Raw genomic sequence first — 72,089 nt, 5'->3', positions numbered from 1 at the left:
GGACCAAACTATAACCTCCTTATCTCTAACGTTCTGCCCTTGTGTGTGTCCCGCCTGTGTGACTGTGTCTACCCCGCCCTGATTACTGATCACCTGCCCCCTCGTCATCATTAACCTAGTTGCACTAAAAGTGTTTGTTAGAACTAGTATATTTTGATTCCAATATTTGTGTACTTTTGCTCAAGTAAACTTTTGAACAGATTGTAACAGAGTATGTATTATATATATATATATATTTTTTTTTGGTTAAAAAGTTAAAGTACTATATTCCAGGGGCAGACTGGCCATTTTGCGTACCGGGCAAATGCCCGGTGGGCCGCTGGGCCAGTGGGCCGCTCCCGTTATAGGATTATGACGGTCATTTCCGGGTCGCGCGGCCCAATTATTAGTTACGTTAATGTTTGGGCTGGGATGCTTTCCAGCAGTGGCCTCAGTGCGGCTGCAGAGTTCATGTGCAGCCTAGGTGCTGGGCTGAAGCAGTGAAACACCCCCCCCCCCCCCGTTACTTATTCACCGTGGTGGGCTGGTTCGGACCAAAATGCCAGGGCAGATTTTTGGTCCCATTCCGGCCCTGCTATATTCTGATAGTAATCATTGCTACAGAGCGTTTGTTCGGTCACAGGGGTCTCTCCAGCTCTTTAGTAAACTGAATATAGTACATTTTCAGGTAGGTGAAAAAATGTAAGCCAATCAGGAGAGAGCACTGAAAATGCATTTTCTGTTTAATAAAGAGCTGGAGAGACAAGGAGACTCCTTTTACTGAACAAACACTCTATAGCAATGAGTACTATCAGAATATAGAGCTATTTAACACTTATTTCAACCAAAGTAAATCACTTACCCTACCTTTTAGTAAATACAATCTAAATGTAAAAAAAATAAAATAATAAATAAACTTCTTCCACCATTGAAGAGGTGGCTGGCTGTGTGAAAGGAGGAACGTTAACCGGGAAAGCATCAGTGTCATTTTGGATTCTAGTGTTGGCTATTCAAAAATAGCAGATATGCAAGCTCACAGCGCACCACTTCGTACTGTGCATTCGAGCTTGTACATCCGCTATTTTTGAATATTTTGGATTTTTTTTTAAATTATATTTTGGATTTTTTTTAACACAAATCTTCTCTTCTGGGGGGTCCCTGGCACAAAGCATTTTCAGAAGGGGATCCACGGCCAAATACATATCACGTTGGGGGTCCTTGACACGAAAAGGTTTGAGAACTACTGATTCAGAAGGCATTTGTAGAATCGGCCTCAGGTCTTAATGGGTTAATGAGCGCGTGTGTAGCGGACAGGAGGGAATTGAACCACGTGACGCCCTCTTGTCGTCACGGCGATTGGGACGTAACTCAGCAGCCACGGGGTTAAGTATGGGCCTTACAACAAGATGACAGACAGACTGCAATATTTCATCGGTGAGACCGAGGAGAGCTTCCTGTGTCAGAGGTTGACATTTCTCACTCTCAGTCAGGTTAAAACAACACCCAGCCCCCAAACCAATCCTCCTGACATGACTTCACCCAGTGGTTGTAAAGTAACTAAGTACATTTACTCAAGTACTGTACTTTTTTTTTTTTTTTTTAATTACCAAATTTTGAGGTACTTTTTACTTTACTGGAGTATTTCCAATTATTTATACTTTTACTTCTACTCCACTATACATATCAGAGGCAAATGTTAAACTTTCACTCTACTACAATTATTTGAAAACTTGAGTTACTAGTTACTTTGCAGATATGAATAATTACATTATAAAACATACTTTAACCACTTTAGCCCTATTTTATACGTAGGCCATTTGAAAATAGCCGATCTACAAGCTCACAACGCGTCGCATCGTTGTGAGCTTGTAGATCTGCTATATTTTCAAACATTTTAGTACTTTTTCTTTTGGTACTTTAAGTACGTTTTAAGAGTACTTCTACATTGCAGTATTGATACTTTTACTTAAGTAAATCATTTAAGTGCTTTTTCCACCACTGGCTTCAGTGACATCACCCTCCCACAACAACATAGGTCACTTCATTTGAAAAGACAGAACTTGCCGTAAGATAATAAACAAAACATGTTTCCTAGCACTGCCACTTCAAACACTATGCGCTGAAACACAACCAGTTGTATACTGTATATCCCAGCCATTGATTGTCAAGAGATCTTCTCAGGCCACCCAGAATTATGACTTCTCCCCAAACAGTGTGTAACTCAAATATGGTGGAAGTACGTAAGATAAGCTCCAAGCCAAAGTAAATAGGAACATGTTGCCACCACGGTTCTGACAGACAGACCCTATTGTAAGCACAGGTTCATCGAGACTCCTTCAGGTTTATTCCTCTGGTTTTGAAATTAGAACCAACGCAAATGAGCTGGAAGAGCCTGACTACACCATCGCGTCTGCCTTTTTCAATAACTTTCATATACTATAGTAAAATAACTGCATGCGAATGCAGTTGTGAAGCAAATTTTTGTCTAAAATACAATAAAGTGTCAGGCAGACATATATTTTTCATTTTTCATTTCATTTATTTATTTATTTCATTATGGTTTACACAATCCGGGAACCCATCGCCAAATAAAAAGGAAAAACAGCGCCCTCTGCTGTTTTTTACTTATTCACTTGGCTCTGGGACAAGCTCAACGGAGCACCCGTGCGCAAGGAAACCGGGATTTTTGGTCTGCCTTCAGCGCTCCACTTCCGGTGGTGCGACTATGTTTTCATTCCCACTAACAATATTTCTCCACGGAACACTAACACCAATTCTCCCAAAGAACATGGATCGTTTTGGTTATAAGCCCACTTGTTTCTATGATGAAAGAGCAATTTAAAATGTTACTAACTTTCCGTAGTCTTGTCGGCTTCGAGGACGCTATTGTTTGAGTGAATGAGTTTCGGCTTGTTTCTAGCGAGGAAGGAACGGCACATTTGATTTGATTGGGTAAAGCGCGGCCTGCTTCCTGATCTGATCTGAGCACGCCTACTTGTAACCAATGCGCACGGGTTATCAACACGGCTACCGACAGATTCACACGCAGAGCAGAATCTGTTCTTGAGAGATTATGGTTTACATGATCACATTAATTAACTTTTCTTTTTTTTTTACTTTTTACATATTCCATAAATGAAAAGGAGCAGGATGAAGATAAATCTTATTTATACCTGCCCCTATCTACCATTAAAATCATCAGATAATAGCTGCTCTGTCCAATGGCTACCAACCAGTACATCACCGTGATTCATCAGAAAATAAAAAGGAGAAAACTAAACAGAAACAAAGAAATAAGAGAACAAAGAACGAGAATACAAGGAAATAAAACACAAACAAGCAAAACAGGAACATTTTAACAGAACTGAGAGAACTATGAATAAAACAAAAACAACAAAAAATTATAATTAATATTTGGAAAATATAACCGCCAGGAGATCTTTGCTAGGTTGCCTATACCCAGACTTGAGTCAGTTGTGGGGTGCAGCCCGACAGGACACGAGGAAGCTGCGGGCCGGGGGAAATACAGTAGAGTTTGTACGACAGACGGTGAAACTGTTCGCATTTGTCACACCCCCCTTTGGGCAGACGTGAAATAGATTTTGAAGGTGCGCTCTATCCACAAGTTTCCTAGGGCTTTGTGGGCATCACTTCCTGTCGATTTGATCAGGTATCAGGGATCAAATCGACAGGAAGTGATGCCCACAACGTCCTAGGAAACTTGTGGATAGAGGCCCCTCAACATGTGATTCCAATTTGGGTATTGGATATTGTGTTCATGAGATATGGCGTTTCTTTGTAAAAAAAAAAAAAAAAAAAAAAAAAAACCTCCACAAATTTGTGCAGGCAATTACAGGCAAACATTATCAAATTTAAAACATTTGTGGTGGAGGTTCTTCCTTGGTCTATACTGGGAGTGTGCGTGCAATGTTGCGCTGCTGATCGGTGCAGAGGTGCCCAAGATTAGCTGCTCACAGACACACGGACAGACACATGGACAGGGGTGAAAACATAATTCCCACCACTGGCTGGCCGTTCCGGCCTGGCAGACAGAGATAATGAAGGGAGCAGCCATAGTAGCTGCAAACAGATGCCATGGTCTGTGAGCTGTACAGTGGGAGAGGGATCAAGCATTCCTCTATGAGCTCTTTGACTGAACATCTCTGGTTCATTGCGATGCATTTGAATCACAGTACAATCATGTGTTTTCAGGATTCTAGAGGAGATATCCATCTTTAGTTCTCTGGCCACGCTACAAGACCTTCCTCATCTCCATGGAGACTGGCTGGCTCAGAGCTCTCCCTGTGTGTGTGTGTGTGTGTGTGTGTGTGTGTGTGTGTGTGTGTGTGTGTGTGTGTGTGTGTGTGTGTGTGTGTGTGTGTGTGTGTGTGTGTGTGTGTGTGTGTGTGTGTGTGTGTGTGTGTGTGTGTGTGTGTGTGTGTGTGTGTGTGTGTGTGTGTGTGTGTGTGTGTGTGTGCGTGCGTGCGTGCGTGCGTGCGTGCGTGCGTGCGTGCGTGCGTGCGTGCGTGCGTCACTATACTTGTGAGGGCCACAAGCATAGTAGAATTTGAGAAATAGACAATTTTCCCTCACCAGAGGAATTGTTGTTTTATGGCTAAATAAACATGTTTTTTTAGAGTTAGGTTGGGACATTCTGCATAATGAGTACTTTAACTACATTGTGATGGCAATATTTTTGTACTTTTACTCAAGTAATCTTTTTAAAATATCTATATGACTTTTATACAAGCAGAGTATTTCTACCTTGTGGAGTACTTCTGCATATATATGTATGACATCATATTCCACACACCTCTAACCATTACAGAAAAGAAGGAATGTAAAGTACAGCAGTACTTATAAAAAATGAGCCGAGGCCTTTTTATGGTCACATATAGATATAGCAGGGTTCCTTTTTCTTTTTAAATATATCTTTTTATGGTGAATCTCTATTTGATCATGGATACCTCCTGCTCATCTCTGATCAAGTTAATTCATACCCCCAAAAAAAAGAAGAAGATCAGACATTGCTTTTAAATCAGGCAGAAAGGAATGTGCTATGTACTGTCAGCTCACCCCGGGGCCTTCGCCTGCGTTTTGCACCAAACATGTTTTTGTAGTGGAGAGGTGAACGGAACACTAATGCCTGATTTACATAATTATACAGTCATACAGTATACTGTCTACACAACACCATGGTTCTCAAAATGGGGTCCGGGGGGTTCCAGAGGGTCCTTATTGGCACAGTGTGAATTAATTTATTAAGTAAACAGTATCGATACTGCAATGTAGAAATACTCTCTTACAAGTACAAGTACCAGTGTTCAAAATTTACTTGAGTAAAAGTACAAAAGTATTGGTATCAAAATATACTTACCAAAAGTAAAAGTACTCATTATGCACAATGTGCATGTTTCGCAATTGAAGTAAATAGGAAGTGTTTTCCATTTCACAAGTTTCCAAATGTATAAAATCCTTTGAAAATAGCAGATCTACAAGCTCACAATGCGTCGCATTTGCGACGCATTGTGAGCTTGTAGATCTGCTATTTTCAAATAGCCGAAATGTTAATAGGGCTGAAGTGGTTAATGTATGTTTTGTAATAATAATCCAAATCTACAATGTAACTAGTAACTAAAGTTTTTAAATAATTGTAGTGGAGTTAAAGTATAATAGTTTCCTCTGAGATGTAGTGGAGTAGAAGTAAAAGTACTGAAAATTGGAAATACTCCAGCAAAGTAAAAAATACCAAAAAATTGTACAGTACTTGAGTAAGTGTACTTAGTTACTTTACACCACTGGTTTTGAGAACTACTGGTCTACAAGCTCATGCAGTTTGTAGATCTGATATTTTCAGTGCAGGAGTCGGGGACATGTATACACCCTGCTGGGTGTCTCATATATGCCTGCATACTGTCGGCAGAAACCTATGTACAAAACCGTTATCGTTGCTATAATTACACTCATCCAATTCCTCTCATAGTCATGATGCTCTATGTTTTATTGTACTAAAATGATATTCACACACCTCACGCCTGAGGAGCCTCAACGTTGTAGGACTGGTGAAATAACTGTCAGGACAGGGTAGTAATCGCATGACTCAGAGACAGAAAAATAACTGTCTTTCGCTGTGTTCTCGTTCAAGGTGTTTTATTCCTTACATTTTTATCCCACGATTTTGTAAACCCATTTTTTTCCACCCAGTGCCAATTGTCTAATTAATCCTGGGCACTACGCTCCCTCTGCCAACCTAGGGAGAGCTCAGAGCCGAGCTCATGCCTCCTCCAATGCATGAGAGCTAACAAGCCTTCTTATCACCTGGAGTTTCCTCGGACGTAGAGCGTGGAAGGAACACGTTATTCCAACCAGTTCCTTTTCCCTCCATCAGGCGCCCGTGCTGACCAGAGGGAGGCAGTATAGAGACCAGGATTACTGCATGTTTTTGTGAGGGCACCTACCCTAGGGGACACGGGGAGAACATGCTAACTCCACACAGAAAGGCCCTTTCGGCAACCCCACCTAGGGTATGGGCACTGATGACGTAGATCTCCTATTTTTGCCAAATGTTCGCCTATTTTTTACAAAGAAATTGCAAAAATAGGCGAAACTTTGGCGAAAATAGCACATTTTTGTATATTATGACCAGAATAGGGATGCTAGTTTTCATTTGGTTCAATTTAACAGCTACTGTACTTCACCGTGATGTTACATGCATTACATGTGGGAGTTAGCTATCTAATGATTAGGAAAATTAGTTATCATTTTGTGCAACATGTAAAAAAAAACGTGACTACCTCAAAAAAGACAAGGTCTCCCACCTCCCCTGTGATCTTTGGCGCCCGCCCAGGGGGGTCCCTGCTACCCACAACCCAGAACCCACGTAGATAAAAGGAAAAAGGGATGGAATGCTTGACACTGGGTACAAAGACACTAGGGAGGTATAGAGATCATGTAGCCTGGAAGACAGTCTTTGTTGCAACATTTTCTTTTACATAGAAAATCTTTTCGATTTGAGGTGAGAAATTTGTGATTTACAATGGTGGAAAAAGTACTCAAATGTTTTACTTAAGTAAAAGTATCAATACTGCAATGTAGAAGTACTCTGGGTTACAAGTAAAAGTCCGGAATTCAAAATGTACTTGAATAAAAGTACAAAAGTATTGGTATCCAAATGTACTTAAAGTACCAAAAGTAAAAGTACTAAAATGTTTGAAAATAGCGGATCTACAAGCATCGATCCGGGAACACCATCTCTGTCATTTTAAGATTTCTTTGGCCATTCAAAAATAGCAGATCTACAAGCTCATAGCGCGGCACTAGTAGATCTGCTGCTTGTAGATCTACTATTTTTGAAAAATCGTTATTTAAATTTTTTGAAACGAACATTTGTAACTCAAGTCTTTGCTTCTGGAGGTCCCTGGAACAAAATATTTTACAAATGTTCGCTTAAAAAAATATATATTCAAAGATTTAGCACAAAGTTTCACGATTTAAAAAAAGAATAGCAGATCTACAAAGCTCGTACCTACATCACACAGATACAGGAAATCAATCGAAGATGGCCTGTCTTGGTTTCCTATTGTCTTTGGCCATAGACACATCATCAGTGATGTATCCTGGCTGAGTGTTTCGGGTCTCGCAACATCAGACACCCAGTAAAAGTGTCATTTTTGTATCGAAATGTGTCAAAATCACTTCAAAAAGGAAGAAAAGAATGTGCAGATCAACAAGCTCAACACGTTGTGACCTTCTAGATTGTCTATTTTCAAATAGCCAATGTATAAAACAGGGCTTTAGGGTGTGTTTTGTATTAATAATCTAAATCTGCAAAGTATCTAGTAACTAAAGCTGTCACATACTCGTTGTGGTGTTAAAAAGTATACCTACTACAGCATTTGCCTCTGAGATATAGTGGAGTACAAATTTTAAAGCATGAAAAAATGGAAATACTTAGAGTAAAGTAAATGTACCACAAAAGTGTATTTAACCAGGCTACTGTACAATATACTTGCGTAAATGTACTTAGTTACTTTCCACCACTGCGTATCTTCATCTGGTTTCAGACTCCCCCCAACCCCCCCCCCCCCCTCAGTCCTTTACATGTCATCGCTGTCCGGCAGAAACCCAGTATCTCCACATTTCAACATTTTACGATTCTTTCATAAATCAATGCCCTAGTTCATCATACAAGAGTGTCACACAAAAAATCTACAAGCTCACAACGCGTCGCATCATGACGCGTTGTGTGCTTGTAGATCTGCTATTTTCACTATTTGATGTTTTTAAAATAATGTCAAAAAAAGGTATGGTTTTGGACATACAGGGTTTCCACCCTAACAGAGACGATGTGCAGGTTTTAGCTGCAGGGCTGTGTTTTCAGTGTTTCTCTTCCACCGTGCCTCATTGACTCTAATAGGAGCTTCCTGTATGTTATCTCCCAGACTTGTTTCCACAGGAGAGGCTTGATGACTCAAAAAAAAAAAGATGATTTCAAAAGATCCCATGATGAGTTTGCAGAAGTTAATTGGAGTTTATGGGGCTCTGAAACGGCCTTGATTTGTTTTATCCTACAAGCCTTAAATCAAACACCAAAGCAGACTACAAAAAAGACATCGGGTAAATGAAAGACGAAATCCACCGCCGCTCCGTCACAAAAGCCGTGTTTCACTCATTCACACTCGTCTTGTGTGTGAGTTATGCCACCTGCAGGGGCCCTGGGGGGGGGGGGGGGGGGGGGGGCCCTCCTGAGGTGAACCCGTTCCACAGCCAAGCAGTCAGTTGTTCTCTCCCATCACATGGGTTATCACCATTAAATCTACAAAATATTGACAACATTGTGCATTTTCTTTAATGCACCGCACTACACCATGCATATTGTATAGTGCACACTGTCTGATGGCTTCTCACAGTACTACATACTGTACTGCCTAAAATCTGTCTGTCTGTCTGTCTGTCTGTCTGTCTGTCTGTCTGTCTGTCTGTCTGTCTGTCTGTCTGTCTGTCTGTCTGTCTGTCTGTCTGTCTGTCTGTCTGTCTGTCTGTCTGTCTGTCTGTCTGTCTGTCTGTCCGTCCGTCCGTCCGTCCGTCCGTCCGTCCGTCCGTCCGTCCGTCCGTCCGTCCGTCCGTCCGTCCGTCCGTCCGTCCGTCCGTCCGTCCGTCCGTCCGTCCGTCCGTCCGTCCGACGGACGTCCGTCCGTCCGTCCGTCCGTCCGTCCGTCCGTCCGTCCGTCCGTCCGTCCGTCCGTCCGTCCGTCCGTCCGTCCGTCCGTCCGTCCGTCCGTCCGTCCGTCCGTGTATCTTGAGTATCGGTTGACCAATCGACTTCAAACTTGCCCCGTGTATCGCCGAAGACCGGGGGAGTGATGAGGCTAGGCGGTTGTCCATAGAATATAAATAAATTCACAAATCTCTGTATCTGTCTTTCTGTTCTATGTTCCTATTTTGGCCATATGGAGATGCCGAATCCCGAATCTAGAGCTTTAACCTTTTAACCAAAACATTTTTTTGGTTTAACCAAAAATATCAATTACAGCACCTTTAAACTTGGGAGTTTGTTTTCAAGATATTTCTTCTGTTTCTAAGGGACTTTTGGTTTGTCTTTTTGTCATTTTTTTGGGGTCAAATAGCTGTGTTTCTGTGACGTTCTGCAGCAATGATCCATTCACAGCCGTCTAAAAGAGATCTACACAACTGCAGAAGGGCCGCATTCATTCATTCCTCACATCTCTCTCAGCTGGTCCAAGAGGCATTCCAAACTCCTTGGCGCTCTCTCACACAGCCCCAAAGTAACAAACTAGCTATGGAATGCATACTGTCTTCTCTAAGTGGATTTGACTCCCAGGGTAATACATTTTCTGTGTGTGAGCAATAGCTAAGGTAGGGTTGTATAATGATGAAGCGTTGAGGCTTGTCTTGGACGAAACAATGTCACACAAAGTAATGAGCTGGCTTCAAGTGTTTGTTATTACAAAAGACATTTTTTTCCCTGTTCGAGGTGCAATCGTCATAAAGATGTGAACGGTGCTGTAGCGCATTGGTTCTCAAAGTGGGGTCCGGGGACCCCCAGGGGTCCTTGGGGGGTACCAGGGGGTTAATTTTGCATTCAATTCAGTTTAGCTACTTGAGCCCGATATACATTGGCTATTTGCCGATCTACAAGCTCACAGCGCGTCGCAAAGCGACGCGCTGTGAGCTTGTAGATCGGCTATTTTCAAAACAAATCTTCCCTGGCACAAAATATTTTCAGATGGTGGTCCGCGGCCAAGTACATATCAATTTGGGGGTCCTTGACATGAAAAGGTTTGAGAACCACTGCTGTAGCGAGCTATGCTGCAGCTCAACGTGGCGAAGGAAGCTATACTATTGGGCATTCCAAAGATATTATTGCAATGACATTTCAAAAAGTATAGACAATAAAGAAATTGAGGGTTCTAATTGAGGTTTCTAAATACATACATGCAGTATGGAGCGGTGGTAAAAATGGCTGTCTGGTAATCAGAAGGTCACCGGTTCACCTCCCAGCCCATGTCTATGTGTCGACGTGTCCCTGAGCAAGACACTTGACCCCACCCCTAAATGCTCAACACAGCCATCTGAGCAGCCATCAGTTGGGTGAAGTTAAAAAAGTATATCATTTCTCCTGTGGGATTAATATGTTCGTGAAATCAAAAACAAAAATAAACCTCATAGTTGACACGATACCATCTGGTTGGCTGGGTGGTCAGATTGACTGTGCACCTCACAAACTTAAAATCATTGTGTCCTTGAGCAAAGCGTTGAGCAAGGGAGTACCGCTCCCCTGTGCTCGGATCCCAGGTGTTAAACGTCTCCCAATCTGGGAACCCATTCGTTTTTTTGCCTCTGGGGTCACCACCTCCTTTTTGAGCGGTGTAGCCGCTCCTATAAGTGGGGTTGGGGTCGCTGTACTGTGATTGGCTGATAAGTATTCAGACCCTTTGCTCAGTACTGTGATTGGCTAGCGAGACGCATGATGAAATTCATAACCTATAAATAGCACCACGCACTTAAAAAAAAAAGTGAGCTTTTTTAAGTGAGCTTCCATCACTGTGATGACCACTGTTCTAAATAACACCGCTCACTTTTGTGTACAAACAGGAACTCGGTCTGGCCCCTCCCCTTTCTTAGTCAACTTCCTCCCGGGTGCTTCTGTGTTTGTTCCTACTAACAACAAGCTGGCAGATTCGGCTGTCTTGAGAGATTAAACATCTCCCAAAAATAGAAGTAGAACATTCCTAATTCCATGTACTGTATGCAGTATGTTGGTTTAAGCTCTATTCTAGCCAATTTACATTTTTACTGTGAAGTCAGGCTTAAGAGTTCTAAAAATGATTCCATTTGTTTCATGATCCAGGGGCCTCTTTACTCTGTGACGTTGCCTCATTTTAAACAGGCCTACACATTAGTAGGTTTGGAAACCGCGGTATAAATGCAATCTGGTTCCAAATCAAGGCCCTCTTATATGATTAAAGATGTTCCAGCGCACAAGAACAGGCAGGAATCACCGCATTCTGTGAAGTTATGACTTGCGCATGACAACAGGTATGCCTTAAACAAACTCTGTAACATTGGTATTTCATGAGTGAGAAGAGGACAAATAATGATGAATAGACCAAACAAAATGACGTATATATGCACTGTTGTAGGAGCAAAACCCCAACCCATGTTAATTTAATCTCACATATAGTGCCCTAGGGCCAAATAACAGGTCACATTAAGTAGCCTTGTTCACGTGGTTCCCAGACGTTTTACCTCAAGACACAAAAGAGTGAGAGTAGACGTTGTCTACAAGCTCACAACGCGTCGCTTCACACCACGTGTGAGCAAGCTTGTCACTGGTTTTCAAACTTTTTGGGCCCAAGGCACACCAATGGTCTTGTAGATGCGCATTTTCACAGTTTTAACATTTGTGAAGATGTTTTAACATGAATTAATAAAATGCTTGCCTATAATAATGTCCACAAATTTGGACATCAGGTTGAAAGTGGTTAAAATATATATATTTTAAGGTACAGTATTTGCCTCTGTATTGGTATCATGTATTATGCTATGTTAACCCACTAAGACCGGGAACGCATCTGTGTCATTTTTTGATTTCTTTGGCTATTCAAAAAATAGCAGATCTACAAGCTCATAGTGCGGCACCGAGTGCCGTGCTATGAGCTTGTAGATCTGCTATTTTTTAAATTTATTTGAAAATGTGTGCAAATCTTTGAATATATACTTTTTGAAGCGAACATTTGTAACTCAAATATTTGCTTCTCAGGGGGTCCCTGGAACAAAATATTTTACACATGTTCGCTTTAAAAAATACATAATTATTCAAAGATCTGCACAAATTTTCACGATTTTTTAAAAATAGCAGATCTACAAGCTCTATGATATACAAGCTATGAGCTTGTATATCTGCTATATTTTTTTTAAAGAAATTGTAAAATGACACAGATGCGTTCCCGGTCTAAATGGATTAAATTGAATAGTCAAATAATTCATAACATTTTAGTATGGTTATGTATATTGCGATATAACAATGTGTGGTCCTCCTACTTACAGTAACAGTACGTATGTTCCCAGCACCCAGAGACCTGGGTTGTGGTCAAACACCATTGCTCCACACGTCGAGCCGTGATGTGACGAGCTGATCAAGGTCTGCAGCGCGCTGTCAGTCTGTTTGCATAATCAGAGTAAAGTTTTTGTTAGGGTAAGACGCTCTGTTTACCCAGAGCCAAGAAGCAGTCACTGGGGCGTGTTGATGTTGTTACCTTTGCCTTTACCCACAAGTATCTGTAAGATGTGAGGTTAAATCGCTGCCTTCATGCCTTGGTGTTAATATAGGTGGATTAAGCCTGCCACCACGGCTGGCCCCGTTGTGTTGCCGTTCTCCTCGGCGTGGAACGAGGCTTTTCTCTTTGTGCAAATAAAGTGATGCAGGTTGGCACAGAGCGCTGCAGGAATGTGCTGTCCTTCTTCTTTTTTTTTTTTATTGAATGCATAAATTCTGGGAGTCCAAACATTTGCAGACAGTACTTTGCAACCCCAAGGAGGATCCTCTGAGAGCGCCGTGCCAAAAAAGAAAAAGGAAGAAAAAAAAGAGAAACCCCGTAAATGCACACACAGTACAATCCTGAGCATTAACACAAGCCATGGGGGAGTTGTGTTAATAATAATGCTTATGATTTTACTGTGTTAGAGCAGTGATCTTCGACCTTTTCTGGATCAGGGCCCGCCACTTGACGATCTCGATAGTGTTTTGCGGCCCACCCATCTGACCACTTAACATGGCGGTGTTGATTGGTCAGTTGGGTGGGCCGCGTGTATTGTCAGATGCATGTTTATTTTAATGATCAACCGATCGATTGTGTTTTCCGGCTTGGATCGGTGGAGCTAACGTAGTACACTTTAAAGTTCCTGTTCATCAGTATCACAAAGAATTAGAAAAATGAAGTATCTATTTTTTAAAGAACAAATACCATGGCTTCTTTCTTTTTTTTACATTGTCAAATAGTTTTGGGGGTCTCACTTGCAATATCCTCACGGCCCACTAGTAGGCCATGGCCCACAGGTTGGGAACGGCTGGTGTATAGAGCAGTAATTCTACAAAACTTTTCAGGCCGTGACCCCCCCCAAAAGAATCCTATTTGAACTGGGGACCCCCCAGTAACAAGGACTTGTAATTGGGAGTTGAGGCATTACATTTAGTTTGACTTGGATACAAATTGTGAGGCGTTGTGAGCATGTAGATCGGCTATTTAAATAAAAAAAAACTCTCTCTGGTAATATTTCACAATTTGGCCAATGTTTGACAATTATTTATAGTTGTTTACTTTTGGAGTATTAAAAAGGTCTTAATAGAAACCATGTTGCTATAGAGCATGCAGCGGTTTTCAAACTTTTTCACGTCAAGGACCCCCATATTGACACATATTAGCATATATTACCATTTGTACCATTTGTACACTCTGAGAGTTACAGACACATAATAGAAGGGTTAATTTGGTTCCTAACTATAAATTTGGCTGGGGACCCCCTGGAACCCCCCTCAAGGACCACTGGTGGTCCCCGGACCACAGGTTGAGAACCACTGCGATAGAGGAGTGAAGCAGAGCCCCATTGCGGTGTGATGGCTCTCTGGGATGATCCCTCTGTCAGTGTGGCCCTCTGTCTCTGATGGAATTACTGTCATAGTTGGCAGGATGAGGATCTCCAGCGATAAGAGAGGTGTTGATACGGAAGCGTCTGGCACACTGCTGCTGCTTGTGGGAGATCCAGACATATTCCATTCTCACCTTCATCTTCAGCAAAATCCCACGCCAGCAACTATCTGTTCCGGGCATCGGGGGGATTGACGTATTAGTCTGACGTGAATTGTGTACTTTGTGTTTGCAATACGTGCAACAAACGGTGAATTAATCCATTTAGACCAGGAAAAGCGTCTGTGTCATTTTAGATTTGAACTAAAAGTATTATTCTATGCTTCGGCTTTTCAGAAATAGCAGATATACAAGCTCGAGCTTGAGCTACGGCTTGTAGGTCTGCTATTTTTGAAAAATCGTGACTTTTTTTTGCAAATCTTTCATTATAGAAATATTATTTTAAAGCGAACATTTTTAACTCAAATGTTTACTTCTGGGGGGGGGGTCCCCGGAACAAAATATTTTGAGATGGGGGTCCGCAGCCAAATATCATTTTTGTTGTTTGGTTGCTATATCAGTGCATGGTGCTCCAACCTTTTCCATGTCAAGGACCCCCAAAATTATATTTATTTTGCCGCGGACCCCCATCTCAAAATATTTTGTTCCAGGGACCCCCCAGGAGCAAAGATTTGAGATTAAACAAATATACATATTGAAAGATTTGCACAAATTGTCAAGATTTTTCAAAAATAGCAGATCTACAAGCTCATGGCGCGGCACTCGGTGCCGCGCTGTGAGCTTGTATATCTGCTATTTTTGAATAGCCCAAAGAAATCTTAAAATGACGCAGATGCGTTGCCGGTTTTAATGGATTAAAACCAACAACATAAATTCATGTTCATGCTCATCTAGGTCATCTTCAGTGTCTCTATCTTCTTCCCCCTTTGGTTCTCAAATAGCAGGGATTTTCCTGAATTCTGTTGCCCAAGGCTTCCTTCTGAAAGGGATTGATTGATTACCCGGATTTAAGCCGGAATCTCACAATTTAACACGAGTCATGAAAGACACCACAGAATAAAGCGTGAAGGTGTCGGGTGGCGTTTAGAGTTTCACACACTATACTGTACACACACAGACGTGCTCTTTTTAAACGGTATCAACAGTTTTGTATCATAATAGTGGCTCTGTGGTTCTGGAAGCGGAGACCAGGGACGATTGGTTAAAGGGATAGTTCACCCCCAAAATGACTTTTTTTTTCTATCGATTTGTCACCCCATGGAGGTCATCAAATTATTGGCTTAGGAATGCAACAAAAACAAAACAAAAATCCATGAATTTTAAGTAAATAGAAAAAAAAATATATTTTTGGGTGAACTATCCCTTTAATATAGCATTAAAAAAATGTTGAACCACTTTACTCTATACATCGGCTATTTGCAAATAAACAACCTACAATCTCAGTTGTCGCAATGCAACGGTTTTTTTTTGTTTTTTTTTGACAAAACAATTTAACGACACAAATCTTGTATGGGGGTCCCTGCTGGCACAACATCTTTTCAGATAGGGGGGCCCGTGACCCACCACATATGGACCTCGGGGGTCCTTGACATGAAAAAAGTTCGAGAACCACCGACACAGATGAATTACAAATGTGTGATATTGATAGGGAAGGCTCAGGGCCCGTCGTGCTACTGTGCATGTGGCAGGTTGAGTTCTCTCGCACAGAAGCTGACAGGCCGTGTCATTACAGAGTCATAAACAGATTAAAACTTGTTGACATCTTTCCACACGCGCTGGCATCCAGCAGACGAATTGTAAAATGAAGTGTTGTTGGCCGTGTGCGTGTTCATTCACATGCTAAAAAAATACACTCCGCCTTGCAGGACACACGCACACACGCACACACACATGCGCGTACACACGCAAGACTATTTCTGCATGGCATCCTACTGTATCTGCCATATTCTCTTCTCTCTCTCTTTCTCTCTCTTTCTCTTTCTCTCTCTGTTTCTCTCTCACACACACAGCACACACACACACCCACACATACCAGCTCTCTCTCTCTCTCTCTCTCTCTCTCTCTCTCTCTCTCTCTCACACTCACTCACTCACTCTCACACACACACACACACACACACACACACACACACACACACACACACACACACACACACACACACACACACACACACACACACACACACACACACACACACACACACACACACACACACACACACACACACACACACACACACACACACGCGCGCGCGCGCGCGTACCCACGCACACACAGACTGTCTTCCTATTTCTACCTGACATCCTACTGTATCGGCCATTCTCTCTTTTCTCTCTCTCTGTCTCTCTCTCTCTCTCAGACACACAAACACATGCACATGCGCACACGCACACGCACACATACCTGCTCGCTCGCTCACACTCTCTCTCTCTCACACACACACACACACACACACACACACACACACACACACACACACACACACACACACACACACACACACACACACACACACACACACACACACACACACACACACACACACACACAGAGATATGGCCAAAACCCTGGAGGGACTTACCATTTTTCATGTAATTACAGCAAACCTGCCTGACTGGCTTTGAGACGGCTTGTGAAATGAGGGACTTAGACTTTGACTAGCGCTGTACAGTACATCTGAGCAATTACTATTTGCAAAAAGATCGTTTCACTCCCTTCACTTTTAATTCAGAGGCCCAGTGTGTTGAGAGCACCTGGATCTGTCTCAGCCATTCTTTTAGGCATGTCACACACTAAACCTATGGTGGTCACTTCTGAGCCACAAAACTGCATAAGACAAGTTCCCAATGCTGTGCATTGTGTCCATTATTCACTGTTACTGCTGCCCCCCCAGTTTGGTATGCATTTTAGGCCACGGACCCTTACGGGTCCATTTGGTTCCATTTGTACACTGTCACAGTACCAGGGGGTCAACAGCAAAATTAGTTAATAATTAATAAAGCGTCACAATCATTTTAACCAATTAATCCATATTTTATACTTTGGCTATTCAAAAATAGCAGATATGCAAGCTCAGAGTGCCGCACTATGAGCTTGTAGATCTGCTATTTTTGAAAAATCTTGAAAATGTGCGCAAATCTTAGAATATGTAAAAAAAACAAACACTGCATGTTTGTGCAGTGGTGGAAAAAGTACTCACATTCTTTACTTAAGTAAAGGTATCAATACCACAGTGTAGAAATACTCTATTACAAGTAAAAGTCCAGTAATCAAAATTTACTTGAGTAAAAGTACAAAATATACTTAAAGTAAAAGTACTCAATGTGCAGAATGTCCCATTTCACAAGTTCAAAATGTATCAAAATATTTTGAAAATAGCAGATCTACAAGCTCACCACTGCAAAACAAGTAAGGTTCCATTTAGTTCCTAGGAATCAATGAGCTGGGGACCCCCTGGAAGCCTCTTAAGGACCCCTGGGGGTCCCCAGGCCGCACTTTGAGAACCACTCGTTTATATAAAAGAAAAGAAGAACAATAATTCCCAAAATACACAAGGTTTTCTATTTTCCAAAGGTCAGAGTGGCGCAAATGAACACACACTCCTATGGTAGATTAATCTGCACAAGTTTCCTTTGTTGTGAATGACAGGAACTTGGATTTCAGGTCTTGAAGTCAAGCACCGATACAGCTCTAACTGGTCAATATTCTCCTGTTGACTGTGTTGAGCCCGTTGCTTTATAAGTCTTTCAGAACTCACGTTTATCTTTGTCTGAGCTGTGTGTACCCTGTCAATAAAACCGCCCTCCTCTGGTTTCCCATCATAATACTTCATGCCCGCGTCCTCAGATTGAGCTTATATATAGAAGCCTTGTCGCACATGTTACCGGTATGTGTTCATGATTGTGGAATGTTTCCACTAATGTAAGCTACGTATACAGCATGTATCAGTGGTTGAGTCTCAAACCTTTTCATGCCAAGGACCCCCAAATTGATATTTATTTGGCTGCGGACCCCCCATTCCAGGGACCTCCAGAAGCAAAGATTTTAGTTAAAATGTTCGCTTTAAAAAATATACATATTCTAAGATTTGCATACATTTTCAAGATTTTTCAAAAAGAGCAGATCTACAAGCTCATAGTGCGGTACTCTGAGCTTGTATATCTGCTATTTTTGAATAGCCAAAGTATAAAATATGGATTAAGTGGTTAAAATGATTGTGACGCTTTATTAATTATTAACTCATTTTGCTGTTGACCCCCTGGTACCCCCCCACGGACCCCTGGGGGTCCCTCACCGTCCCTGGACCCCACTTTGAGAACCAATGGCATAAATGCATAAATATAATGTACCATGGTAGACAAAATACTCAACCCCTGTATACTTGAGACAAAGTATAGATACTCCTGGTCAAATATAAGTGAAAGTTACTCTGTCAAATTTACCTCAGTACCAGTAATTGCTTTTAATAATGCTTAAGGATCGAATCCTCAAGTATTCAAACGTACATATTACAAAGTGCATTAAAGGTAGGGTAAGTGATTTGCTTTGGTTAAAATAAGTGTTAAATAGCTCTATATTCTGATAGTACTCATTGCTATAGAGTGTTTGTTCAGTATTAGGAGTCTCCTTGTCTCTCCACCTCTTTATAAAACAGAAAATGCATTTTCGTTTCAGTTTCAGTTTCATTTCCAATTTTATCCAACCAGGACAGAGAACTCAATCAGGATACAGATTAAACAAGTGAAATTGGAAGTGATGACACCATGAAATGAGCAGACAAAATTGGAACTGGAACACTATACAAATTAAGCTTAAAAATGGGTACTTTCTCCTGATTGGCTGAGATTTTGACACCTACCGAAAAAAATATTTTCTGTTTATTAAAGAGCTGGAGAGACGGGGAGACTCCTGTTACTGAAAAAACACTCTATAGCAATGATTACTATCAGAATATAGTATTTTAACCTTTTAACAAAATACTTTTTGTTTTAACCAAAACATATCACTTACCCTACCTTTAACTTTTTTAATATCAATACATTGCTGTGTTAAAAATGTAGACATTTTCCAGACAAAATTCCAGAAATGTTCTAAAGATAATCTATGTGAAAATAGCAGATCTACAAGATCACAACACATTGCGGCGTTGTGGTGTTTTCACTATATTTGAAATAGGGCTTAAGTGGTTAATTCATAAGGTACTTTTTTTCCCTTCCTAGAAATGTAGTAGCCTGGTAAACCCTCCCTCCGGAAATCTCAATTCCATTTCATTTCAGGAGTGAGTCTGGCATGATCCGCCTTTCTGCAATATTGGCTCTGTATGCCAAACGGCCGGGCCTATCAGCGTCGTCGCTCATTGTTCTGTGATTGACAGCTTACGTTGGCCAATCAGGTGGCGAGTTCGAGTGAGCCCAAAACACGAACGGCAGCCATCTTTTTCTTGTGCGGCCAATTCTCCGCTATTTTTTTACTTCAAAAAGCTCTCTAACTTCTATTTTGAGGCACGGAATTTACTTATAAGATATCGTTTGGATAGAATTTAGTTGTTTAACTTCATATATGTGGTCAATTAATCATGACAAAGCCTATTTAAAAATAAGAATTTAGAGAACTGGTAGGGGCGGGCAGTGACACCATTTTATCCGAATAAGGCAACCCATTTTGGGTATGGCTGTCTCAAAAGTCCCGTCGCGTCACATTAAGACTGGTGAACTGCTGATTGGCTGAAGGGGAAAAATTATCATTGGCTGAAGGGGTTGTCAGTCAACGGTATTACTCCCGCCCAACTCCAGCACAGCCAATATTGCAGACAGGCGGATCAGGCCAGACTCACTCCTGAAATGAAATGGAATTGAGATTTCCGGAGGGAGGGTTTACCAGGCTAGAAATGTAGTAGAAAAGTACAATATTTGTCTTTGAATTGTATAGTGAAGTGAAAGTCTAAAGTATCCAAAAAATACAAATACTCAAGGGAAGTACAGACACTCAAAACAATTACTTAAGTACTGCACTCAAGGTAAATGTACTTCGTTACCATCCATCACCACTGGTTTCCATTAATGTAACAAATGCATACAGTACGTCGTCTCTGTCGGGTGGAAATGTCCAAAAATTGTACTTTTCAGGATTCAAATTCGAAAGCATCGAAAGTAGCAGATCTACAAGCTCGGAACGTGTCGCGATTTGCAATGTTGATTTTGACAACTAAATTCATGATGTAAAATGTCCGTCGACTACTTACTGACAAAAACTAAATAAAAACTAAGCTATGATGACTAAAACTAAGACTAAATATATTGACAATTTCATCAACAAATAAAAACTAGACTAAAATGTTAGTGAGGGACGAATTTTATGTTTGGTTGCGCTCGGGTGCTGCGCTCTGAAAATAGCGGATCTACAGGCTCACAACGCGTCGCGCTGCGACGCGTTGTGAGCTTGTAGATCTGCTATTTTCAGCATGCGACCAAGTGTAAAATCAACCATTACGACGCCATCAAGGCACCGCCAATTTTAGTCGACTAAATCAACTGTAGTTTTAGTCGACTATAATCTTACGATATTTAGTCGACTAAAACTAGACAAAAACTAAAACATAATCAGATGACTAAAATATGACTTCAACTAAATTGAATTTCATTCAAAAGACTATGACTCGAACTAAATAAAAATTTCCTGTCAGAAATCAACACTGGAAGCGACGCGTTTTGAGCTTGCAGATCTTCTACTTCTGACGTGTGACGGCATAGTATGATCAAGCAAGGCATTCATTTACAAAAAAAACACCAAAAGTTAGAATATGGAGATAGGAGGTTTTCTGCCCGGCAACAGCGCCGACGATATACAAACATTTATATATATATCATGATATGACCCAATAATAACTCTCTGACATCCACTGTCTGTTCACACACAGAGGGACATTAGTTAGAATGGAATTTCCCCCTCAGGGACTTGAACAGAGCGCTGTCTCTGTGTGTGTGTACGTTGAGACGCTGTCTTTGGGGGTGTTCGGCACAACGTCTCTGAGGTAATGTAGTGTCTCTGTCTTTGCTCAAGATAAACCTGTCATTACTGAACTGAGGACCTTGTTACATTTCTGACACACACAGGTCTTTCCTTATTTCAAAGTCGGGTTTGCAGGAAGCAAAATCGTGGCAACAAAGCATTCTTATCAACGGAGCGCTCAAAAAACAAACAAACATTTTACCTTTCTTAGAACCCCATTCAATCCGGTAACGCATCTGTGTCATTTTTAGATGTCTTTGGGCTATTAAAAAATAGCAGATATACAAGCTCATTGCGCGGCACTGAGTGCCGCACTATGAGCTTGTAGATCTGCTATTTTTGGAAAAATCGTGACCATTTCTGCAAATCTTTGCATATTTTTTTAAAGTGAACATTTGTAACTCAAATATTTTGCTTCTGGGGGATCCCTGGAACAACATATGTTGAGATGGGGGTCCGCGGCCAAATACATATAATGTTGGGGGGTCCTTGACATGAAAAAGTTTGAGCACCACCGATATAGCAACGTACGTTGATTTTTTTGATGAATTGAGTACAAAGGACCCCAATGGAAACAAGCCATAGTGCTTTCTTGGGTTTAGAATCCTCTTAACAGACCCTATTGAACTGAACTTCCCTGTGCTTGTCTTTGCAAACTGTTAATAAAGTATTCAATCAATCAATCAATACGTTTTTCAGAAAGCAGGTAGGATTTAGAAGACATTTGTAGATGCGTTCCCGGATTGAATGGGTGTTAAGCATCTCTGTGTGATGCAGGGCCTCGTCCCCAGGGGGCGACTGTTCCTTGGCATTCCCCCCTTTGCCATGCAAACTGTATACCCAGTATCTCAACTTACTGCAGTGGTTGTCAAAGTGGGGGTCCGCGGGGGTCCGTACGGATCCTCTGGGTTCTTTGAGGGGGGGTCCCTTACAGGTCTGTATATAGGTCTGAGAATGTACAAATAGATTCTCAGAGTTGTTGGGGGGGGGGGGGGTCCTTGAAGTCAAGAGCGGCTGTTTGGGAACTGAAAGGTTCCTGGTTTGATCCGCAAGACACTGAACCCCTAACTGCTCCTGATGATCAGGTTGTTGTTGTTGTTGTTGTTGTTGGTGTGTGTGTCTGTGTGTCTGTGTGTGTGTGTGAGTGCGTGCCAATGAAACAACACTGGACAAAGGGAAAAGGTGCAATAAAAATGCAGCCCATTTACCATGGACAGAGACAGAAGTCTGACTGTGCGGTGAGACATTGATTGTACCTTTTTAATTTCAAGGAGCCCCCGGTTTTATATGCATGAGACCACAGAACCCCAATTGACCACCTTTTATCTCTGGGATCCCAATCTACACTGCAAAATCATCTGTGTTACTGTCAGGCACTTGTGAAAAGGACTTAAGCAGGAAAAATAGGATTTTGCTATTTTGCTATTTTGTCTCATCTGTTTAAGAAAGTAGGTAGCTGATATATTGCACTTTTACCTTAGCGCTAGCTAGGTATACTCTTGGTTGCTTGTTTTTGCAGAAAATGCACTTAATACTTGATTAGTAGTTTCGTTCCCTACCTATGTTGAATGCACTTATTGTAAGTCGCTTTGGATAAAAGCGTCTGCTAAATGTAATGTAATGTAATGAAACCGGGTTCAAATCCGTAGTAAAAGAGGAAAGTTACATAGTACAGCTTTAAATAGGACAGTCTGCATAATAAGTCTTACTTTTGGTACTGTATTTTAATGGCAATCCTTTTTCTTTTTTTTACTCGAAGTCAGATTTTAACAGAGTATTTTCTATATTGCAGTATTGCTACTTTTACTTAAGCAAAAATAAAATCAGAGCGCTTCTTCCACCACTGGTTACCTACAGTACTGTATACTGTACAACACTGCCGGTAAAACAAACAGGTGAGCTTAAGGGCTGTTGTTCCATTCTAATCCACCTGCAGTGTTTGCATGCATGGTCAGGTGCAAGAGAGAGAGAGAAGACACAGGGGGGTCTACACAGTCACCCCATCACTACACTGAGTCACCAACACTAAACAGCAGCTCCTTTGATATGGCAGCCTTAAGTCAGACACCCTGCAGGATCACTCACTCACTAATTATACTCTTATGCCTGTGTTGCTCTATAAACAGGCCTAAGACCATGCCAAGATGTTCAGGGGTGTAATATACATGTTGCTCTGAAGTGGGGTTGCTCTACCCTTTGGAGTTTTGTTTATGAATACACATATACCGTGTACACACACACACACACACACACACACACACACACACACACACACACACACACACACACACACACACACACACACACACACACACACACACACACACACACACACACACACACACACACACACACACACACACACACACACACGTGCGCGCGCATCATGCATGCCACAACAACCAACCACACACATGCACAAGTGTGTATGCACAAATACACATGCCCATGCACACACGCACGCCCATGCACACACACACGCTCGCGCGCGCACACACACACGCTCGCTCGCGCGCGCGCGCACACACACACACACACACACACACACACACACACACACACACACACACACACACACACACACACACACACACACACACACACACACACACACACACACACACACACACACACACACACACACGTGCGCACGCATCATGCATGCCACAACAACCAACCAACCACACACATGCACAAGTGTATGCACAAATACACACAACGAACGCACTCGCACGCCCATGCACAGATGTGGAGACACACGCATTCATGCATTCTCACAAGAACCACGCATGCACGCACACGCACACACACATGCACGCACACGCACACGCACACGCACGCACACACCCACGCACGCATACTCACCTGCAGTGCTTGGAAATCGGTGGTAGCTACAGATTTATGGTCTCCAGTCTGGCTCGGCGTGTGTGTGTGTTGTTGCTGGAAGGCTGCCATGGCTTCCCTATCTGCTCTCCGGTGTGACCCGGTGCATTAGGGCAGCCATGTAGTGTTTTCTCCCGCCAGCCAATTAAGCGTCAAAGTAAGTGCACCATTATACTTTTAAAACGCATTAAAAAGGCAAGATCCGTCCTGTTTTCTTTGACTTATCGTGACATCAGATTGCCACGGTGCACAGTTAACAGTTGATATTCAACGCGATAAGACTTAACGACGCAGCCGGTTGTCAGAGATGTGAAAACCTCTGTCTTTTCTCTCTTCATATCGCACCCGTGTGATTGACTGACACTTTTTATTGACAATATAAAAATATATGGCGTATAAATAGATGAATATAGGCTACTGTATCCTGCCTTTAGCAGGAAGCATCATCGTATTTTCTTGGATATTCTTGAAAGGAAACTACGAACGCCAGTGGTTCTCAAACTTTTCACTCTCAAGAAACCGCCAGTTTGAAGGAAAGTCCATTTTGGTTCCTAACTATCAATCATTTAACTGGAGAGCCCCTGAAACCCCCTCAAGGACCCCTGGGGGTCCCCGGACCACACTTTAAGCTCACTGAACTACACAATAAAGGCCAAGAGTTTATTTCCATTGTGGACCTTCTGGTTTTGTCACATAAACGTACAAATGACATCAATTTACATTAACCACACTGGGCTGGCGTCCCTATTTTGGGCAGAAAATGTTCAAAAATGTTATTGTAGACTATTTTTTTCTATTCGTCGGATGATGAACCCTATACTTAAGTTCACCGGCGTCCCCCAGGGCTCTGTACTAGGCCCCCCCTCCTGTTTTCGTTCTACACTAAATATCTTCGCTGAACATCGGCGATCTACAAGCTCACAATGCGCTGTGATGCATTGTGAGCAACGCATTGAGAGCTTGTAGATCGACTATCTTCGCAGAAGGTTTTCTCCAGAATAGGGACGGTATAGGGTTGTAAACCTAACCAAATTTCTTATTCTGCAATCTTACAACTGTACGGTAGATTGTGAGATTGTATAACCGTAATTCAGAGAATTATGTGTCTACCCTAAAGATAGCCCTTTATCTTTTGGCATTTGATTTGCCAACAAAAAACGTCACACGAGTAAAAACATATGCCCTCGGTGCACACAGGGGAGGGACTCGTCATTTCACTGCAAAAAAGAGTTGCAGAGTGACATTGTACAGTAACTCCATTCTGTGTGTCATAATAACTGTAACCGTACTGTCTCAACAGCTTCAAACATTTCCCTCAAACAAGGGGGGACACCGTTAAAGACAATAATTTGAAGAGAGGGGAGGAACCAGAAGAAAATGCCCCCCCCCCCACCTCCACATGCTGCTCTCTTCTGACCATAAATCTTCTGACACACATGATTCTGTCACTCATACTTTTGTTTTTCCCCTCTGGTTGAGACATGCACAAGCTCTCCTATAAGCACTAGCACAGCCGTAAATTGCAGAGCACAACGTTGTCTTTATGTGATTCTAAAGGGGATACTGTGCATTAGCCACAGAGTCAACTCTCCTAACCAGGGTAGTGTTTTAGGCTTTCTACTGTGATATGGATGCTACCAGATAGCCCGACGATATCCGCTCCCCGCATGAGAGAGAGAGCGAGATAGAGAGAGAGAGAGATCCACGGTTTGTGTGTGTGTGTGTGTGGTTTCCAGAAAAGCTCTTGAAATATGTAATCAGGGCGCAGTAATGCCTTTCTAGTGAAACGGAGGAACGGAGAGCCATGAATGCACACGTTAAGAGCCCTCCTTTGAAGCGTGAGCTTGCTTGGGTATGTATAATGATGTATCTTCAAACGATCACCAACACCCCTTATGATACTTTTCCCCCTTGTTTTCGGAGTGTTTGGAACGGAGCTATGGAGGGCCCTCATACCTGCCCCCCCCCCCACACACACACACACACACACACACACACACACACACACACACACACACACACTACGTCATCTGAGCCAAGCTTACAGTAATCCTCCGACGTCTCGGGCGTCCTCCTGACACGGGATGTTTTGAACAAAAACACCAAACTCACCCTAACCCCAGGAAGGCCTCGGAGAGAGACGAGAGAGAGAGACTCTCACTGATCTGCCTCCAGCAGCATGCCACTCATCCAGTCTGCTAGCTTACTAGTCAGTCAAGCAGCCAGCCAGCCAGCCAGCCCAGCCAGCCCTTCCCCTACCCTGCCCTCCAAACAATAAAAACTGTCATCTCCTCTCCTTGATTTGATTGTTTCCTCTCTCCCCTGTGTGACAGTGCAACAGGTTCATAATTAACCACAGACAGTCTCGGTGGCACAGTTTCACTCGGTTACTGTATAGGGATTTCGACACCTCTCCCTTGATAATGAGCGCTCGCCTCGGTATCAACACGGCATAGTTGAAGCAGAGAGAAGCCACTCAATATCACAAATGAAACTGGAAACTCAGCCAAGGCTCCTTTATCTCCCCCTGATCTATTAGACACTCAGTCATGGACTGTCAATTTTAGGATTTCTTTGATTTGCACGAAGGGAAACCGTATAGCGCGGTTGAAGGGTGTACAAACAAGTCATTGCGAAGTAAACATTCTACGTGTACTTTACTGATGCCGTCATTGCTTCCAGACTCTTGTCTCTTCTTGGCTTGAAAAAGTTCAGAGAGGGAGTTGCTAGTGCCGTTCGCTCCTCCAGCATCTATGCAACCTGTCCAGACACGCTGCTAAATGTATCATTGCAGAAAGCCATGAAACAATTTGAGCTGATGCTGCCAGTTTAAATAACTAAACCATGTGGTCAGAGCTATTATATCATTAATCTTCTGCCTCGCTCTACTCATGCTCTGCCAAGTGATAGAAACACCCTCACCTTCAACCCAAATGAAGTAAAAAGATACCTGAAAGTACTCCTTTTGATATATAACCCAACGATGCTGGTGCGAAAAATCATTTTTTTTGGAGGATGCAAAAAGAATAGCTGGATGCATTTCAGTCATGTTCGTCCACATTTAACCCCCATGCTGCATGTTTTGGGAATTTTCAGTGAGAAATATGTAGAAAGAAGGAGGTTTGCCAAAAGGTTGGTTTTATCATTAGCCTGGTCTAACTCTCCTCTATGATGTGAGCACTTGGAGGAAGTTTTATGTTCCTGGCTCCCTGTAAATAGCCAGTGTTGAATGTAAACAAGGTAAAGGCCGCTGCAGATGGCTAATGGGTGGTATCTCAGGTTATTCACCTCATAAATGAATCCACTGAATGATATTTTCTACACTCATTAACTGTTTTCCTTGTGCTTGCTTACTACAACACTCTCAGAACCACAAATAAATAACCCCATCAATTCTGAAAACAACAAAAACAACAAAAACTCTTTTCTTCGCGGCACCATTCAACGTGCACCGAATGACCTCCAGCATGAGAATGGAGGCAGTGACAGTGGTGGATGATTCTACAGTTCAGCCCGGGGTCAAAGGTTTGTCTGTGGGGCAAGAGAAGCCAGCTGGATGCTAGTGCTCCCGAGGGTCAGCCTCAGTGATGGTAATGAGATAAAGAATGGGACAAAAGGGCCGCGAGAATTCCACCTATACTTTGCTTTCACTGATTTTATAGATGCTTTACCTTTACAGTATGTTGATTTATGATTACTGTTGTGTTCTACTGGCCCCGCTGCCTTCGTTTACAATACCGACCGCAGGAAATGAGTGTGCGGCCAGCATTGTGGTTGTTTAGCTAGTCAGACTTGGAGACTGTCACTTGGCTTAGGGAATGCAGGATAAAAGGTTGGTGGGCAGTGACTCTGACAGTGTGCCAGACACTGACAAGCATCCTAAAGAGCTCCTGGCATCAAGTCTTTAGATTCCATTGGAAGTGACCCTGCCAGGAGACTGACAGAGACGTTATTAGGCCATGTTGTTTGGGAAAAAGAGAGAAAAAGCCGCCCTTCGGTACAAAGCCTCAGAACGGGCCCGAGTGGAAGGATGCGACTATTCGCCGCAGCTCCCCCATAAGAGGAAATAGTGTAATGTTAACGCTATAATCCATTGTCACCCGCCACCGCTGGAGGGGCTGGGTCATTGTCAGCGGGACATGGACACCGGAGAGATCGTTTCCGTCATAAATCACGACCTATTCAAAGGGGATGGGTGTCTAGTGACACCGTGCACGAAGCTAACAAAGAGATGTCTGCTGTGACAGAAACTCAGATGAAGTGAGAGCTGTTTTTCATCCTCTGCAGCGGTTTCTGCTGAGAGGACAATTAAGACGTGATCGTAGAATGAGGGAACAACATCATTCAATCTGCTTCGAACTACATGAAGGCATTGAAGTGTTCAGAAGTCTGTCGTGGAGATGGCATCTGACACATTTCTCCCGAGGGATCTTAAAGGGCCATACCGCTGGTCTGGCATGTTTATAGCCACGGTCCGGTTGCGGCCTGTAGCATTCTCAAGAAGCCACAACCACGTCGTCCCATCACCCCCCCCCCCCTTTGCATTTCTGCAAATGCATTGATACATTCTGAAGTTAAAATTGCACACCAGGTCAACTCAAGGAAAATAAATAACAAAACAAGGCAGGCACGCCGACAGAACCTGGCTTGGGACCCATGAGGCATGCAAGCTGAGCGAGTGCCTGCGCGGAGCGAGTGCTCGCACCAAGCGAGTGTTCATACCGAGCCAGTGCCACGGCCTAGCCAGTGCCCAATAATGCTAGTGTGCCCACGTCGAGCAGTGCAATGGCCGTGGTCGACTCAGTGCCATCTGAGTTGCACACCGTCAGGGTGCACATAATACTTGACAATGAAAGTAAATGAGACTACTGTATGCCTAGGTTAGTTTCCGCATCTACAGGCGCTACAGGCCTCAGGATCCTCGTGGTATAACTGTCATTACTGCCGACCATCTTCCAAATCATAACTTGGTTTGATTCCTTTTCGAGGAAGCCACTGGATTCCATTCATTTCAGTACGATATGAAAATCAACTTGCAGGGACTTGCTTGAGATAGTCAATCCAACACAGTGAACTTTATGGTGCGGTTATTTTTTTTTGTCAAATGTTATCCCAGTTTCTTCTATGCATTTTCAAGTGCTAAACATTCTAGCCAAATAGTGGATAAAAGATTGATTTATGAACGAAATTCAAACCTCCATGGCTTAAGTTCACAATCATGTTTAGCCAACACTGCCTCAGTTATTTGGTTAAATTACTGTAGGTAGAGAGTTTTGATAACTAAAATGTAAAACAAATATGGCATCATATATTGACACCAGTGGTCCACTACCATGGCTATAGCTAATCTATTGTACGTGTACCAATTAATACGCCACCCTCATTTGAATGATAACCGAACATAACCGTACATCCAAAGTAAGAACGTTTGCGGGTTAGCATGCCGTACGTAAGCGTGGCTTCTGCTTAAAGACGTTTGTGGTGTCTGCAGACTTCAGAGGATTCCATAGGAATTTTTTGACCTAATACGAAATTGTATATTCAGATCCAATTTGCCCATGTCTGGGAGCACAAGCAAGATTACAGACGATAACGTTTTATATCACAAATACATTGGCAAGAGTTGAAGCTTCTAGCTACAAGATGAAGCTTGACAGGTGATAGCTGGAGAGACATCCACACCAGAGCTGCACTCATCCCAACAGGTGGAAGCTTGCTGCAGGTGGCAAACCTTCAAAGACGAGTTAAGACATCAAACAACTCCCCTGTAGAACATATAGTATGGAAGCCACACGCTGAGATTATGGCGTCCTGTGCAAACACACACACACGCAAACACACGCAAACACACACACACACACACGCAAACACACGCAATCACACACACACACACACACACACACACACACACACACACACACACACACACACACACACACACACACACACACACACACACACACACACACACACACACACACACACACACACACACACACACACGTTTGTATGACTATACATGTGAGGACATAAACATTTTGGATGTAGATCTTGAATAGGATTATATTTTGTATATTTATGAGCAGAAGTACAAGCTCACAACAACACTGGCACGTAACTACGTATAAAACGAGGCATAACTCCATCTCTATAACCCTTGAATGTAACTTAAATACCGAACCATAACCTGAATCTTTTCCTAATGTAAACCTAACTCTAAAAAAAGTTTTCTCTTGGGAAGGACCAGAATCATTCAAACTTAAATTCTACTGAACTCGTGGGGGTGTTTCGTTTGGCCCTCACAAGTATAGTACAAGTACACACACACACACACAGACGCGCGCACGCGCGCGGAGTGCCACTGAGTTCAGACAACCCGGTGGTAAAATAATAATGTTGTATTCTCAACACCTACAGTAACAGTCTGTATGACAAGCCAGGTGTCATGTGGTTCCGCGAGAGGCTATCAGTGGTGCAGAGCGGGGGGCGACGGCAAAGTTGACACAGGCACTCACACACGCTGAAGTGCTCCGTGTATCGTCGCTGTCGGGCAGAAACCTCTTATCTCCGACCTTTAACGTTTTATGTATTTCTCGTAAATAAACGCCCTACTTCGTCATACCACAGCGTCACACAAAAACTGCAAAAATTGACGATCTACAAGCTCAATTTTTAGCTTGTATCGGCTATTTTTGCCATTTTTTTTTTAATCCTGAAAGGTTTATCCAACAGTTTTGGACATATGAGGTTTCCGACCAGACAGTGACGACACGAACTCCTCCCTTCACAGTGGCAGTGGTCGAGTGTTTCCCCAGGGATTAATACAGAAAGGTCAAAGCGACTAGTCATCACAGGGAAAATCCTCCAGCGCAGCACTATTCTATAGATACGTGTTGGAAGTGCCACCGTGCTAAAGACTGCCCACTTGGGGCCTAATCCTTCCCCTTTCAATGCGTTTTCTTCATTTTTAAGATGTACGTGAGAACGGATTTGACAGAAAGGAACGGAGAAAAGAAACACCTGCTCTTGGAGGGTGCAGCAAGTACAGTATACCTGGCAGGATAAGTGCATCATCCACATAACTTCCAACATCCCTGCATCCATTCTGACTGACTGGACACCTGCGTTATACCTACATGTCTTACTGTAATCGTTCTCAATGTGGGGTCCAGGGACCACCAGGGGTCCAAATGGACCCTTACGGGCCTTTAAGTGTTTGTCACAGTCTGACCCAGGTCTGCGTATGGGTGTGTCAAGACTAAGAGCCAGCGTGACCACCTGCGTTCATTCACCTGCAATCAAGCCAGCAGTATTTAAGCCTCAGTGTCACTCTAATGTTTGCCACATTGTCTTGTGTGTTTTCTAAGCTCTCAAGCCTTGCTCAAGCCTAGTTTTGACTGTATCTAACCATAGACATAAAAGGTCAAATCCTCCTCCACCTCTGGGGCGTCTGTATCTGAGGGCGCCATGTTCGAAATGGCAAGCTCATCGTAAGAGGCACTGAGGCAGCCGCGCAGCAGCAACTAGTTAGTTAAGACCCCGACACACTGTACGATATTTGACCCGATTTGGCTGTCGGGGATATTTTTGGGTGTTTGTTTGCCGACAAAACCACCGATATCAGTCAAGATCGGGCGTTCCTCGGCGAGGTGTTGATCGCGCAGTGTTTAAGGTACTCCGAGAAGATCCACCCCGATAAAGTGCGGTCGGCGACATGTTCCCGACAACTTTTAGATATCCAACTTGTTAGATATTTGGGGCTATCGGCCCCGATAAGAGCCGTGCTATAGCCAATGCAACCGGTGTTGTTAAAACATTTAGAGCACGTGCACTCCCTTCTCTGATGCAGCCGGGTCATTATTTCGCTGGAACTCGCCAAACTCCACACTCGGATTTGTGAAATAAATGGGATTTCACTGCAGTCTAAACAGGTCCCCAGAGATATGATCGGTTTGTGTGCAGCTTGGGGCTGTACAAACAGACGTTTGTGTGCAGCTTGGGATGAGATTGGCTCAGAACGAAGACGCGTTTGTGCTCAGCGAGCACATTGAGGATACCCGTTTGGTATCAACAGCCATCATTTTATGTTATTGTCATTAGTTGTGTCTTAAGAGTGTTGACATTTTTACCATTGAGCTAATAGAGCCTGCCTGCTTGATCAAGGGATACATTTAATCTTGATCAGGTAATTTTTTTTGTCAGATCCGGTGTCCAGGTGAGACATGACCTTTGACACGATCTAAATGTCTCAATAGAAGCCCCAATTGTTATATCGTATTAACATAGTCATTATACCATACAGATTGGACAAAATTACATTTTATTCATTAAATAAAGTTACATAGTTACCTAGTCTTTTGAGACTAGCAGATCTACAGGCTCACAATGTGACGCATTGTGAGCTTGTCACGTTTTTTTCAAATAGACAAAGTATAATATATACGGCTTAATTAATCTGCAAAGTAGTTTGTGACCAAAGTTTTCAAATAATTGTAATGCAGTACAATATTTGCCTCAGAGATTTGGTCGGGTAGAAGTACAAAGCATCAACTAAATGGAAATACTCAAGTAAAGCTAAAGTACCTCAAAAATTGTACTTAAGTAGCCTTTTACTTGAGTAAATGTACTTTCCACCACTGATTATATGGAACAGCAGTTAATCCCACGTGTTTGTTTTAACCTGGCTATATTATACAGTAGGTAATGGCATCAAAGCGTCTGGAGGAATGACGTCTACCCATTCATCAGCAGTAGTGGGATTTTGAGGGTGATTCTGGAGCATTTCATTGACTCCATACAAAAAAACCCTGAGACTCTGCTCTGTCATTTAAAGGCTAACACAAGACATGAATGAGTGAGAGTGAATAGGTGACCCACATTACGCCCTCCGAGATGGAAGTGGTAGCCCATTCAAGTACTTGTTAAAGACGCGGGATAGAAGTGTCATGTGCATATCTCACACACACACACACACACACACACACACACACACACACACACACACACACACACACACACACACACACTACAGCCCTGGTTTGACTTTAACCGGGGCTGTTTGGAGCAGCTGTCTATTCTTATGCGGGATTCTTTTGTATCAATATTATGAAAGCTGAAAGCTTTCGTCAGACAAAGAGAAGCCACTGTTATTATGCCCCCCTCCCCCTCCCCCTCTCCTTCTCCCCCCCGCCCCCCACCTTTTCTCTTTTGTTCTGCGGGGATCATCAGTGCCAATGACACATAATACCGCTAATCTACTGTAAGTTAGAGTTGACTTCGACTTCTTCTCACGTGTCTCCGCCGCTTCGAGGAAGACAAGAAAAAGTGGTCGTTTTTTGTGTCGCTATACCCTTTGTTGTAATCTTACTCTTTTAGTCTCCTCGTCTGTACCTGTACTTTAACTGTCTGTCGTGCTGCCTCTGGCGACTGAATTCCCGCTTGCGATCAATAAAGATCTATGTATCTATCGATCGAAGAAGCAGAAGAAGGCATCAAAATATACTTTCAGTAGCAAAAGTAAAAGACTCATTTATGCAGAATGTCCCATTTGACTTTCTCAAAATCTTTCGAAATCGTTTGAAAATAGCAGATCTACAAGACCTACAAGAAGAAGAGGACGAAGAGGAAGGAAAGAAAGAAAGAAAGAAAAACTTGTCTTTCGCTGTAAAAATGCCTGTGTGTGTACTGCACGTGAATGGAAATGTTATAAAAGACACAGCAACAGGTGAAAACCTCCACTTTACGGGGGGAACATTGCGTCTCTTCCCCTCCCCAGAGGTTATTGGGACTGCGCAAGCTTTCCATCAACACCGTCTCCCCGCTGCGCTCACACACTTCCAGGAGCCCTCGGACGGGGCAGTGGAATCCGTAACGATCTGTGGGCTTAAGCATCGTTAACATTTCCCTGACACGTCTACCCATGGCCTCCCCTGGTCGACCGCCCTTGCATTTTCTCCGCCGCGCTCGGAGTTGTTGTAGCAACGGGGCTCTGAATGAAGCAGATGTGCGGGGGTCATCTATCACCTGACAAGCTTCCACCACCACCCTCCTCCTCCTCCTCCTCCCCTCGGCCTGCAAGCCCCCTAATTTATGCTCCTTCCGAAAACAGCAGATCTACAAGCTCGCTTGGCGGCGCGTCCGTGCCGCCTCGCGAGCAGTGGTGGTAAAAGTAAGTAAAAGTATCAATACTGCAATGTAGAAGTACTCTGTTACAAGTAAAAGTCCGGAATTCAAAATGTACTTGAGTAAAAGTACAAAAGTATTGGTATCAAAATGTACTTAAAGTACCAAAAGTAAAAGTACTAAAATGTTTGAAAATAGCAGATCTACAAGCTCACAACGCGTCGCGATGCGACGCGTTGTGAGCTTGTAGATCGGCTATTTTCAAATAGCCTAGGTATAAAATAGGGCTAAAGTGGTTAATGTATGTTTCATAATGTAACATATTTATATCGGCAAAGTAACTAGTAACTAAAGTTTTCAAATAATTGTAGTGGAGTAAAAGTACAACATTTGCCTCTGAGATGTAGTGGAGTAGAAGTAAAAGTATGGGAAATTGGGAATACTCAAGTAAAGTACAAATACCTCAAAATGGTACTTAAGTACAGTACTTGATTAAATGTACTTAGTTACTTTACACCACTGCTTGCGAGCTTGTAGATCTGCTGCTTTCGGTGTTAGGGCTTGAGCAAGTCATCACCGTGACAACCTGCCCCGGGTCCAGCCTCATCCATTACTCTCTTGGTACCCTACCATTAGCGCACACAACACTTTTCTCCTCATGCTGACACGTTCAGTCGCTTCCCAAAGTCTCTCTTGAGATGGGCCCTCAATTAAGCTTGAATACCCCCCCCCGTCCCCCCCCCCCCTCCTATCCCCTCCCCTCTCTCTCAAAGAATGTCTCCTTTTTGAGGCCCCGGCTGTGCGTTGCAACACATTGCGCTTGTAGGGCCAAAATCCCTTTGGGGAAAAGCTGATTTATCTTCATGATAGCCCTATATAATACGATAGCTCGCTCCTGCTTTTATGTGCGATTTTTTTATAACGCCTCTATGAAGTGGGGCCTGATTACAATTCATGTACGGCCATAAAACCCGGGGCAATTACGGCAATCTTATGTTTTATGTCTAGTTTGAATGGGACAGAAATGAATCCTTTGTTAATTAATGCCCGTGGAATGAGCGATTTTAAGATGACTAATGCAATAAGGGGTAATGTTCGCCGTCTGTAAAGCGACATGGTCTCTTGTGGGAGATCCTTTGAGGCCAGCGCTGCCCTTATCTCAATTCCCCATCGTGTTTCATTTAATGAGCAGTCTCAGCGATGTGTTTCTTGTCCATAGACTCCAGATTGTACCTGCTCTGACATTGTAGAAAAAAAAGATCTCCCTCCTCAAAGATGGCACAACGATATTCCCATATTATGTGAAACATACCGTAATATAGAGTACCGGTAGATCAGTCAGTGGTTCTCAAAGTGGGGTCCGGGTACCCCCCAGGGGTCCTTGGGTGGGTTGCAGGGGGTCCCCAGTAAAATAAGTTAATATAGCGTCACCAATATACTGTTTTGACCGCCATATTTGAATCTTTGGCTATTTAAAAATAGCAGATGTACAAGCTCACCTGCTTGTACATCTGCTATTTTGGAAACAGTTTGAAAATGGTTGAATCTTTTTTTAACACAAATCTTCTCTTATGAGGGTCCCTGGCACATCATATTTTCAGAGGGGGGTCCGCGGCCAAATACACATCAATTTGGGGGTCCTTGACATGAAAAGGTTTGAGAACCACTGGAGTTAGATCAGGATGAATGGTAGACGGCTGTATGTCAGTGGTGGGAAAAGTACTCCGAAGTATCAATACCACCATGTGCGAATACTCTGTTACAAGTAAAAGTCTAGTATTCAAAATGTACTTGAGTAAAAGTATTGGCATCAGAATATACTTAAGAGTACCAAAAGTAAAAGTACCCATTACGCAGAATGTCCCATTTCACAAGTTTTTCAAATATATAATATATAAAATAGCATAGCCGATATAAAAATAGCAGATCAACAAGCTCACATCGCATCGCAAAGCGACACGTCGTGAGCTTGTAGATCGTCTATTTTCAAATAGCCAAAGTTGGGCTGAAGTGGTTTGTGTATGTTTTTTAACTAGTAATTAACATTTTCAAATAATTGCAGTGGAGTAAAAGTACAACGTTTTCCTCTGACATGTAGTGGAGTAGAAGTGAAAGTATAGAAAATTGGAAATACATCAAAATGGTAGCTTAAACACAGTACTTGAGTAAATGTACTTAGTTACTTTCCACCACTGGCAGTAGTAATGTACTGTACGTCATCCAGACATGAAAGAAAATCAAACTCTCAGAGCCATGTCTGGTTAATTTTCCTGTTTCTGTATTCCATCAGCAGTAAACACACAGCAGTTTGAACAGTTTCTATCACATACGATATACAACTATGGCAGTGACAGAGAGGGTCATACTTAACATAATTATCAGCTTTTCTCATGTGGGTTTAACAACAAAAGGATGGAGAGGGGGGGGGGAATCTTGGACATTGAATATGCAAGAGATATAAATAAGACATTCATATAAAAATAGCCTTTTACAAAATATACTCTATCAACCAATATTTTTACCAAAAAGTGGAAAATGTGCCTGTGTTTCTGACCGGTGAATATGTCGCGTTAAAAAAAAGGCATAGCCTGAGTTATACTGAGTTGCACGTGGGTCTCAACTAAGTATAAAGGAGGCGTACTGTTAAGGACGGGGTAGTTCACCCCTAAATAATGACTTATTTTCGATCAATTACACACCACCATGAAGCCCTGAATTCATTGAGATTTTTCGTTTTTTGTCGCATTCCTGAGCCAATCAAATTATTGGCTTAGGAATGCGACAAAACCCTTTTTTTTCCCTTTTTTTTCTTTTTTTTCATTGATATAAAATAAGTCATTTTTGGGGTGAACTACTCCTTTTTAATGGCTCTTTTTGACTGAGGGTAACCCAGTACCTTCCATTACCTGAAACTTTCCAGAACCAGAGAATTTCTTTGTTTCAATTATAACTACGACCACCCCAGAAGGGGGCAGAGGTACGTCATAAAAATAAAAAATAAACTCATAAAAAAGTGAAAATAGCCGATCTACAATCTCACAATGCATGTGTGGCATGTGTGGCATGTTGTGAGCGTGTAGATCGTCTATTTTCACTTTTTAGTTTATATATTAAGACATTTACAACATAGTTCTGGATTCCCGTAACTCACGTTTTACATACAACCTCCTGAGCAGAGCCCAAAATGACTGTAGGTACTGAGAACCTTATCTGAAACCGAGCCGTATAGCTAGCATAATGGAAACAAATCCAGAACCTGGGAAATACGTTACACCGCACGCCATGGTACAGTACGCTCGGTTCTCTGTACAGTCCAAAAGAGCCATATGTCAGCTTGAAGAGGGAGTGTTGAAATCAGTCAGTTAGTGTTCAACGTTCTACCTCAGAAAAAAGTGTGGGATTCTCTAGACTAGCAGCAAACAGAGGTAAGACAAAACTCATGAGAAAGACCAGGTCAGAAATCGAATCCACAGCAGCTTCACGTGGAACAACACATTCCAGTCATTTCCAGTGTATATTTACCGTGTGGACTAGTTCCGATTGCATTTATATAAACCACAAACCTCCCCTCATCTAGTCATTGTTGTTCCAGAACGGATAAAAAAAAAAAAAATCAGTAGTTTCTTTTTTAATAAAATAAATTAATATTAATTATTTTTTTAATCTCTAAATACAGCATGTTAAATATTCCCGATGGCGGTGTCGTATTTTTTTCTCGTCTGTGCATAAAGGTGTTCCTAGGACAAGCTAGGAGCAGAGAACTACAGCAGTCAGTCAGTCCAGCATTCCCGATCCAGCATTGATTTAAGAGCGTCGGCTAGTGTCCGTTTCCTCAGCCGGCCCAGCGTGTCCGTACACATCCCATAGCTTAAAGTCTTCCAGTCTAAATGACTCACACACACACACACACACACGGTGGCCCCGTCCAACCACACGTCCTCGTTTTGAGTTGTTTTCCCTTTATGGTAGATGTTGCACTGATTCCTCAAATTGCACTCCAGCGAAACACAAAAAAAATCCATCACATGGGGGCGGGGGGTTGGTTGGTTTAAAAGGGGCTTTGTGTGCAAAAACAAGACGTCAGGCTCCATATTCAACGTATTCAGTAGCTTCCACATTGTCGACGACTAAGGCTGCGAAAAAACACATAACCCTTCTTGTACAACATAACGGTTACTCTGTCCATGAAAACATACATCGGTCAAACTCAAGAACAACACAAGACAGACGTGAACAAAAATGCATACGTATCCACACGCACAACTCACACACACGCACACGCACGGCCGTCGTCCAATAAATAATATCACTTGCAGGTGTACACCTCTGTCCTCTCGCTGCACGTGTTGCACTTGACGTAGCAGCACCACAGGAACTTGCAGTTGCACTGCCACACGCGGGAGTACTGGTGCGTGTTGTAGCCCCGTCCGCAGCACATCAGGTCGCACCCGCTGATCTGCTGCATCATTGTCTTGTTGCACACGCGGCCCTGCGTGCCCAGGCTGCCCGTGACCGGGTCGGCCTCGCAGTAGTTGGGCGACTTGTCTATGTAGACCAGGTCCGTGTCCATGGGCTTGCGGTACGAGTAGGGCTTCTTGACCTTGAGGAACTTGGGCCGCTTGTGGCGGCTGGCCTTGACGGGCTCCACGTGCACGGCGTGCGCGTACTTCTCCTTCAGGATGTAGCCCAGCTCGCGGAACTTGGGGAGCGTGGTCCAGCAGGTCTTGGTGGTGCAGGAGCCGGAGACGCCGTGGCACTTGCACTCCAGTCGCATGTTCTTCTCCAGGACCTAGTGGACACACACACACAAAGAGAAAGTTGGTTTAAAAGCCATTAAGACCTGAGGCGATTCTGCAAATCATGCCTTCTCAATCAGTAGTTCTCAAACTTTTTCGTGCCACAAGGACCCCCAAAATGATATGTATTTGGCTGTGGACCCCCACATCTGTTTTTTTTTTGTGCCAGGCACCCCCAGAAGAGAAGATTTGTATTTAAAAAATCACACTTTCAAAAATGTTCAAAAATGTTCAGAAATAGCAGATGTACAAGCTCGCAGCGCGCTGTGAGCTTGTATATCTGCTATTTTTGAGAACCACTGTTCTAAACCAATGTTCTAAAGCCTAAAGGCGGTTACACACCGGCGAATATGCGAATATACGCAAAATTCGGACTCGTTCCGAATAATTAGAAGACGCTTTTTTCGCTCCGCGAAACTGGTGTGGAAGCTTGCATTGACTTTATAAGGTTTTAAAAAAAAACGTATTATTTGCATGAAAAAAATCGCCCGGTGTGTAAGGACCTTAAGAGTTTTCATAAAAACTTGTGTTGCTATACAGTATATACTATATAGCTAAAATCTATAATGACATGCTTTCCCGGTTTTAACAGGTTTTAAAATCTGCCACCCATAACTTCTATGTCCTACCCGGGGATTCGAACCCAGGTCCCCTACGTGAGAGCCCAAATGTATACGTTCAGCCTGTTTGGAAAGACGATACATTGCACTTTGCAAATTTGTGCAATTCCACTTGTCAACCAGTAGTGGTCCTCCCCGACCACAGGATCTAAATGTCTCAATAGAAGAGCATGGTAGACCCCAGTTGTGTTAGTTATATTATAATAACATACTCTGCCATACAGATTGGTCAGAAATATTCACTTGAAGTATTCACTTAAAAAAAAAACTGTTATTTGTTGCAGCTTTATAGATATCGCTTGTTTTTATAAGTGCTGTTGACAGAGTTTGGAGAAGCCTACAGCCGCATGTAAACAATGGGAACCATTCATTGCTCAAATTCAATTAGGCAAAGTGTTTCATATTGTAGTCTCAATTTACAAAAAAAAACATTTTGATGTAAAATGAAAAACTCAAAAAACAAACAAATAGAAAAAAAACCTATGCAGGTGAAATGCTCTGTATGGGTGGGGAGTGGGCGTGCTGCAGCACCGTGGTACTGTATACACAGAAGCCAAAATACTGTATCAGATTTCAGGCTCTGTGTGTGTAGCCACCACACACAATACACAAATGTCAGGAGTGATTTGTACAAGGTGCTGAGTGACTGGGATCACGGCAAAACCCTGAGCCGATGACATACGCACTACGATGACACAGGATGACACACCATCGCACCGCCACTCGCTGCAACGTCAGTCAGTCACACACCGCAAATAAGGTCAGCACCGTTTTTGAAAAGGAATTTCATTCACGCGTCTTTACAACTCTTCAAATGCTGATCGTTTGTGTCCCGCTGTCCTTAACCACTATATACGTAGTTGAAGGGAGTGCCCCAGGACTCTTTACTAGGGCCCCACCTGTTTTTGCTCTACAGCACATCTTAAATAATAATATAAGTTAATATATAAATAAATAAATATAAGTTATAAGCTTGTAGATTGGCTATTTTTTACGGATGTTCGACGCTAGGGTTCAAGCAGTTGAATTAAAAAGTCAAACTTTTAATACGTCAGCTATGGGTTGTTACCTGGAAAAATCAGTTACTGTCGGCCAGTTGACTCCGTCTTACCACGGACTATAATAAATTAGACATAAGACCCAAATGGAAACTGCAGACGAGAGAAGGAGAACTGATAAACAACCTGTCTCGGCTCTCCTTTGACTAATCCATCAGCCGTCCTGTGACCAACACTTGTGACAGCCTTTGTGTGGACGTCTTGGAACCTGGGAGCTGTGAGCACTGCTCACGCTCATTGCTGCTGCTTTGATTAGCATAAATAAAGGCTAGGGGGGTGGGGGGACAGCCATCAAAACAGAGAGTCCATTTATTACCAGAGACAAGGGGACGGAGTAAAACCACTGATGGGTTTGAAGCCATGAGTGTAGCTCGCTTCGCTGGGAGGCAATTTAGCTGTCTAGATAAGCCAATCAGAGTCCGGGGCTTCAGAAACTGGCGCACAGAAAGGCAGCAGTGATCTTGCTCCCGGGTACAATGTGTGAGAAGGAGGCTTTTCAGTCTGCGTGGGGACGCGTCGCTGGTGTGAATCGCCCCTCTGTGGGCACCCAGAGAAAGAAAGAAAGGAGAGGGAAGCTGGGTTGACTCGGGGAGAGGTGCTTCTTTCCTCTTCACTAACCCCAGTGTGGTGCAAAAGAGCCTCACCCTGGCTGTTTGGCACACTATTCCACTCAATCTTTAACCTCCAGACTTGCTGGAGTCTCTCAGTCTCTCCACAGTGTCTGCAGCCATGGATGCAAGGGGACCGCGCACCGAGCATGTGAACGCATCACAAACAAAGAAAAACCCTGGACGGTCTGCTGCTGTTTTCGGCGATTATGTTTGTCTGGCACTCTAGTCGGTAAAGTCCACAAGTGTGCAAAAATGGAAAAACGCATGACTCAGTGATGAGCAAAAAGTTGTATCAAAACAGCAAACATTTCCATGGCACATGTACTGACACATCACAACTGATGTGGGTTGATGATATTAGATAAACCATGTCAGGGAATGCAGCAAAGGTAACTGTATATGGTCCCAACAGTGCAGCGCATGGGGGACCGAGCTAATGCCCTTTTGTACAGTGTCAATCTGTTTTCAGCATGAGAGATCTGGGTTGTAATCAAACCCTGCCACTTAAAGAGCTCTTCCCCTACAAGAAACCCTTTATTCCGCTGCCTGTTTAATCTTGGCCCCGTTGCCCAGATCCCTGGCAAGATTCACCCGTCCAAAAGCACGGCGAGGCCTCCCGAATCGCCACAGCCACAGTTACTACTGTGGCCGATCTCACACTTGTTAATCCCTCTCATTAATCAACATCTCAACCTAACAGTCTGTCATCGCTTACGTTTCATTCTGTGTCTCCAAAGATTTGCGATAATGAGCCATTTCCCCATGCTACACGGTAAATGTGGACCTGTGCAATCATTCATTAAGGGTGTATAAAGCCCAACTAGTATGTGAGTTGTGAGTAGGTTTGTGTCACAATCATGAAATCTTAGTACAAATAACTATGATTAATGATTTAATTGAGTTTTTTCCCCCGCATTGAACATTGGAACATTTTATTTCTGTTTGCCTTTTAGGCTTTGTAAACTAAAATTGCACAGGATATGTAAAATAACAGAAATATAAACCGAAACGACCGGCACCAATAATCAAAATAAATGCTGTCCTATGGCCAACACTTTCAAATGTTTTCTATAACAGAGAAAATAGCCAATGAACAAGCTCACAAAGTTGTGAGCCTGTAGATCAGATATTTTCGCTATTTTTCACAGATGAATTCATACAGATGAAGGGAAACGATTCTGACAATTATGCAAAAAATAATTGATGATCATTATCTCAACTAATGTTGATCAGGCCATCGTGTGATAACTGTGACAGGCGTGCAGTGGTGGAAAAAGTACTCAAATTATTTACTTTTATTTAAGTAAAAGTACCAATACTGCAATATTAAAATACTCTCTTACAAGTAAAAGTCCAGAATTAAAAATGTAATTGAGTAAAAGTACAAAAGTATTGGCATCAAAATGTACTTAAAGTACCAAAAGTACTAAATATTTGAAAATAGCCGATCTACAAGCTCACAACGCGTCGCGATGCGACGCGTTGTGAGCTTGTAGATCTGCTATTTTCAAATAGCCTATGTATAAAATAGGGCTAAAGTGGTTAATGTATGTTTCATTATATCATAGTTTATATCTGAAAAGTAACTAGTAACTAAATCTTTCAAAGAATTGTAGTGGAGTAAAAGTACAATATTTGCCTCTGAGATGTAGTGGAGTAGAAGTAAAAGTATTGGAAATTGGAAATACTCAAGTAAAGTACAAATACCTCAACATTGTACTTAAGTTCAGTACTTGAGTAAATGTACTTAGTTACTTTCCACCACTGCAGGTCGTGTGGTTGTTGTGAGAGAGTTGTGCGAGCGACCACCTTACCTTGCGTCCCACCTCGTTATTGTGCAGGTTCATCAGCGTCCGGGCGTTCTGCTTGACCTCGCGGGCGTCCACGAACACCTTGGAGAAGCCCAGGCCGTAGCTGATGTCCGCCGAGCACCCGCCCCACTTCCAGCCCTGGCCCTTGCCGTAGAAGCCCTGCTTCTCCTTGTCGCAGCTGCAGTCGCTCAGGTTGCCCTGGGTGCACGCCGCCGTGATGGCGTGGGCCACCCCCGCCGCGATGATGGCGTACGTGAACGCCGCCTCTTTGCTGCCTATAGGGGAAAGACGGGAAAATGGGAGGTAGAATGTATGTTTTAATAAGTGTTGTGTATCGTCTCTGTCGGGTGGAAACCTCATATTTCCGAAACTGTACATTTTTCAGGATTCAAATTCAAAAACATCAAAGGTAGCAGATCTACAAGCTCGAAACGCGTCGCTTCGCGCCGCGTTTCGAGCTTGTAGATCTGCTACTTTTGATGTTTTTGTGTGACGCTGTAGTATGATCAAGTGGGGCGTTAATTTACGAAAAAACACAAAAAGTTTGAATATGGAGATAAGAGTTTTCTGCCCGACAACAACGGTATGTCATTTCACGAATAGTTTTGCATACAAAGAGAACACGAAGGGAGGTCAGAAATGGGATCCATCGTGTGAATCTTGCAGATCCATATGGGAACAGCGTAGCTCCCATTGTGGAATGCCGGGACGTCACGTGACCACAGCCTGTGACATCACACATCTATAATGACGTCAGTCGCGTATCTATGACGTATCTATGACGAATCTTTGATGTATTTTTTCCAAATTTGGGCAAGGTTTCAGCCCCGATCTGAGGCCATTGACTTCCATTATGATATTTTAAAAGATATATAAAACAGGAGGTACTTCTTCGGCCTACTGGCAGACATTTGTTGCTGATCAGTTGACGGGTTTGCGAGATTAATTCTTGGCAAACAGACAGACGGAAGGACGGTCTGTCCAGACGGACGGACGGACACACACACACACACACGCACACGCACACAGACCCTCTTATTGACGGCCAGCCTCCTATACAGAGCCACGCTGTAAAACCTCAGCGATGCTCCTCCGGTCTCCAGGGAAAATACAATAAGCAGGGAGCAGAAAAAAAAGCGTTTAACCATTAACAGTATGTGTGCTTACATCACAGTCTTACTGACACATCACTCAAGGGCTGCAGTGTTCTGCAACCTGACCTGGAAACGCTCCTGCCTTTTGAACCAAAATGGCTGTGAACAGCACTGTCAATAACGCAGCATGGATAAAAGGGGCTTGTTGGGGAAGGAAGAGTTTATTGATCCCCCATCAGAAACTGGTACGCTTTGTGCAAACTCATAGGAGGCTAACATTAGAATCTTCACGCCGGGGTTATCTCTTCCAAGTCCAAGCTACACAAATCATTTACGCACACTGGAGAGGGCCTGAATTTATCGACAAATAATTAAAAGTTAACCTGCCAGAATTTACGGGGAAGATCCCAAAGCAAGGTTTCCTGAGTCAAAACAAATAACGAGGCCCATGAGGAAATATGAGCCATAAGGAAACATTTTATTCAAGAGCCCAGGCTTATATCCATCTTGAGATTAGATCTGCTTCCACTCTGCCATAATGCAAACCATTTCTTCTCGCGGAGCAACGCATGCAGGAACATGCACCGTGTGCAGATGTGCATATTCATAAATGCGGTATTTATCATGTTTCAAATAGCAGGTATCGCGTTCGCCCCGGCATGTAAACAGGAAACCCACCGATGACAGCATGCATCATATCTAGGTGTAAACAAACTCATCTTGTCTCTCTCTTTTGTTCAAAACAAACGTGACTCTCCCCCAGCACTTCCTCCTGCAACGTGGTTGACTGTGAGGCTGCCATGTTTCTGATAAACATCTTGGATGCATGCCCTTGCCATTGAAGAAAAAAAAAGGAAAGAAAGAGAAAAAAAAAACTCATATTGAGGCATCAATTATGTGGACGTTTTTATAGAGTCAATGGGCTCGTAGCCAGAAATGAAGGTGTGTCGACACAGTTGGCCAGTCCTGACTGCACTGTTGTTAATTTTTCCCCTTGAGTTCTGAACGCAAGGGGCTTCAAAAACAAAGGATGGTATGCATTCCTTGTGATCTCGTAAGAACCACGGTGGAAGAGCTTAAAAACAGAAGAGACACTGGAAAACTAAAAAGAAATGGCAATAATGTCTACTGCAGTACACGGCTACTGTTGTGCCACATTTACTGTTTGACGTCTATATCGGTGGTTCTCAACCTTTTCTGGCCGGGTACCCCCCAAAATAATCATAAATTTGAACTGGGGACCCGTCAAAATAATCAAATTTGAACTGGGGACCCCCCATCCTGACAAGCACTCGGAATTGTAGGAGTTAAGGCATGTGAAAATAGCCTAGCCCCATTGTTGATTACTTTTGATGCAGTAATGGTCTTTTTCCATTTCCTTTTTTAGGTATTAACCCATTAAGACCTGAGACCATTCTTAAAAATGTTTTCTAAATCCTAACATTTTTTTGAAAAAAATCAAAAAAATCAATAAATCACGATTTTTCAAAAATAGCAGATCTACAAGTTCATAGCGCGGCACTCGGTGCCGCGCTATGAGCTTGTATATCTGCTATTTTTGAATAGCCAAAGACATCTAAAGTGACACAGATGCGTTCCAGGTATCAATGGGTTAAAAAGGTCTTAAAAGTCCTTAAATTGTCACTTCGCTGTCATCTGGGGACCCCCGCCCAAAAATCAAGCTGGACCCCCAGGTTGAGAACCACTGGTCTATATCACATAACTCTCTACACCCCACCTCTTAATATTACTCGCGAGTAGCTAAGATCGATGGCACCGAACATCAAAACACCTCACATTCATCTGAGTGCAGGGTCAGTTACTCTTCCTATGTCCTCAGTGAAAGCGGTGCAGACTGCAGAGAGAGCCTCGCTCCGACTAAAGCACCAACAATGGCATTCATTTACACCCGTTCGCCTTCTACCGGCTTAATCTGATCAGTGAAACCAATCTATTTGGCACGGTTGTCCAAGCCATAGCCTTGGACTCTTCTCTTAAAGAACTATAGACCCGGAGAATCTTGACGGGCTTAAGCCATTCATTCAGAGGAACAGATCGGGGAACCACCACTGCTTTCACCTCAAACAGCATGACGAGATAATCCCCTCTCACCAACAGAAAGCAGGAAAGATGGCCCCAAACAGCTGCTATACTGACCATTGAATACAAAGGTATTTGAGCCATTATTGTTCAATAACAACACTAGTGGTGGCGAGAAACTCTGTGGTGTAAAGTAACTAAGTACATTTACTCAAGTACTGTACTTAAAGTACTTGTGAGCTTGTAGATCTGCTATTTTCAAACATTTTTGAACTTTTAATTTTGGTACTTTAAGCACATTTTTATACCAATACTTTTGTACTTTTTCTCAAGTAAATTTTTTATTCCAGACTTTTACTTGTAACAGAGTACTTCTACATTGGAGTATTGATACTTTTACTTAAGTAAAACATTTGAGTACTTTTTCCACCACTGGAGAAACTCTAATATAAAATAACTGACATGAAGGAGGAGAAGGAAAAAACTGTGGAAAACAAACTCCTTGCAGACTGCAGGCAGTAACCAAAATATTGCAATATTCTGTCGTCATGCTTTTAAAAGAGAGAACACATTTTAACATACATATTTTATCATACAACCACTGGTGTATGTCAACAGAGTGCTCACACAGAAAGCCACTGGTCATAATATCAAGACTTGTCATCCATTGTAATGTCCCATGTGCCTGTCTGAGACTATTGTGTCAACAATGACAACACCAGTTTGAACTTTTTTTTTCTCTTCTCCCTTTTTCTTAATAATTCCCATGAGTGTCGTTGAGCACTTTCAAATCTTCCTGTCCTCTCGACTGTTCCGTCAATGTAACTTATACCCGTGGTAAGATCCCAACATGCCGTATACAGTGAGAGCCACAGCACCCATCGTTAGACAGGATAAAGACTGGTGGACATGCGTCTCTGGAGACTCTCTCTGTCTGGCTGAAAAGAGAGGCCGGCAACATTCACCGGAGCTTTGTTGTAGAGCTGGCTTCAGATGCCTTTTATAAAATGCTCAGAGAGCCTCACTTGGTTAGTTGGAGAACTAGGCCTGCTGTAAATGACACTATAGCTGCTCATTGGATCCTCTGGAACACTGGTTCTCAAACTTTTTTCTATTTTATTTCAAGGACACCCATACATCTGAGTATACAAATGGAACTCTCAGAGTTACAGATCTGTAAGGGTCCGTTTGGAACCCTGAGTGTCCCTCCATAAGCCCCACTTTGAGAACCACTATGGAAAGTTAACAGAGGATGTAATTTACTGGTGGCAATGGCATGATCATCACAAACATTGTCAGATTGAAATGTACAGAGCAAGCAGATTTTATCATCCTGGAGCATTGGAAGACAAAATTCACCATTTTGATTATGTAGGCTATACTGCATTAAAGGATATTGCACATACATGAATTCTTAATTAGCCCACAACATGTAGGCTATTATACAAACATGCCTCCTTATTTAAATACGTACTGGATGTTTTAATTGAAGACCATTTGTTGCATTTTAGCTGCTGCTTGAATGAAAACATACCACATGGCAACGTTTGCGCACTTGACGCGTTACGCACACGTGGATGCGTTGGTAACTGGAAGACTCGCCCCAAAACACGCTCACCCCCATTTATTTTTCGTGGACCGCTCGCCCCCAGCTAATCTTATATTAGTTTTAGGCCTACTGAGGATATTAGGTTAGAAATAAGTTTAGGTTTAGGTGTAGTTTTACTGAGGTTAAGTATATGAATAAGGTTAGGTTCATGCATTGTTCACTGAGGTTACGTTTAGGATAGGAACACCAGGTGGCGACCGTTCCTAGGTCGCCGGATTTGCCCCGGGGCGACTGTGTTTTGGGGCGAGAGTTTTATAATGGACGTTTTGAGATGGACTTTCATGTAAAGGCGCTCAATTTAAGGCATTTTTAGTGACAAAAACAAAACAAAAACAAGTCTCAAGCAAGCACGTTGTAATCAAAATGTATAATTGACAGGCAAACATACCCACTTTCAACTCTTTTCCGAAGACTGTCCTCTCTCCCAGCGCAGAGCAGTTCCATCGGCCGCTCTTGAACTGGAACTGACACTCGTTGATGCCCATCTGCGCTCCCTCTCCGATGACGATGATGGCATCGGGGCGACTCTGGCAGATGATCCGCTGTCTGGGAGCCAGACCTGGGATCTTGTTACAGATGATACTCGCACCCAGGGCCACCACCGACGAGAAGCCACTGTGGATGATGGGAGATCATGGATGGATTGTAAATGAGATGAGCAGATCAGTCCTTCATTTAGTGACTGTTCGAGGCTATTTTATTAGGCCTAAATGTCTTCCAGTGGTGGAAAAAGTGCTCAAATGTTTTACTTAAGTAAAAGAATCAATATTGCAATATAGAAATACTCTGTTTCAAGTAAAAGTCCAGAGTTCAAAATGTACTTGAGTAAAAGTACAGAAGCCTATTGTCACAAAATGTACTTAAAGTACCAAAAGTAGGAAGTAGCCTACTCATCATGCAGAACGTCCCATTTCAATTTTTTTCAAATGTAGAAAGATATTTTGAAAATAGATCAAATGGCCGAAATGTACATAGGGCTGAAGTGGGTAATGCATGTTTTGTAATAATAATCCAAATCTGCAAAGTAACTATACCTAATCAAAGTTTTCAAATAATTGTAGTGGAGTAAAAAGTACAATATTTGCCTCTGAGAGTGGAGTAGAAGTAAAAGTACTGAAAATTGGACATACATACTCAAGTAAAGTACTTGTACTTAGTTACTTTACAGTACACCACTGGTCTTTCGTTTAGTAAAGAACATTTTAGTATGACTGTCCGATGCTATTTTATTAGGCCTAAATGTCTTAATTACATTTGGACATTTCTAGCATGTATAGCTAATTAAGTTTAAACCATAAAACAACTACATGACTGAACTAAATTATAAAACCTATAGGCTACAAGGCATTAGTATAGCTAACTAACAGCCTGTTAATTTAACATAGTGTAAAAATGTGGACAACATTTACAACATTTGAATAATTGATTACAAATTGAAATGAAATGGTTACCAATAATGTTCATCAATATGCCAATAGACTTCACGCTGCAGAGCCTACCTTGGTGTTATTGTCAAATTGACAAATCATATCCAATTATTTAACATAACCAAGAGCCTTACTGATAAATTATAGCCTATAAGCATGGGTTTTATATAATAAATGTTTTTGTTTTTGTTTCTTTATTAATCACAAGGTGAGTTTGATTCTTCTCTGCCTTGTGCACATGCACGAGATTATAATATTACACTTTATTTGTATTATAGCACCTTTCATGACATCAAATGCAGCTTTACACAAAAAAGAAAAATAACATATTAAACAAGATTAAAAATCATAAGATCAAAAACATGATCAAGATGTTTTTGGGCAGGATAAAAGGAAATAAAAGCCAGTAGCAACTTTTTACAAGTTTATTTTCAATGTGTAGGCTACATTTTACAATAATAGCCTTAGAAGTCTTTCGAATCGGTCTGCAACATCCACTCCACGATAAAATGAGTAGAAGTACAAAAGTATTGGTATCAAAATGTATTTAAAGTACCAAAAGTAGAAAGTACTCATTATGCACAATGTCCCATTTCAGATGTAGAAAATATTTTGAAAATAGCCGATCTACAAGCTCACGGTGCAGTGGCGAATTAAACTAAAACACAAGTAGCCTAATCAACGGCAAAAACTCACCCAATTTTCAAATAAACAATCGCCAGGCAAAGTAAAACTCTTAAAATCCAACGGCGAGTTCTCCGACTCATGGTGAATCCTCCACTTCATACAACGATCCCCACACTGTGCTGATGTCTGCTTCTCCGGTGATCGTCCTCAACAACAGCAGCAGCCCAGGTAATAAGTAGTCCAAGGAAGAAGTAGAAACTCCAACTCCAAGTGACGGATCTCATAAATAAAAAAAATTACACTCAAATATTTAATTGATTCATTGCCTGGCACCAAAAAAAAAAAAGTGATCCCCACAAAAAAAGTCCCTTTTTTTACGTGGCCCCTTCTTCTTTGCTCTGCCCTCTTGTCATTGCGAGGCTGGTGTCCCGGGACAGGTAGGCTTTAACCCTTAGTGCTGGTGGTGGAGCAGCAAGTGTTGGTGCTTCTTTTTCTCACAGTTGAGTTGATCTCCTCCTGGCTGCTGCTGCTGCTGCTACCCGCACAGGTCTGAGCTATGAGCTCTTATATCTGTCTGATCTCATCTATCTGGGGCGTGTTCACACTGTTCACACTGTTCACACAGGACAGGAGAGCACTGGTGGGAAAGTAACTGAGTACATGTACTCGAGTACTGTACTTGACTTGAGTACAATTTTGATTTTTGATTTTGATTTGTTTTAACTTTACCAGAGTGTTTCCAATTTTCTGTACTTTTACTATACAAATACTTGTACTTAATGATTTGAAAACTTTAGTTTAATACTAGTTACTTTGCAGATTTTGATTATTATTACAAAACATACATTAACCACTTCAGCCCTATATAGGCCTCGGCCATTTGAAAATAGCCGATCTACAACCTCACAATGTGTCTCGATGCAACACATTGTGAGCTTGTAGATCTGCTATTTTCTAAAGATTTTTATACATTTGAAGTACTTTTACTTTGGGTACTTTAAGTATATTTTGATACCAATACTCATGTACTTTTACTCAAGTCAATTTTGAATTATTTTACTTGTAACAGAGTATTTCTACATTGCAGTATTGATACTTTTACTCAAGTAAAACATTTGAGTACTTTTCCCACCACTGCAGGAGAGACATGCATGGGGCCCATGCTGTGGAATCCCGCCATGCAGGGCTGAATGAAATGACTGCCTGCCTGAACCACATATTCCACTTGTTGTGTGCTGTGTGAATTCACCTTGTGGTTGATTGAGTGGCATTCCTATTTATTTGGCCATCGGGCATCATGGTGTGTCGACTACATCAAATGTGGATAAAACGTTTTTTTTCTTCTTTTTTTCTTTACTTAAAAAAAACAAATTGCTGGTTGTAGTCCTTAATTTAAATTCCACTATATCTCTTACATTTAAATTCCACTATATCTCTTCATGGCAAACAGGCTTTGCATCTGAGCACAAATTAATCTACAGCAGAGTGACAAAAAGTATGCTTCACTTTCATTCAACACATGTTGATTACTTTTACTTTTGGTACATTTTCATGCCAATACTTTTGTACTTTTACTCAAGTAAATTTAGAATTCCGAACTTTTACTTGTAACGGAGTACTTCTACATCGCAGCATTGATACTTTTCCTTAAGTAAAACATTTGAGTAGCCTACTTTTCCCACCACTGCTTTTTACTCATTTTCTTTCTCTAATGAAACTAGATGCTGGCGCGCACTGCGTCTAGTGCGCTCCAGTGGCCGTCGTACTCGTACCTTTGATTGCGGCGCCATCTAGTGGTAATGTGACGCCAATGCTGCTAAAAAAAACTGTCGGTTGACCCTACATACTTTCCGTAGTTCTACTAAACGTACTAGTCGGTTCGTTTAGTTAGTTTACCCACGTCTGCTGCTTGTGTCGTTGGTTATTAAATGCCGACTTCCATCACAATATGGACAGTGAAGCTCCGTATATAGGCAGTGATAGCCTGATCCACATCTTTACTTTCTTAAGTGTGGAAGATCTGATCAACGTCTCAAGTGTTTGTAAGGTAAGGAGGAGTGGCAGCAAAGTGCGGAAGTGATGTGGGAGGATAAGTCACATACTTCAGTGATACAGACGTAGCTGTAGAATACAACTCTCGTAGACGTATTTATGATTCTGACGTTTTCAATCTACGAGAGTTGTAGGGTTCACGCCCCATGGAGACAGGGACTGATTGATTGATGATTGATTGAGGACTTTCAGCACTATGCCCCGTAGACACTCCAAACATGTACAAATTGAAAATAAAGGTGCTTACCCCCACTCCCTAAATGTTAACTGTCTCTACGTGGTAGTAGTTAAATGTAATAATCGATATCTTTCAATAAAGAAGTGTTTTAATACCGTCTGTGGCCGAACGCCATTTTTTCACCCTCGTTTACTTCCTGTTTACATTTAGTGTAATTCTGGGTTTCACCGGATGCGCCCCGTCACTACCCGTCACTGCCGCCCATTGGGAACTTCCGACAGAATCGGCCACAGACGGCATTAAAACACTTCTTAATTGAAAGATATGGATTATTACATTAAACTACTACCGCGTAGAGACAGTTAACATTTGGGGCTTGGGGGTAAACACCTTTTATTTTCAATTTGTACATGTTTGGAGTGTCTACGGGGTATAGTGCAGAAAGTCCCTGTCTCCATGGGGCGTGAACCCTACAACTCTCGTAGATTGAAAACGTCAGAATCATAAATACGTCTACGAGAGTTGTATTCTACAGCTAGAGGAGTGGCAGCAAAGTGCGGAAGTGATGTGGGAGGATAAGTCACATACTTCAGTGATACAGATGGGTGACACATTAAAGGGGGAATAAAACAACATAATGATAATAAGATTGTCTTATGTCTGAGTAAGATGTTGGTCTGGCTGGCCACTAGCCGCCTTATTATAACTGTAGTACTTCCTTAGCCATGGTTCACATGACGCTCGTCTGTCACAAGCGTCATGGCGCTACTTGTTCCTGGTTTTTAAAATGTCTACATTTACAACCCGTACATCTTCATAAACGTTCAGATTTCAAATATAAAGTGCTGACCCCATGGCCACGGATGTAACAAGTTAAAACGCTTGGGTCTAATTACCCGTATCTTCCGTATTCAATAAAAAGCATTTTAATCCGATTGGTGGCAGAATTTTCACCATATGCTTTCAACTACGCGACCCTATCGGTTGGGAGGTGTACTGCACTCTGATACATTATAACTATGAAAAAAATGGCCACCGATAGGAGTAAAATGCTTTTTATTGAATAATACGGAAGATACCAAGAGGAGCAAGCATAGTCAAAAAGGGGCTGAATCAGGGCCCCTGAGAGGGTCCTGAGGGCCTGGGGGTTGACAAAAGAGGAAGAGTTTGCATGTTCTCCCCGTGTCTCCTAGGGTAGTTAATACCCTCACAAAAACATGTAGTAATCCTGGTCGCTGTACCGCCTCCCCCATGACATGCCTGATGGAGGGGAAGGGAACTGGTTGGAATAACGTGTTCCTTCCACACGCTACGTCCTACCAGGGAAACTCCCCCCTGTCAGGTGACAAGAAGGTCAGTTGGCTCTCATGCATTGAAGGAAGCATGAGCTCGGCCTTGGCCTCCCTAGGCTGAAGGGGACTGGTGTAGCGCTGGTGTAGGGCAGGTGTAGCGCCCAGGATCACTTAAGAAATTGGCACCGGGTGAAAAAAATGGGTTACAAAAATCGCGAGATAAAAGATTTAGAAAAAAAAAAAGAGGAAACTCTGCCCATAAATCTGGTTCATAAAAAACATGAAGTTACCCCTCGTGCAGCTGTGGATGGGGGCATTGTCATCCTGGAAGAGACCACTGGCATCAGTATAGAAAGTGATCACTCAGAATAACTTTGTATTGATTTGCACTGACCCTCCCCTCTATGGGGACAAGTGGTCCCATGCCTGGAAAATGCCCCCCATAAAGGGATCAAGCATTCATGATCTTAGTGTACGACACACATGTACCCGCACACTTTTGGAGAATATAATGAAGGATGACTCATCTGACCATTATCACCTTTTCCCACCTGTTTTTTTGCACCACTGTCTTAACGCAAATACCCCAATAATGAGCCCTCTTTCCTCATAGTCACTTAGATCTCTTACCATCTTGGTCCATATCAAGGTCAGCTGGACCTGTTCAGCATTTTTATAGATGCCACAGAACATGACGGGACGTTAATTTTATAATACAGTACACCTGTATGGAAGCAGATGCATTTGTGTTATGTTTTGCCACTCTTATTCAGGTTTTTTACTTTAATTTATCTCCTGTCTGTATATCTTTTGTCTCAGGGTATTACTGTTACAATAGCTTTTTATTAACCATTACAGGATTGCATTTTTCTTTCCTTCTTACCCCTACGTACATTTGTGTGTTTTCAGGATTGGCTTGAAGCTGCACAGACTCCTTGGTTATGGAGGTACGTTTTTTGTGAGCTTGTCGATCTGCTATTTTCTGCCAAAGCCTCCCCCGTAATAAGGATGCTGGGGTTGAAGTGGTTAATATAGGATAGGATGATCAAAACAACGATCTCTCAAAAATGATCACGAATGGATTGATTCATGACACATATCATGGAAAAAATATCTTTCTCTCTCAGAACTGAGAAGTTTAGCAATTGAAATTTCTTTTTTTGTTGTTGTTGCATTTATCCACTTATGTGATAAATCATGTTTGAAAGCTCGGCATTGTTACGCTGTAATGCTGCCAGGGTTTTAGTTTTGTTTTTGCTTGAATAAAAAAAAGGTAAATTGTTGGTCATCATTACAAATTTTAACCCATTAAGACCTGGGACCCATCTGTGTCACTTTTCGATTTGAGCTAAAAAGCATTATTTGACACTTTGGCTATTCAAAAATAGCAGATATACAAGCTCATAGCACGGCACTGAGTGCCGCGCTACGAGCTTGTAGATCTGCTATTTTTGAAAAATCGTGAAAATGTGTGCAAATCTTTGAATATATATTGTTTTAAAGCAAACATTTTTAACTCGAATCTTTGCTTCTGGGAGTCCCTGGAACAAAACATTTTGAGATGGGGGTCGGCGGCCAAATACGTATCATTTTGGGGGTCCTTGACATGAAAAAGTTTGAAAACCACTGACATAGCAACATACTTTTTTTCATAAAACTGTTAGGATTTAGAAGACATTTGTAGAATCGAAACTTGAATACTGTACATTCTATGTCAAGGGCCAAGGGCCCCTTAGCTGAGAGAGGTGAAGCAGGAAACCCCCCACTACATATCGTATGTAAAATTGTGTTGCAGATTAAACTTTTTCATAGATTTCATAGATAGCTTCATAGACTTGTTTGACAGCACTGTCATCAGTGGTGTTGTGTAATTCTTTTTTTTTAAACCACTTAAAACCCTCAATACTAGTAAACTTGACCTTTTTGGCTCTGTACTTGGTTTGCTTGTTTTTCACTCTACACCAAACCTCTTGAGCTTGTAGATCTGCTATTTTCAGCTATTTTCGGCCTAGCATCCCTCAGAATAGGAATGCTAAGGTTGAAATGGTTAACCCCTTAAGACCTGGAACGCATCTGTGTCACTTTAGATTTCTTTGGCTATTCAAAAATAGCAGATATACAAGCTCATAGCGCGGCACCGAGTGCCGCGCTATGAGCTTGTAGATCTGCTATTTTTGAATAATCTTGAAAAAAATATTTTTCAATTTTTTTCAAAAAACTGTTAGGATTTAGCTTTTTTTAAAGAATCGCATGTAAAAAAAAAAAGAAAAAAAAGTGGTTAATGTAAAAAAAAAGAAGGGAAAAAAAGTTTCTATCGCACAAAGATTTGGCGGCCCCCCTGTAGAATCTCTTGGGGACCCCTTAGGGGTCCCGGACACCCTTTTTGAAGACCCCTGTTCTATGTGATCTGTTCAGGAGGATGTGCCTCCAGTGCTGGGGCTTCTGTAACATCGCCGTGGTGGACAGTGAACACACGAGGGACGCGTGGAAGAGGTACTACCTGCGTCGCGCCCACATGGAGACCAAGATGACGCAGGGCAGGGCCGGCTGCGACTACGCCTGCAAAGGCCTGAGGGGTCACACGGGTATGTGCTTGTACATGATACTGTACCAGGTCTCTTTCTGTGTCTCTACAGCAGTGGTTCTCAAAACCTTTTTAATGCCAAGGACCCCCAAACTGATATGTATTTGGCTGCGGACCCCCCCATCTATTCTCTCCCTAGCGATTATTCTATCAATGACTTTTTCCGATTAATCAAATGATCGAGAACGTCTTTGTTGTAGTGTATTATTCAAATGTATATTTTTTAGATTATTTATTTATCAACAAATTGATTAACCACTTAAAGGTTTAATGACATTCACTTTTACACCACATTCAAAGTCTTTGTCATGGTCCTTCAAAAGTGTACAAAAAGTTTTAAGTGAAAATTCCATTCCAGTGATCCATGGCAGGTGTTTTTCTCTCACATTTCTAAAGCCTTTTCAACTGCAATGAAAAAAGAAATCTTTGCCTGCGGGTGTTGCTGGTGAGGGATTTTGCCTGTCAATCATCACCTCTGCTCCACCCCCCCCCCCAAAGGAAAGGATAGGGGAGGGGAGGGGCGAGGAGGAGAGTGGGTGGGATTAATCGGCTGTGACCTCACTGCCGAAGGGCCAAGCTCAGATTACTTTTCAGCCTAATTATTCAGAAAACCCCAGACCACAGAAAATCCACTGAATGTTCTAAGTTCAGGTTTTTTGGGTGTAATTGAGGTCATAAAACCCCAAATAAAACATTGAAAATGAATGTCATGTTACCTTTAAGCCCTATTTTATACTTAGTGCACTCAAAAATTGTGAAAATCGCAACGCATTGTGAGCTTAATTGTAGATCGGTTATTTTCCCTATTTTAGAGTGTTGAAGTGCAAATGTTTGCCAACAATGACACATCCAAAATAGGGATTATTAATTGATTATTTTATGAAATCATCAATGATATATATTTTTTAAATATATAATTGATTAAATCAATTAGTTCGATTAGTGTTTCACCCCTTTCTGCCATGATGCCACGGCACTCTTAACCTCATTCTATTGGTGTGAAATGGTCGTCATCGTCTATTTCTAGGCAGAGTGGTTGGTCTGGTGTACCTGGAGAAGAACACACCCACCGCTACGGAGCCCTGGAGTTTCCGGAGCACCGTCTGCAGTGCCTCTACTGACGGGACAGTGCGAGCGTGGGATGTGAAGAATGTTAGTAAAAAAAAACTACATTTCATAGAGGGATTCGTTGTGGATTTGCTGGGTTTTGTAGCTTAGGAGCAGAGTTTGCCCATGCCTTCAAATACTATTTAATTGTTTAACCCATTAACCATTTCACTGCCAATCACGTAGATCTACGCGAACCGATTTAAAGCCGCCACGTGCCAATCGCGTAGATCTACGTGAAGTGATTTTTTTTTCCAATTTCACCCAAAGACCAAGGAGATATGATTAGTTGAAGATCTAGACTCCTATCCACTTCCTTGTTAACTTAAAACTTAAAAAGTCTATATTTCGGCTCCTGAGTACTTTTTTTTTTCCAATTAAAAACTCTGGCACTGGCTAAAAAAATATGAAAATACCTCCGGCAGTAGGCCTGAGGCGATTCTTTAAAAAAATTGAAATCCTTTTTTTTTTGGAAAAAAAATAAAAAAAAAATTTTTTCACGATTTTTCAAAAATAGCAGATATACAAGCTCGTAGCGCGGCACTCGGTGCCGCGCTACGAGCCTGTATATCTGCTATTTTTGAAAAGCCAAAGAGATCTAAAGTGACACAGATGCGTTCCAGGTCTTAATGGGTTAATGTAAATATAGAACGATGAAGGCACCCGCACACCGTGCCCGTCTTACGCAGAGCAGGAGAAGAACTTTTAAGTAATCGTTTCGGTCACGTTTCGGTCACCAAGACCTTCAAGCTGCATGACTGCAGAAGGTCTTGGTGACCCGAAACTGTTTGTGTGCGGGTGCCTTGCTGCCTTTATTGTTCTTCGTTCATCGCTGTGTGCTTCACCTACGCACCCGTCACAAAGACATCATTACCTTGTGTACAAAAGCCTTGCAACAGTTAAAGGAGTAGTTCAACCAAAAAATTACTTATTTTCTATCAATTACACACCCCATCAAGCATTGAATTCAGGGAGATTTTTTAGTTTTTGTCTCATTCCTAAGTCAATAATTTGATGACCGGCGGTCTCTCCGGTAGGAGACTCAAAGGAGACTCTTTGAGTCTCCTACCTACCGGATACATTAACGTCTTTCTGTCGGTCCTCAAATTATTGGCATAGGAATGCGACAAAAACTAAATAATCTCCATGAATTCAATGCTTCATGGGGTGTGTAATTGATAGAAAATAAGTCATTTTTGGGGTGAACTACTCCTTTTAATGTGTAAATATAAAACAAATGTCAATCCTACTCTTCTTTTAATCTGATTCTAATAGAACATTTGGTAGGAATGCAACCTTTAATGACAGGCAGAGAAGCAGAGACAAATGTGAAAGGGATTGAAGCTCAATTATACTGTACAGACATGAGTGAATTGGCAATGACTACAATAGGGTCGAAAAGTCACTATAAACAGTACCAGCAATGAAACAACATAATGTCAACAGGGGGCGGCATTGCTGTATTATTATCTTTATTTAAACATTCATAAATCATAAAGGGACCACAATAGAAATAAGCCCTCAAGTGCTTTTGTGTTTTATCATGTTGACAGATATGTACCAAAATATGTCTGTCTATGCATTTCAATAAAGAAGTCAATCAATCGATCAGTTAAAGTCCAAATGTATTATGTATTCACACAAGCTAGCATCTTGGGTGGCCATTTAATCCATTCAAATCGGGAACGCATCTGTGTAACCACTTTAACCATTATTTTATACTTTGGCTATTCAAAAATAGCAGATATACAAGCATATAGCGCGGCACTCGAGTGCCGCGCTATGAGCTTGTAAGTCTTGTAAGTCGGGGCTTGATCAACCCCGGCTGGGTCACCTGGGTGAGGGTGTATGTTGTTGCGAGACCCGAAACACCTGTTGACCCCAGGCTACAACAATGATGATACGTCCCAGGTGCATCCATGTGATGTTTTTTCGTTTTCTGCTATTTTTGAAAGATCGTGAACATTTGTGCAACTCTTGTATATATATATATGTCTTTTTAATATATATATATATTTTTAAAGGGAACTTTTTTTACTCAAATCTTTGCTTCTTGGGGTCCCTGGAACAACATAATTTGAGATGAGGGTCCGCGACCAAATACAATAAATTTTGGGGGTCCTTGGCATGAAAAAGGTAGAAAACCTATGATATAGAAACACTTTTTTTTTCATGTTAAAACTGTTAGGATTTAGAAGACATTTGTAGAATCCCCAGAAGCAAAGAATTGCGTACAAATCTTCACAAACTTTCACGATTTTCTTAAAATAGCAGATCTAGATGCTCATAGCGCGGCACCTGAGCTTATAGATCTGCTATTTTTTGAATAGCCAAAAGAACTGACACAGTCAGATGCTTTCCCGGTCTAAACGGGTTAACCCATTAATACCTGGAACGCATCTGTGTCACTTTTAGATTTCTTTAGGCTATTCAAAAATAGCAGATATACAAGCTCATAGCGCGGCACCGAGTGCCGCGCTACGAGCTTGTAGATCTGCTATTTTTGAAAAATCGTGAAAATTATTTTTTTACATTTTTTTCCGAAAAACTGTTAGGATTTAGAAAATGTTTAGAAGCGGCCTCAGGTCTTAATGGGTTAAGTGAACTAAATTAGCTTGTTGTGTTCTTTTTCTATTTGTTTAGGGGGTGGAGTTGTGGCGCAGCGCCGTGCAGAGTCCTCTGACAAGTATTGTCAGTGACAGGGAGCATGGACTAGTGATTACATCCGATTCCTCGGGGCTTATCAAGAGCTGGCAGGCTCAGACAGGAGTGGAGGTGGCGTCATACGCCACCGCATCTCCACGCTGCACGTTACTACCATACACTGTTAAAGACGGCTGCTTTCTCTTTGTAAGTTACCATAACCAAATTCTTCAAATCTTTTGCTCACGTTATCTTTACTCGAGTCCCCTCAGTTTCTTTTCTAAAATGTCGACGCTTTCTCTTAACCCATTGAGACCTGAAGCCCGATTCTACATGTCTCCTAAATCTCAACAGTATTCTGAAAAACGTATGTTTCTATATCAGCGGTGCTCAATCTTTTTCATGTCAAGGACCCCCAAAATTATATGTATTTGGCCGCGGACCCCCATCAAAATATCTTGTTCCAGGGACCCCCCAGAAGCAAAGATTTGAGTTAAAAATGTTCGCTTTAAAAATATATTATGTTCAAAGATTTGCACACATTTTCATGATTTTTCAAAAATAGCAGATCTACAAGCTCGTAGCGCGGCACTCGGTGCCGCGCTATGAGCTTGTAGATCTGCTATTTTTGAATAGCCCAAAGTGTAAAATAATGCTTTTTAGCTCAAATAAAAAAATGACACAGTTCCAGGTCTTAATGGGTTAATTCAAATGTTTCTCAGGTTGGCACCGCTCAAGGATCACTGCACACTCTGAGTGGTCCCGAGTGGTCCAAAACGTCCAGTCTAGTGGTGTGCGACTCTTTCAACGTCAACCTCCTGCTCGCTTCTCCTGACAAGAAGTGGATCTTGGCGGGAACCAAAGACAATCGTGATTTGAGTCCAAAGGTAATTCTAGCTTTTGGTTTTAACCCATTATGACCGGGAACGCATCTGTGTGTCATTGTTAGATTTCTTTGGCCATTCAAAAAATAGCAGATGTACAAGCTCACTGGTGCCGCGCTACGATCTGCTATTTTTGAAAAATCGTGAACATTTGTGCAAATCTATGAATAATATATATTCTACAAATGTCTTCTAAATCCTAACCGTTTAAAAAAAAAACGTATGTTGCTATAATATCAGTGGTTCCCAAACTTTTTCATGTCAAGGATACCCAAAATTATATGTATTTCGCGACGGACCCCCATCTAAATTTTTTTTGTTCCAGGATCCCCCAGAAGCAAAGATTTGAGTTACAAATGTTTGCTTTAGAGATTTACAAATTTTTTTCCCTAAAAAATAGCAGATTTATGAGCTTGTATAGTATAGTATAAAATATGGATAAAGTGGTTACACAGATGCGTTCCCGGTCTTAATGGGTTAAGCGCCATAATGCTTGCTTTATATTACATTTCGATGCAGGTGATAAATACAGCCGATAATAATTGATAATAGTGGAAAATAAAACCAGGATCAGACGTTTAATTTCTTCTGTATGATGGCAGGTGATCTCTGCTGCCAGTTTGATCAATCCGTCTGCGGAGGAAGATCCTCTGAGCCAATGTCTGCCGGTCCCAGGGTTCCACGCGGCCGTCTTCATGCCCACCCAGCCTGCTAGACTGGCCATCGTCCACCAGGGGGAGCGCTCTGGCCCCGGAGTCCTCACTGTGCTGGATGTCAGCATGAAGACGTCCAGATACAAGTCAGAGATCCAGGGTATCTATCCACTTTAGTCTGTGTCTGTGAATGTCGTACCTGTATTCTAAAGCTAATGGATGCATGCCGTAATCCATGGGTCTTTAATTTTTGGCATAGAGGTTTGGTGTAGAGGGGAAAAAGGAGCAAACGAAGTACAGAGCCAAAGGTCAAGCTTACTAACCCAGTGAGCCATAGTCGGCGATTCGACCTCTGTCTAAAAACCGGGTTATAACTGGTCTAAAAGTGAAACTTCTAGGCTAAGCCTAGACGTTGATTCGCGTTATTTTTTAGGCGTCTATATATATTACGTTACATTACATGTACATATTACATACTACATTTCAACAGCTATAATATAGACGGTCTATATATAGACTCTTAAAAACTTTCACTTTTAGACCAGTTATTAACTGTATTTTAGGAAGTCTAGTAGCCCGACAAATGCTCAGTGGGAAGTATTGAGGGAATTAAATGTCAGAAAATACACATGAACACGAATCCAACATACACTGATGACAGTGAGTACTGTCAAACAAGTCTATGAATCCATCTATGGAATAGTTTAATCTGCAACACAGTCCTATTATACATTAGACGAAAGTCCCAGCTTCCGTCCACATTCAATATGATATGTCCGTCATTTTCGTGCCATGCACATCACACACAAAACATTAAAACACGCCAGTGCCTCAACGCAGCCGCTAACAACAACACCGAGTCGGCACGTCTGGGTTGCCAGGTAGGAGGACAAACAAGCAGACAGGTCAGTGTTGCCAGATTGTGCGCCAGAAACAAGCAACCAAGCAAAAAAAAAAGCCAGCCGAAGGGGTCCGCGATGTTTCGCAGGGGTCCAAAGGGGTCCGCGATGTTTTGTGTGGGTCCCAAGACTCCCAGGGTCCCCCTTGTATCTATATACTAAAAAAAATTAAAAAAAATTAAAAAAATTAAAAAAAACTACAATATGTAGTGGGGGGGGGGGGGGGGGTCCCTGCTTCATCTCTCTCTCAGCTAAGGGGTTCTTGGCCTGAAAGATGTTGAAGACCCCTGCCGTAATCGATAAGAACAAGAACAAGTATAAAATAGAACTTGCAGCCCTACTTTCAAGTCATGTGGCCCAAGTATGAATTTGCCAATAGACCTCAGTTTGCCCGTGTATAATTTAGAAGGTTTTCCATTGTAGTGGTGCAGCACGGGAGTTCCTCTTGCCTGCTGTTGAACAAATCTGCACACAACGTCCTTCTGGAGGCCAAGGACGACGACACGCTCGTGATGGCGGATCACCAAGACCTCTGGATATGTTCTTTGAAGTTCGACACCAGTGTGAAATTCCTGGCTGCAAATGTTTCGTCCATATCTGTGGTAGGCTCTTCTCTTGTGGTAAAAAGTAATATACAATGCACTTCGTAGCTAGCCTGCTAAACCATCCCGGTCGCGTGAATACACATTATTATAATGTGTGGTCGGTGTCTGTCAATCACAGGGCCCTGAGCGCAGACGCTGGTTGGCTCTTCCACTTTTTTACTAGTGGAGTAGAAGTGAAAGTACTGAAAACTGGAAAAAAGTAAAAAATCCTCAAAATTGTACTTAAAGGGACTACACCATGAATTAAAAAAATATATATATATTTAATATCATATTGTTTATGTCCCTGAAACGTTTTTCAAAAGGTTTGAGCCTAAATCAAGCCTCAGATATACTCATTCCAACTAACTTCTCTCTGGCTTATAAAGCACTTTCACCTGCAATACCACATTGTCCTGTTTGGCACGGGGCGCTATTGAGCCAGTTTGTATGCATGTTATCTCCTGGTTCTGTGTGGAAAAAGTACAAAAAAAAAATAAGAAAAAAATAAAAAGATTTTTTTTTTTTTTTTTTTTTACTGAAAAACGGCAGGGATTGTACCCTGACGTGACGTCATGTCAGGGACCAAATCAGTTTGGCCTGTTTTGAGACCAATTTACAGAAAACCCCAGATTTGCTGTGAAAGCCTGAGTGTTCAAACTGGGGTATTTTGGGGGATAGAAGAGAGGTAGGGGAGACCAAAAACACACAAAAAAGAAGAAAAAGTTCAAATTCATGGTGTAGTCCCTTTAAGTACAGTACTTGAGTAAATGTACTTAGTTACTTTACACCACTGCACACGATAATGTGAATTTACGCGACCGGGATGGTTTACCAGGCTACTTTATAGGTGTGAAACATAATTTGGGCACTCAATGAGTTAACTTGCAGGCAAGTTGTCAAGAAATCAAGTGTGTCTTCACCGGTGTTGCCAGATTCTGTGAAAGAAACAAGCAACCAGGTCTAGGAAAACCAGCCCAAAAGAAGCGACTATGGGCTACATGTGCACTTTAACATATACATCAGCTATTTGAAAATAGCAGATCTACAAGCTCACAGCGCGTCGCGATGCGACGCGCTGTGAGCTTGTAGATCGGCTATTTTCAAATAAAATCTTGCGGGGAAATTATAATGAGCAGATCTGGCAACCCTGGGCTTCACACTTTTCTCAGCTATAATTAGTCAACTATTTTCATGCACTTGTGTTTTACAGGATAGCTTCCGTGTGGTGGCTGCGTGTCGGGACCTTTCTTTAAGAGTGTACACATGGACAAAAGACCAGGACCGAGACGAGGGGCGTCACGCCCTGAAGAGCCGATACCACTTACTGGGAGGTTCCCACACAATGTCCAGGTATAATACAGGAGCACTGTGTCAACAACAGACAGTTAAAGTAGGGCTGCAACAGCTAACGGAAAGAATCGATTTAATTGTAATAATCGATAATCTAATGAGAGAATCTGTTAACCCATTAAAACCGGGAAAGCATCTGTGTCATTTAGATTTTAGCTATATATATATATTCCCTTTGTGGCTTAGTGGTTAAGATGTTGGCTTTCCACGCGGGAGAGCCCGGTTCGAATCCCGGGCGTTACAATGGTGCCGTGACCCCGGATCGGGTTTCCCCCGCGGGAGGAGGTCAAAAGGGGGGGTGAGTGTAGCAGAGTGGTTCACAACCTCAGCCTGATGGCCTGAAAGTCTTAATATCTCCCCCGAGTCATAGGGTATTCCCTTTGGTTTAGTGGTTAAGATGTTGGCATTTCACGGCGGGAGACCCGGGTTCGAATCCCGGGCGTGATATATATGTTACAGTATGATTGGAGAACCAGTACGATTGAAGAAGGCTCGCTCGTTTTTACCACCCACCCAGCAATTCTGTAGAAGCAACACTAGAGGGAGCCACAAGCCAGGCTTGTGCACAAGCATATATTGCCGCGACCACACACACACGTGCGCGCGTGTGTGACCGGCTTCGAGTGCTATCAATGCATTGAATGGGGAAATAGGCGAGTTTATTAGACCTTTCAATGGGCGAAATAGGCTACTACCTACCCGCGATTTATCAGACCATTCATTCAGGAGCTACTGACCTACTTGGAGGCGGAGCAGTCCGCACAACAATATTTACGATTCTGTGCCTATCGGTACATAACTCAAACGGCGCTGAGTAGGCACAGGCGAACGTCACACCGTTCAGGACGGCAACTCGGTCGCCTTAGCTCCCTCTGTGGTCCTTCACGGGGTGACAGTTCGCCTGTGACTGCGCGCCTCCGTCAGGGTCCAAAACCAAAAGCGAAACCTAAACTGAACTATTAAGTCATGTCAGTTGGTAGGTTAGTATGTCTTGATAACACCCAATGAATGGTCTGATAAATCGTGGGTAGGTAAGTAGGTCGCCTATTTCGCCCATTCAAAGGTCTAATAAACTCGCCTATTTCCCCATTCAATGCAGATAGCATTCGAATCAGGTGGACTGTTAAGATACTTTTATTGTGTTCTGCTGGCTTTTGTTTTAGTTTCTCCCTGACACACACACACACACACACACACACACACACACACACACACACACACACACACACACACACACACACACACACACACACACACACACACACACACACACACACACACACACACACACGGAGGAGGAGAAGGAGAAGGAGGAGCAGCTCCTCCTCCTCGCGAGCCTCGCTAATAAACCCTGTCTCGAAAAGCCCCGCATCGCCCCGTGCCTAAAAACGAGCGCTCTGTCTTCAATCGTACTGGTTCTCCAAACGTACTGTGACATATATATATATATATCAGGGTTTCCTGCAGGAAAAATGTTAGCCTAGGGGGGAGAGACCTGTGCAAGCCAGAAGGAGCCGGGGATCGAACCAGGAACCTTATGATTCCAAGACGGCGGCTCTAGCTCCTATGTTGACTTTTGTCTTGTGCTAACTCTGTGATTGTGTTTGCTGTATTTTTGACTGATTTGATTGAATACTTCATTGGGTCAGAAATGTAAACAGCACATGGTACAGTAAGACATTAAAGCTAAAAAAGATAGCACAGAAAAGTATTGGGGACTTGTTTCCATTGTGGTCCTGGGTATTCAATTCATCAACATAGCATAAAATAATTAACACAATAATACATGTCATCAACAAAAACAAACACTGTGCCGCTGCTTGTGTTTAACCACTTGAACCCCAAGCGTCCATATTTTTTGGGGGGACATCAGGTAAAAAATTGCCGAACTCACAAGCTCACAATGTGTCACGTTGCGGCGCATTGTGAGCCTATAGATCGGCTATTTTTTTGAATGTACAATGTTTATGTAGTTTTTTTAGTCATAGTGTTTTGAATAAAATTCCTTTAAGTTTTAGTCATATTTTAGTCATCTGAAATATTTTCTACAGTTGATTTAGACGACTAAAATGTATGTTGGCACAGTAGGCCGTGATGGCATCGTAATGCCGGATTTATACTTAGCTGTGTGCCGAAAATAGCCGATCTACAACGTGAGATCACAACGCAGACGTGTTGTGAGCTTGTAGATCGACTATTTCCGTCTGCTTTTAGTTTTGGTTTTTATTTGTTTACGAAATTGACTGTGTATTTATTCATAGTTTTAGTCATCATAGCTTAGACAACATTAAAGGGGGGAAAAAAATATTGGCTTAGGAATGTGACAAAAAAACAAAACAAAAAGTCTCCATGGGGTGACTAATCGATAGAGGTGAATCATTTTTGGAGATGGACTATCCCTTTAACACTGGTTGTAACTCAAGTCCAGTTCTCTAAGACTAGAGGGGTTGAAGACTAGCTGACCACTCAGCTGAACTCAGGGTTTCTTTGCTGCGATAGTGGAAGGCTTTCTGAAATCTTCCTGAAGCTTATCTTGATGCTGACATGATCTGACATGGCATTAATGGTGGCTGAAACACCTAGGCTGATTTTGTAGTATGTTTTTCAATTCCAGTAATACAAAAAGAACGGAAAAAAAGAACTACATCAGGGTAAAAAAAAAACATGCCAGATCAATGGGCTCTATGCACAGTAGCCATTGGGCCCCTTCATTACTTTCTATACAGCTGTTACCAATGATTCTAAGGCTCTGATCCATTTAGTGTAGCACAGTCACAGTGATTCTCAAACTTTTTTACCAAATGGACCGGAACCAAATGGTCCATTTGGTTCCATTTGTACACTCTCAGAGTTGACAACAACAGATCCCCAAACCGGTTGTTATGGGGAGCGCTGGTACTTGGTCTGCTCTCTTTTCCCCCTCTACACCAAAGCCTCGTTGCTGAAAATAGTTCACAATACGTTGCATGTGAGCTTGTAGATTGGCTGTTTACGGCAAATACTCCCCCGAGAATGGGGATGCTAGGGTTCAAATGAATCATGTAAAAATATATATATATCACAGAAGGATTTGGTGGCCCCACCTGTACTGTAGTAAATCAGAGGACCCCTAGGGGTCCCTAATCCCTGTTGAAGACGCATGCAGAAGAGCATTATTGACTGTGTTCAATTGATCTGTGGTTTATGAATGTTTGTTTTTTAGTGGACTGTTTTTGTTTGTTGTCTCCGCCAGGCCGAAAGGCATGGCGAGAGAGTATGTTTTGCACCCTGTCTGTCCGCGTGTCCGTCCGCGTGTCCGTCCGTCCGACCGTCCATGTGTCCTTCTGTCTCCGGCACCGTTGGCCCGGTCGCTGCGAAACTGTGCACACACACTCCCTGGATGCCAATGCCGAACCTCTGCCCCAAATTTTTCAGATCAGCCTGTCATAGCCCACCATGAGGCCGACTTTTGCAAAACACATTACTCCTACAGATTTTGTCCAAACATCACGCAAATCGGTACACAGTATCTCTATAGTCATGTGATCAACACGGACCTGTCCGATCTTTCATATTCCATCCTGATTGGCTAATATTGGCTTCCAAAGTTTGCAGGATTGGTTAGTTTTGAACAAAATGCCTGAAATCAACGCAGCATGCGATTTCCGTAAACCTTTGCACGCACATTCCCACTGTTGGTAGTCAAGGCAGCCAGTTCCCACCTGATGTCGTGTGGCAGTCCTGACTGCTCCAGACGGTACTGAATAACTGACAGCTTGCATAAAGTCTTCAGACTAGGGCTCAAGTCTAAGATGTACAGGTCATAGGGTGTTTGACATCCTCCACAGAGGATGATACGATCTCCCAGCATGCAACAGCACATTATGAACCTTTGGGGCGGTCCTTTCCCCTTGGGCTCAACCTTCTTCCAGGAGAAGGTCTTTGGATTGAATTTCCACAGATCAGTGTAAATCTGATAGGTGCCGCTGGAGGAGCCACCATATATGTACAGCTCTCCATTGTGGGCAAAGGCTGAATGCATGCCGCGTTGTTTTGGAAGAATCTGTGCAGAAGGTGTGTTCAGCCAGCAGTTGGTCTCTGTGTCAAACACTCTGATGTTGTTGCACTGGTCCCCATAGCCCCCAAATACATACATCTTTGTCCCGATAATGGTGGCAGAGTGACGCCATGAAGCAGGTGGTGGAGTGCCTCCTGTGTTAATTAAAGACCACACCATTGTGGTGGTGTCCAACTTGTCGATGTCATTAGAGTATCCAGTCCTCTGGTTGTATCCTCCATGTATAAAAATGACCTTCCCCAAGACACAGGCTGAGTAGTTGTTCCTCCCCTCTGGAACAGTCCCTGACACCTTGGGCTTGAACCATCTGTGGGTGTCGACATCAAATGCATGAAACACGCTGTCGTTATACTCACTTATAAGGAAGTTATACCCTCCCCAGATGTAGATGATATCTTCTACCAGCACAGCTGGGTGGCCGTAGCACATGGACGGACCCTCAAAGGGACGCTCTCCTCTTCCAGGTGTCACCGGGGGTAACGTCCTCCAGCGTAAAGACACTGTGTTGAAAACGTTCACGTTACCCCTGGCAAAGGCGTACACCTTGTCCTCCACTGCAACAGCAGAATAAGCTTTTTCTACTGGTGTTCCATTCAGATGGACCGTCCAGCGCAACATTTCTCACACCGTAGACCAAGTTGGATTCGTAAGAATCTGTCTCTGCAAAAAAAAATGCAGTCCTACTATTAAACAGATACTCGGCTGTTTGTATGACCAGATCCAAAAGCCGCTATGAGATTATCCAAGAAGTAGGTACAACCGATATGTAATGCTTTAGGCTGGGAAACCAACTACTGATGAGTTGTGTTGATGCTTATTTCTCTGGAGGGAGGTCTTGTCGCTCAGGGTCGCTGATGGAACTGAACTAACCAGCAAGTTCTATTGCCTTTATACCGTTGGCTGCGGCCCTGGTGTCACTATGGTGATGTCAGTGTGTTCAGCTACAGCAGACAGTGTTCTCGGCTACACGGCAGACAGTGTTCTCGGCTACACGGCAGACAGTGTGTTCAGCTGTGTTGGAAAAAGGCTTTCAGCGTAAGTCGCTACAGGCAGATAAATCTGTTGGTAAAAGTTGCTAAATGATGTTTTGTTCGTTTGACAATTACTTTTAAAGGACATGGTCGTGATGATGACATTGTGATGTCGTTGCACGATGACATCATCGTGCAACGACATCACAATGTCGACACCTTGTTAGTAGAATCTCCTGACCCCCGCCCCCACCCCTACTTTCTCTGTAAATATACCTTATGCTTTAAGCTTTATTCCAATATTTGTTGTAGGATATTTTGTATTGTGTTGTATTGTCTGTATTACAATACAATGAATTGTACTGATGAATTGAGTACAAAGGGCCACAATGGGAAAAAAGGTTCCTTGAGATATCCTTTTTAACATAACATTTGACTGCACTACCTGTAGGCTACTGTTAATAAGCATGTTAATAAAGTATTCAATCAATGCAGCTGCAGACACGACGAGCACCCGATTGTAAACAATATATGCGTGCACGATGGTGGATGGTCCTGGCTAACGCCTAGAACAATAACATCTCTCACGCGAGTCACCACGGCGGAGTGATCTCGGATCGGAAATTAGTGGTTTTCCCCACTGTAAAAAGTTAAGGAAATATGGAGTCTATTTTGCAAGGAGATAGAATGGGAGCGGACGGGAGCCAGTTTTTTTGGCACAGAGATCCATCTGTCCCCTCCTTCTCAGAGTCACCGTGGGTGATTCCAGAGCTGTGCTAGCCCCCCCTTGTGGAAAAAAAACTAAAAAAACAAAAAGATTGATTTCACATAGATTTACGGTTTTGGCACTCATCGTCACTTTTTGCAAAACCGTAGATTCACGGTTTTGGCAGCCCAAGTGCTAATTTGAAGCCCATTGACCGAAAGTAAAAGGTTTACGTTCGTCTGACTTGACGAACATGCTAAGCTTTGCTGACCACTGATCGTTCAATAAACTAAAACAAAAAAAATAGCAGCTATACAAGCTACTGTAAACTACTGATTTAGAAGGCATTATTGTGGAATCGGCCTCAGATCTTAATGGGTTAATACTTGATGCCTTCTTTGGGTATGTCGTTATAGGAGAAACCTTTTCAAAACATTTACAAACTTTCAAGAATAGTAGAAATAGAAGATCAACCAAAAAAACACTGTTTTAAAACCTTTCCCTGCTGGTGTCTTGTGTTCCAGGGGCTTCAGTCATGTGGCCTGTGACTACTCCAGCATTGTGGCCGTAGCGGAAGGCAACGATGGGAAAGATGTCCTGAAAGCTTACTCTTTCACCTCCTAAAGACCAAAAGCACCTTGTGAAAAACATGATGGCACTACTGACATTTGCACTGTCCATCCACTACAGTAGCTTTTTTTATTCAAGGGGAACTTTGCCTATTTGTAAAGTATAGTAAGTTTTATTGTTTGTGAAAATAATCTGACATAACTCACAGCTTACTCGCTCGCTCTCTAGGCGCTGTTAAATCTGATTTGTATCTGATATTCACACGTCTTCCTCGCAAAGAAATGTTAGGGTTCATGTTCCCCTTTGAGAATGATTTAACAGATATGCTTATTGTCTATATGTGGCATTTTAGAAATCCTATGTTTACAAATGCAAATAAAAAACAGCCACGCATTGTCCACTCTACTTGCTCACTAAAGAAACCGTTTTTTTATTATTATTATTAGCAACATTTCATTACAAGACCTTCTTCAGGCGTTTGATATGCTGAAACGTTGCTAATAAAATAAAACAGTTTCTTTATTGAGCAAGTAGATGGGAGTGAAGGTGATTTATATTTTTCAGTGTGCGTCTGTGATGCTCCACTAACGCACCTGTCGCCAAATGATTTTGTTTTTGTTTAATACCAGAAATCCTATGTTTACAAAAAGAAATTATACTGGGTGTCATCATCATATGAGGCCTTATGTTATGGGAAAGGTATGGAATGGAACACACACTAGTGTTCTTCACTGGTTCAAGGGTAACCTACTGTATTATAAATAAACCTTTTGAAACTAATGTACTCTATTCTTGTACATAACGTATATATAAGTCTTAGGGCATATTGTGTTGCAACATTTATTCTGATGTGGTCCATTATAAACGGTGGTAAATATTGACAGAAGATATTACTGTGGCAAGATAGTTCTTATACATTGTGATGTTTCACATACCATGGAATTAAGATATTAAGTCTAAGATATTAAGTCTACACAAAATCCATTATGTTTTAGGTATAAAATATATATAATTACATTTTACATAATATATCGTTGATATCGTTGAACCTTGTATGTGCAAAACTGTTCTAATGGAAAAAAGAACCCGTGTTACAGTGGATCCAATGAAATGATTTAGTCACAAGCTAATAAAAAAGAGAATTAAAAGTTCATACTTTTAATTTGTCAAATATTTACAAAAACCCACAGACAGACTTAAGCACTTTCAACCTGGCGTGCCTATTTTCCTTATTGTTTTAGTGCGACACTTTCATATGACAGTAGAATATGAATACGGACATTCATTAATGAAAAAAAATACTTCAAAAGATGACATATTGAGATAAAAGGTTTCTGCACAACAAGGGACCATATCGTCTTCTCTGTCAGGTGGAAACCTCATACTGTATGTCCAAAGCGTGTTACTTAACAGGATTCAAATTTAAACTATCAGATCTACAAGCTCAAATCAAGCTTGTAGATCTGATACTTTTGTGTGACACTGTAGTATGATCGTTTAGTAGGGCGTTTACGGAAAAAAACACTAAAAGTTAGAATGTTGAGATAAAAGGTTTCTGCCCGAACAAGGGACGATATACGATATATTTATATTTATAAAATGATCGTGACAACAAGGCACAAACAGACCCCCTCGTTACCCATTCAATCCGTCAACGCATATACTGTGTCATTTTAGATTTTTAGCTATAACCATTATTTTA

General features: G+C 42.2%; 2 protein-coding genes across 2 annotated transcripts; one reads left to right on the top strand and one right to left on the bottom strand.

Annotated features, from left to right (window-relative positions):
- Positions 1 to 36,436: 36,436 nt before the first annotated feature.
- On the bottom strand, positions 36,437 to 50,382 carry wnt7ab (wingless-type MMTV integration site family, member 7Ab). The gene is made up of 4 exons (XM_080443440.1): positions 49,924 to 50,382; positions 48,189 to 48,415; positions 43,061 to 43,332; positions 36,437 to 38,950 (listed from the first exon to the last, which is right to left on the bottom strand). Exons 1-4 carry the CDS (start codon positions 49,992 to 49,994, stop codon positions 38,468 to 38,470), a joined length of 1,053 nt encoding a protein of 350 aa, XP_080299566.1. The 5' UTR covers positions 49,995 to 50,382; the 3' UTR covers positions 36,437 to 38,467.
- A 1,334-nt stretch (positions 50,383 to 51,716) lies between these two features.
- fbxw12 (F-box and WD repeat domain containing 12) lies at positions 51,717 to 71,123 on the top strand. The gene is made up of 10 exons (XM_080444110.1): positions 51,717 to 51,901; positions 54,286 to 54,323; positions 55,792 to 55,961; positions 56,988 to 57,112; positions 59,711 to 59,917; positions 60,433 to 60,597; positions 61,197 to 61,407; positions 62,570 to 62,748; positions 63,944 to 64,083; positions 70,342 to 71,123. The coding sequence occupies exons 1-10, from the start codon at positions 51,803 to 51,805 to the stop codon at positions 70,439 to 70,441; spliced, it is 1,434 nt and encodes a 477-aa protein (XP_080300236.1). The 5' UTR covers positions 51,717 to 51,802; the 3' UTR covers positions 70,442 to 71,123.
- Positions 71,124 to 72,089: the final 966 nt, after the last annotated feature.

Source organism: Gymnoscopelus braueri (assembly GCF_963280865.1).
Source record: "Gymnoscopelus braueri genome assembly, chromosome: 12".
NCBI classification, from domain to species: Eukaryota; Metazoa; Chordata; class Actinopteri; order Myctophiformes; family Myctophidae; genus Gymnoscopelus; species Gymnoscopelus braueri.
The sequence above is the reverse complement of the archived record's forward strand: the minus strand, read 5'-3'. Positions and strand labels throughout refer to the sequence as shown.

Coding starts and splice junctions, on each gene's coding strand:
- wnt7ab (XM_080443440.1), bottom strand. CDS start 49,994: ATGAGTCGGAGAACTCGCCGTTGGATTTTAAGAGTTTTACTTTGCCTG. Junction 48,416..49,923: donor ATTGTTTATTTGAAAATTGG/GTGAGTTTTTGC, acceptor CATCATCCACAG/TGGCTTCTCGTCGGTGGTGG. Junction 38,951..43,060: donor ATAACGAGGTGGGACGCAAG/GTAAGGTGGTCG, acceptor TGTGTCCACTAG/GTCCTGGAGAAGAACATGCG.
- fbxw12 (XM_080444110.1), top strand. CDS start 51,803: ATGGACAGTGAAGCTCCGTATATAGGCAGTGATAGCCTGATCCACATC. Junction 61,408..62,569: donor ATACAAGTCAGAGATCCAGG/GTATCTATCCAC, acceptor TTTCCATTGTAG/TGGTGCAGCACGGGAGTTCC. Junction 64,084..70,341: donor GGTTCCCACACAATGTCCAG/GTATAATACAGG, acceptor CTTGTGTTCCAG/GGGCTTCAGTCATGTGGCCT.